This window comes from Mustela lutreola, chromosome X, assembly GCF_030435805.1.
Source record: "Mustela lutreola isolate mMusLut2 chromosome X, mMusLut2.pri, whole genome shotgun sequence".
Classification (NCBI taxonomy): Eukaryota; Metazoa; Chordata; class Mammalia; order Carnivora; family Mustelidae; genus Mustela; species Mustela lutreola.
The window spans coordinates 45362530-45428586 of record NC_081308.1 but is presented as its reverse complement, the minus strand read 5'-3'; the positions used below and the strand labels follow the sequence as shown (position 1 = coordinate 45428586).

Below are 66057 nucleotides of genomic sequence, written 5' to 3'. Positions count from 1 at the left end.
CACCGGGCTCACCCGTCCCCTCACCCTCCTCCTTCTAAAACCCTGTTTGTTTCCTGGAGTCCATAGTCTCTCATGTTCCTCTCCCCCCCTCCAATTTCTCTCTCTCTCTCTCTCTCTCTCTCTCTCTCTTTCCCTCTCTCTCTCGCATATGGCTATTTCATCTTTTCCACAACAATGATTTGAAAAGATTATTTTTTCCCCATTGAATATCCTTGGCACATTTTTTGAAGAAGCAGTTGACTACATACTTGTGTGTATTTGTACCTGGAATCACTATTATGCTCCATTGTCCTGTAGTCAATCTTTATGTCAGCAGCAAACTCTCTTGATTATTGTAGCTTCATAGTAAGTGTTGATTTTTTTCTTTTTTAATTTTCATTTAAATTCCAGTTAGGTAACACAGAGGGCAGTATTTGTTGCAGGTGTACAACACAGGGATTCAACCGTTCCATACAACTCCCGATGTTCATCACAAGGAGCGCCCTCCTTAATCCAGATCACCTAAAAAATAAAAATGTTGAAAACTGACAGTGTAAATCTTTCGATTTGGTTTTTCTTTTCCAAAATTGTTTTAGCTATTCTAGGTGTTCTTCATTCTCTTTATAAATTTCAGAATCCGTTGGTCAATTCCTACCAAAACCCTGATGGGATTCTTATCGAGATTGTGCTGAGTCTATTGGTGAATCTGCGGAGATTTAACTCTTTAACAATATCTGGTCTTTGATGTCATGAACACGGTAAATCTCTGCATTTATTTAGGTCTTCTTTAATTGTTTTAATTGTTTTCAGCAATGTTTTAATGTTTTCACGTAAAATGTTGCACGTGTTTTGTCAGATCTATACCTAAACAATTCATAGTTTTAGGCTATTGTAAATGGTATTTTTGCTCTTGCAAATGGTATTTTAAATTTCATTCTCTTGATTACTTATTTTTGTTGCACCAAACTGCATTGATTACAATAAAGTTATTGATAATATGCACTTATAAACTTTAAAAGAAAGATCCTTGATGACAATTTTCTCATTCCTGATATTGGTAACTCGTGTCCTCTCTCTTGTATTCCCCTAATCATTCAAGATAAAGGCTTATCAATTGTATTGATACTCTTTTTTAAAATAGATTTTATTTATTTCTTTGACACACACACACAGAGAGAGAGAGAGAGAGAGAGAGAGACAGACAGACAGACAGACAGACAGAAGGAGCAGGGGAGCAGAGGGAGAAGGAGAAATAGGAACAGAGGGAGAGAGAGAAACAGACTCCCTGCTGAGAAGGGAGCCCAATGCCAGGCTGAGGCTCTATCCCGGGACTCCCAGGATCATGACCTGAACCACAGGGAGAGGTTTCACTGACTGAGCCACCCAGGCACCCCGTTTGTATTGATATTCTTAGAGGTCAGATTTAAAGTCTTTTATCTTCTCTATTGTCTAGTTCAGTGACTTCTGCACTTTCCCTTGTTTCCTTTCTTCTGCTCTTTTGGTCTCCATTGTTTCTGTATTTTTGTTTCTAAGTACTGAACTTAAGGCCATTGGTTTGAATTCCAGTTTTTATATATAGGCATTTTTGTTCTATAAATTTGTTTCTAAGGACTGCTGTAAATGCAGCCTACTAATTTTAGTAAGTTGTACTTTAATTTTCATTCAGTTCAAATTACTTTCTAAATTTCTTTTTTATTTCCTCTTTCACCCATCTGTTATTGAAGAATGTATTCCATATTTTCCAAGTATTTTTGAAATATTACAGATACATTTGTGCTATCTACTTCTAATTTAATCCCACTGTCCTCTAGGAAAATCTTTGGGGTGATGCTAATCCTGTCAAATGTAGTAAGACTTATTTGTGGCCTGGAATATACTGTCTATCTTGGTCAGTTTTCGTGTACATGTGAAAGTAGTGTGTGTTCTTTGTTGGGGAGAGTGTTCTAAGATGTTGATTAGGTTAATTTAGGTGATAGTGTTTTGCGGTCTATACACTTACCTTTTCATCAATTTGTTCAGTTGTTGAGAGGAAAGACTTAAAATCTCTGACCCTAACTAATTGTGAATCTTTCTCTCTTTCATGTATTTCCAAACTCTGTTTATAGGTGTATAAACATCTAGAATTTTTACGTCTACCTGATGAATTGGCCATTTTAGCCGACTACCAATATAAAGGATCTTCTTATATATGATCCTCTCTATCCCTGCTGATATATTTTGTTCTGAAATCTGCTTTGTCTGATATTAATATATCCAGTATAGCTTTGTTATAGTTACAGCTAGCATGATCTATCTTTTCCCATCCTTTTACTTTTAACCTCTGTGCACCTTTATATTTAAAGTGGGATTTACGCAGCATATAGCTGGATCTTATTTTTAAAATCCATGTCCTGTGTCATCAGGGAAATACAAACTAGAACAGTGAGATGCCCCTGCACACCTATGAAAATGGCCCAAATCCAAAACGGTGGCAATACCAAATGCCGGTGGGGATGTGGAGCAACAGGAACTCTCCTTCATTGCTCGTAGGAATGCAAAATAGCAAGAACACTTTGGAAGACAGTTTGACAGTTTCTTACAAAACTAAATCTACTCGGACCATACAGTAAAGCTGTATGGATCGTTTCTTGGTATTTACCCAAATGAGCTGAAAATGTATGTCCACATAAAAATCTCACATGTATGCTTATACCAGCTTCATTCATAATTGCTAAAACTTGGAAACAACCAAGATGTCCTTCAGTAGGTGAATGAATAAATGAACTGTGGCACACCCAGACAATGGAACAGTATTCAACATGAAAAAGAAACGAGCCATCAAGCCATGAAAAGACATGTAGGAAACTTATTTAAATGCATATGACTCGCTGAAAGAAACCAATCTGAAATGGCTACATACTGCATGATTCCAACTATATGACATTCCGAAAAAGGCAAAACTATGCTAACAGTACTAAAAAAAAAAAAAAAATAGTAGTTGCTTGTGGTCAAGGGAGAGAGAGAGAGGAGTTTGTATGTGGAGCACAGAGGATTTGGAGGGGGGATGGGGGGCGGCAGTGAAACAATTCTGTATGATACTATAATGGTGGATACATGTCATTATATATTTGTTCAAGCCTACAGAATGCACAAAACCAACAGTAAACACTGATGTAAATTGTGGACTTTGGGTGATAATGATGTATGGACATAGATTCATTGATTGTAAGAAGTATACCTGTCTGGTGCAGGATGCTGATAGTCGGGGATGCTGTGTCTGTTTTGGGCAAGAGATTTATGGGATGGCTCTGTACTTCCTGCTCAATTTTGCTGTGAACATAAAAGTGCTCTAAAAAAAAAAAATAAAGTCTATTTTAAGAAAAAGGACTCCAGATTGTCAATCTCTACATTTTAATTGGTGAATTAGACCATTTGTATTTAATACCGTTATCGATATGGTTGGATTTAAAGCTGTCATGCTACCTGTTTTCTACTTGCTCATCTATTGTCTTATTGTATTCCCCTTTGAGGATTTATTTCAAATTAAGTGAGGAGGTGCCTGGGTGATTCAGTCGGTTAAGGGTCCAACTCTTGATTTCGGCTCAGGTCATGATCTCAGGGTCATGAGATCCAGCCCTGTGTGAGGCTCCATGCTGGTTGTGGAGCCTGCTTCAGATGCTCTCTCTCCCCCTCTCTCTGCCCCTCCCCCTTCCCAAGCACTCTCTCTCTCTCTCTCAGAATGAATGAATGAGTAGTAAAGTGAGCATTTCATGTTATCATTGATCTCCCATGTAGGCTTATTAACCGTAATTTTTTGGATAAGTCCATTTTGGTTTATACTTGATGCTTCTTTAACTTGCCTCGGTCTACCATCAAATAATATTGTACTACTTCACCTGTAGAATTAGAGTCTTACCACAATATACTTACATTCCCCCCAGTCCCTGTGTTATTATTGTCCAAGAAATTAATAATTCCACATAATTTATACTCCACAATGCATTGTTATGAATTTCTGTTTACACTCTGAATTGATTCATAAGGAATTTTTTAAAAAGTAAACATTCTATTACTATCATCATATTTAGCATCTCCAGTATTGATTATTCATTTCTATAGAACATGTTTACATTTACTGCCATTTTTCTTGTACCTGAAAGGCATCCTTTAATATTTCTCATAGTGCATACCTAATGATGATGAATTATTTCAACTCTGGTAAGTATGAAAAAACTTTTAATTCAACTTCACTTTTTAAAAAAATATATTTTTTATGTATTTATTTGAGAGCGAGGGAGTGCAAGAGTACAAGAGGATGAGCAGGGGGAGGGGCAGAGGGAGAAGCAGATTCCCCGCTGAGCAGGGAGCCCAAGGCTGGGCTCAATCCCAGGACCCTGGGATCATGACCTGAGCTGAAGGCAGAAGCTTAAGGGGCTGAGCCATCCAGGCACCCCCCACTTCACTTTAAAAAGATATCCATGGAGTACAAAATTCTGAGTTGACAGTAATTAATTATTTCACTATTATAAAGATGGTATGCCACTTTCTTATAACTTGCACTGTTTCTGATCAGAAGTTATCTATAATTCTTACCTCTGGTCCTGAATGATTCTATATTTTTTCTGGTCTCCCACTTCTTTAGGAGTGAGGGGGATCAGACTGGAAGAATGTCATGAATACACACTTTGCGGTATCTGTGTCTAGTCACTTCGGTAGATCTTCGATGGATGCATAGCAAAGTAAACACTTCTTAAAGCCATTCAGTGAAAAAAAATTCAGATTTAAGAAAAATTTTATACCATCATGCCTCTGGCCATGATGGATTTACAGGAACCCGATTTACTCTCCCACCTAAATATCTGTAAACCAAAACAACTATTGTGCTTTACCTCACGGCACCACAGGCAACACAGGCCAGTGATCCCTGAGAAAGGGAAACTAACATGGAGAGCCCTCAGATTGCCCATCTCCTCCAGCTTCTTGCCTGGATAGAGTTTACAGGCTATCGCACGGGGAGATTGGAAACAAACAGAGCCCAGTGGAGGACCTGAGTGAAGGAGACAGAGTTGAGAATTCTGAGAGGCGAACATGACTAGAATTTGCTGGAAGGAAGGGAGGGGAGAGACACACGGAGAGGTAGTTTCAGAGAGCTGTGGAGGTTTCTTCGGGGTGCAGTGTATGAGCAAGGGGGAGTGGTGGTAGGGACTTCCATTTTCTGTGGTGAGTTGTGTGGGTAATGGTGCCACTTACTGAGGTGGTGAAGATGGGAATTTTAAAAACAAGGGAGAGAGGGAGTGTGAGTGTGTGGGAGGAGGAGGTTTACCAAGTGACTGGCTCTAGACAGACTCACTATGAAGAGCCCTCAAGACATCCATGCAGAGATGTCAGGTACGAGAATGAATAGACGGCTCTGGATCTCAAAGGTGAAGTTCAAACTGGGGCTGTAGATTTTGGAGTTATTAGCATATTAGCATAAATAGTTATATAGAAGAGAGAGAGAGAGAGAGAGAGAGAGAGAGAGAGGCTTATAGAAAAACAAATGTAATGAAAGCCCACATCATCAGAAAAAAGATGTAGCTATATATGGTGATGGATGTTAACTGACTAACTGCAGTGATCATCTCATAATATATAAAACTTTTGAATCATTATGTTGTACACCTGAAACTAACATAAGGTTAGTTGTCAATTATATCTCAATTTTAAAAAGGAGAAAGCAAGAAAAAACTAAATAATAAAGCAAATAGCAAAACGAATATAAGAGTCCACTATGGTTTTTGTAAAAAGCACAGGTTCAGTTTGAGATGGGAACGTAGTATTTTCTACTAGCACTGAGCAGTCTGTCAAGGCTTTCATTTCTAGGGTCTGGTCACCTCCCACGGAAACATGTTACACAGGAAGGGCTGAAGAGACGCAGGCTGCTGACAGTGGCGGTTGCTATGCAACAGCTGAGGAAAGCCATCCAACCAGCCAGAATTGATACTGGGCACTGGAGAGTAAAAGCTGTGGTCCTAGCAATAGCTTCCATTCATGCACAGGAGTCCCGGAGAGACTGACTTTAAAAACAAATATAAAAGCCCACCAGGGTTTTTGTCAAAAACACAGGTCCAATCGGAGTTGGAAACATAGCATCTTCTCCCTCCAAAGCGGTTCCTCCAGTCATTCTGGAAGCATAGCAGCCTGGTTTGGGCTGGGTAAGTAAGTGCTTCCTGTGCTTCCCATTTTTGCATATTGAGAAACCGGGCTCAGAGACGTCCGGTGACCTGGGCAGGCTCACACAGCTAGCAACAGACTGGCCAGGCACTCCTTCCCTGGAGTTCTGAAGACAAGCCCAGCTTCTTTCCACAAGACCACAACTGCCCCAAGCCCCTGCCCTGGAAGGAACCCCGGGGCAAACATTTACTCTGAATCGGGGCTCGCCATGGCTCAGGCACACAAGTGCCTGATTGTCCTGGCTGCTTCAGCAGGCACCAGGAAGGCCTCAGGGGCAGCCTGTTTGTGTCCCTCACAGCGAAGAGGCCTGACAGTTGGGGCAGGGAGTGGATCCCAAGGAGCAATTCTCACACCTGGATGGACCCACCTAGAGTAGGCGAGCGGTGTTCCTACCTGTGTCCTGGATGCAGAGCATGAGCTTGGGTCTCAGAGAGCACAAACTTTGCTTGTTTGGGACAGGTGTTGGCAGGGCAGAAGAGGGGTGTGTGTGTGGTTTGGGAGGAGTAGGTCTGTCGCTCAAACTGGAGAGGGGAGCCCACCTCCGTCCCCACGCCAGCACTATGGGGACATGGGGTTTGGAGTCAGGGAGACTCAGGCCCACAGTTTGTATTTTCTGTTGACTGGCTCTGTGGCCTTAGCTGTTCCTGCGGTGTGTCTGTGCCTCAGCTTTCTGTTCTGTAAAATGGGGATGCTGACATCTGCCTCCCAGGGCTGCTGTGAGAAGACCAGCCCCAGCACCCAATGTGCTGTGGTGCCCAAGCCGCATTAAGAGCAGCTGGGGAAGGGTGCCTGGGTGGCTCAGTGGGTTAAGCCTCTGCCGTCGGCTCAGGTCATGATCCCAGAGTCCTGGAATCGAGTCCCATATCCGGCTCCCTGCTCGGCTTCTCCCTCTCCCACTCCTCCTGCTTGTATTCCCTTTCTCGTTGTGTCCCTCTGTTTCCAATAAGTAAATAAAATCTCAAAAAAAAAAAAAAAAAAAAAAAAGAGTAGCTGGGGAAGCAAATGCTCCCAGGGTGTCTGGGGGCCGCAGGGATGGATAGTGCTGGGGAACACAAAGGCAAGTGGCACCCCCTTCCATTCCTTTGTTGCAGTTAGAGACCCAACTAGAGACCTCTGTGTCTGTGACCCAGGGGTCATGCTGGGGAAGCCAGGCATAGTGTACCTCAGACCACACCAGAGGAGCTTAGCGGGAACCCAGAGGGCAGGGAAGAGAAGTGCGAGGATCAAGGGTAGATGATTGGGTGGTCCAAGGGCACCACAGGCTGTGAGAGCGCGCGCCTCGGGTCAGAGGAGGGGTGAGGGGTATCTGGAGGGAAGGCGAAAAAGCCCCCCACCCCGCCCACCCACTCGCTGGATCGCAAGAGCACTGGGGACTCGGTGGAGAGGGCTTTTGTTGGGAAAGCGGGCGGGCTGGAGGGGTCCGCGCATGCGCAGCCTGCCCGGCCGCGGGGGTGGGGGGGGGTGTGCGCGGAGAAAAGGGGCGGGGTGGTCGGAGCTGCTGTGCTGGCAGCAGTAGGCGAGGGCGCGGCTGCGGGGTTCCTGGTGCTGAGGACGGACGCCATTGGAGCCCCAGGGAAGGTAAGGACCCTGCAGCCTCAGAGCGGACAGGGAGAGGGCGAGTGGAACCCGGCACGCTGCGCCCTCCCCACCCCCACACCCGGATCTGAACAAAGCCCAGGCACTCAGAACCCGACCCCTCTTAGACCCAAGGTCTAGGTAGGACCCTCCCCCCGCCCCCTCGCCGCCCTCTCCCGGTAGGAGACGCAGGACTCTCTGATCCGAGCCCTACTTACACCAGAGCCTAGGATCCGAACCCCTTCAGCAGACCCGTGTGCTGCCTGCTGAGCTTCCTTAGAGCGGCGGCCCTACCCCCACCTCAACCACTCCTAGATCACTCCCAACCAGCTGACCCCGTTGCCCCTTTCCTGGAGTTGCAGCCCTGGGGTTTGAGACCTCCAGCGCTCCAATCCATGCCTCACCTGGTCCGAGCCCCTAACGCCCCCCACCCGCCCCCACCCCTTAGAGCTCCTCCTGTATGAGCCCAACCCAGACCTCAATCAGCTGAATGCCCCCGCCCGGACCTAGCCGGAGGGTCTCTGGATGCAGTTTCCCATAAGCTTTTCCAGGCCCCTGTTGTCTAAGCCCTCTTGTGTCATCTGCTCCCCTTTCATCGTTAAATCAAAGCCCTTTGTTTCTCCCTGTCTCCATGCACATCCCCTGTGGGACTCTTGAGACCCAAGCCCGCCAGTCCACCCCCTATTCAAATCTAGCGGCTGGGATGGGGAGCCTGCCCATCCTAAACTCCCCTTTAAGTGCCGGGTCTCTCCCACCACCTCTCTCCCTCTCCTAGAGCTCTGTCTCTGACAGACTCTAACCCAACAGATACCCTCCCCCCCCCCCCGCGAGACTTCCCCCGCCCGCCCCCGCCTTCTCCCCCGCCTTGTACTGCCTAGTAACCTGATGATTGCCGACCCCCCCCCCACCTCCTGAGAGATCCCACCTCCCACTGGATCCCTCCCCCTCCCCCTGAAGAGGCCTTACCCTCCCTCCCAGGCTGAGCTCTCTTCTCCTTGGGACCCCCAGGCATGGCTGAGGGAAGCTACCGCGTGGAATCGGAAGCCTACAACGTTGAAGACATGGATGAGGGTAGTGATGAAGTCGGGGAGGAGGAGATGGTTGAAGGAAACGACTATGAAGAGTTCGGTGCTTTTGGAGGCTATGGCACCCTCACCAGCTTTGACATCCGTATCCTCAGAGCCTTTGGGAGCTTGGGTCCAGGCCTTCGCATCTTATCGGTGAGGCCCCTTGGGGGCCACCTGCTGGCCCTGGGCCTTCTGCCCCCTCCCCCATGAAGCTGCTGGGGAGGGGAGGGGCGGTGGATCAAAGGGAGGGTTGAGTGGGGGAAGGAATGCCCAGCTTCCCCAGCCTTCCCTCTCCTGCTCAGAGAAAGGGGGCTTAGGAAGGTTTGGGGGGCGGGGTGGGCGCTGGCTGCAGGGAGGAGGCTGGCCAGCACAGGGAAGCATCATGGGAGCACACAGAGCTGTCTGCCTTCCCCTACCCTTCTCTCTGGCTTTGCAGAATGAGCCCTGGGAACTGGAAAACCCTATGCTGGCTAGGACTCTGATGGAGGCATTTCAGCTGGATCCAGAAACACTTGCCAATGAGGCTGCTGCCCGTGCTGCCAACGTAGCCCGTGCAGCCGCCTCCAACCGTGCTGCTAGGGCCGCCGCCGCTGCTGCTCGTGCCACCTATAATCAGGTGGTTGCTAACCGCCCGGTGGCCACAGACCAGGCTTCAGGAGAAGATACTCAGCCCATGACCTATGCGGCCCAGGCTCAGGCAGCTGCCCCGAGACAGGCAGCTGCCCCCGAGACAACCCTGGCTGCTCCATTGCCCCCTTCCTCCCAGATGCTAGTCAACAGTGAGATGGCCGCCCCCGGGGCTCTGGCAGCGTCCACTCAGCCCCAGCCAGTCTCCCAGGCCCAAGAGGCCGCTACCGAGGGCCCCAGTACCGCCTGTGCTTTCGCTCAGGCTCCATGTGCTAGTGAGATGGATGCCACCCGGCCCAAGACAGCTTTCCTGGGTCAGAACGATGTCTTTGATTTCACCCAGCCAGCAGGTGTCAGTGGCATGGCCTTTCCACGCCCCAAGAGGCCCGCCCCGGCCCAAGAGGCTGCCCCAGAGGGCCCCAGTGCTGCCTCCTCGGGGGTGCCCCAGGCGGCACCAGCCAGGGAAGGGGCAGCCACCCGGCCCAAGACGACCAAGTCCGGAAAGGCTCTCGCCAAGACTCGGTGGGTGGAGCCTCAGAATGTTGTGCCAGCAGCTGCCACCAAGGCCAAGGTGGCCCCGAGCATCCCTGAGCCCGAGGGTGCAGCTGCCACCGCTCAGCACAGTGCTGAGCCCTGGGTCAGGATGGGAGGCAAGAGGACCAAGAAGGTGAGACCTCCCTGCTATCTCCCATCCCCCCTTGCTCCCCTCCATTCTCTGCTTAGTCCTCATCCCTGCCCCCTCCTCCCCCTCCCCTCCCCTCCCCTCTCCCCTTCTCTCAGCTTGTGCATGTTTGTCCAACCCAAGTGCAATAGCGTGCTTTGACTGCACAAAGTCTCTGCCCTCAGGCCTGGAGGGAGAAGAGGTTGGCTCAGTGCCGGGCACGTAGTAAGCACTCAGCACACGTCATCTGCTGTTTGTACTACTTGATTTCCAAGCACCTGCTCTGGTTAAGATGTGTGCTGGGCACTTTTGCACGGCGAACCTGGTAGCCCTGGGTCTCTCCTCCCTCTCTCGCTATAGTCCAAGCACCTGGATGATGAATATGAGAGCAGCGAGGAGGAGAGAGAGCCTCCTGCGGTCCCACCGACCTGGAGAGCGTCGCAGCCCCCATTGACGGTGCGGGCTCAGATGGCTCCCCGGCCCCCCATGGCCCTGAGGTCCCAGGTACCCTCAAGACACGTACTGTGCTTGCCACCCCGCAACGTGACCCTTCTGCAGGAAAGGGTAAGAAACCTGCCTTTCCCCCATCTCCCACCTCTCCTCTCCTGTGGGCCAGTTCTTGGAGGTCACCCATGTCTTGATCTCCCTGTGCGGTGCTCCTTCTCCAGGCGAATAAGTTGGTGAAATATCTGATGATTAAGGACTACAAGAAGATCCCCATCAAGCGCTCAGGTAGGCAACCCGGGCCCCCTCCCCGAGCTCTGCCCTTCCATTGTCCCATCTGGCATCAGATGCCTCCACCCAGCATGCCCAGCTGATCGCCGCATTTGCACAGTAAGGGGGGTGGGGCTGGGGGTGGGGGTTGGGTCCCCAATGGTGCTCCCCTCAGCAGGGCTGACCAAGGGGCTGCTGCAGCTCTTTGGCCCCTGCTCAGCCCAGGTGCTCTCTGCACTTCTCTCACCTCCTGCAGACATGATGAAGGATGTCATCCGAGAATACGACGAACATTTCCCCGAGATCATTGAACGAGCAACATACACCCTGGAAAAGGTGGGCGAGTGCCTGGGCAGCTCATGGTGGTGCCAGAGCTGCAGGGGAGCCTTGAGCCCTGCAGCTCCTTGAGGCCCCCTTTCAGTACTACCTGCTCTGGGAAAGCTTCCCTAGCTTCTCCTCCTGGGAGCATCCACTGCATACTTCCTTCCCTGGAGGTTCCCTCTCCCTCGGATTCTTTATTGTCCCTTGTCTCCTGAAGTGGGTTCTGTTGCCTTGGCCAATGCCAGAGCTCCCACAAGGCAGTCCCTCTGCAGCCTCTCTTCTTGAGTCTTCCCTATGACTTCGGGGTCCCTGCGAGGGAAACTTCTAATGGGGAACAGAGGGACTGTCTGCAGGACAGGCAGTGTGGCTTTCTGCTCTCATGCTGTTTCCTCCCCCATGTAGAAGTTTGGGATCCACCTGAAGGAAATCGACAAGGAAGAACACCTGTACATTCTCGTGTGCACGCGGGACTCCTCAGCTCGCCTCCTGGGAAAGTAAGAAAGGGCAGGAGGGTTGGGGCCTTCCTCACTGGTGCCTCCCCCTCCCCTTCTTCTCAGAGAAATGGAAAAACAGGGGCCTTGGTGCCTGGCACAGCTCCCACCCACCATTAGTGGTGCCCAGTGATTAGGGGATGAAAGGGGAAGTAGCCTGGAGTGAAGCCTTGGTGCTCACAGGGCTCCCCCCTACCCCCCACCCCCACCCCACTACCACACCACCCCGTCTTCCCAGGAAAGCAGGCTCCTTGTTGCCTGCCTCTTCCTGCTACGTGCCTGGTCTGGGCTTGGCAGAGTGGTCCTGGGAGAAGGAGGCTTCCCATCCAGTGTGACTCCTAATGCTCAAAGGGCAGGGGAGGTCTGGATGCTCCCTCTAGACATACTGTTGCCAAGTGGTTGCTCCCCGCCTGAACCCACGTGTTTGCATCCACATTTAAGGCGCGAAACGACTCAGTCTCAGACAGAGGAATGAATGGTCTGGATGAGAGAGCAAGCCATATGTAGAGTGGGAAGACCACCCGGTCGCCCAGCCATCTGGGAAGAGCTAGTTGGGTGAGCAAGCCCTAGTCCCTGGGGCAAACGGCTGCTGGACAGGATCTCTCTTTCTACACCTTCAGGACCAAGGACACTCCCAGGCTGAGCCTCCTCTTGGTGATTCTGGGAGTCATTTTCATGAATGGCAACCGTGCCAGCGAGGGTGAGTGGCTGGGTCCGCAGCTGGGGGGTTGCCCACAGTCAGCTTTGTGTGCTGAAGTCTCGTGGCTCTTCTCCCCTCACAGCTGTCCTCTGGGAGGCACTGCGAAAGATGGGTCTGCGCCCTGGGTATGATTGGGCTCTCGGCTTCCCCCTCTCGGCGCTGTCCTTGGGCACCAGTGGCCCTGGGATGGGATTAGCTTGGGGGCCTAGTGCAGGGGAGTGGACGTCTTGGACTGGGTAGGGCTCAGAGGGTGCATGGGGAAGTGGTCCTGAACTCCCCTCCCCTCTCTGCTCCATGTCCCTTCTCTGTTCCCAGATGAGATCCAAGAGAACCCATCAGAATTAGGGGTTCCAGTCACAGCCTTGCCTAAGGCATCCCTGACATGTGTGGCCCTGTGACCCCTGCTGCCATCCCAGGCCTCCATGGGGATGCCCCTGCCCCCCCGCCCCCCGGCCCCGCGCGCTACCGGCTGGGAAGCTCTCCGCCTTGATAGGGGGTGCTCCTGCCCCCATCTGGGCACTGCCACTGTCTATAGTTACGGATTCCTTTCCTGGCCTTCAGGGTGAGGCACCCATTCCTTGGAGATCTGAGGAAGCTCATTACGGAGGATTTTGTGAAGCAGAAGTAAGTAGTGGCCAAGTTAACTTTGTCTCACGCTCATGCATTCCTCGTGGGCTGGTCTGGCTGCGCAAGCCATTCCCCGTGCCAGATCTTGGCACCAGAGGGATAGGTGTCTCTGGTGTGAGGGTGGGCGGGGTATGTGAGTGTTGTCAGGGAGTAGAATTCCAGCGCAGCCTTGGGGAAAAGGAGTCGAAGTTGACAGAGTATTAGAACCACACTGCCATTTGGTACCTGCCCCGCGGGCTGCAGGAGAATTTCTCCTGCTTTCCATCCCAGGAACCTGGGGCTCAGAGAGTGGAAGTCTGAGTATGGCCCTGGCTAGTAAGGGGCCCATTGGGTCCTGGAGCCCCGTGCTCCAAAAACTTTCTGGTCAGGCCCACCCTGTCCTACCTAGGTCCTTGGAGAACACACAGGTGACACTTGCACATGCCCACGTGCACGCAGACGCGCGCAGGCGCGCACACGCAGAGTGGAGGGCATGCACGGAGTGTGCCGCTTTTCTCCCCTTTACGGTCCTCTTCTATGGTGGACTGTCCCAGGGTTCCACTAGGCCGTGGGTGGGGGCCTGTGATGGAGTGTGCTCATGGCAGGGGGCCTGAAGAAGTGGCTCCTGTGGTTACAACACACCCGACGGGAATCTGGGTTCATTGTGACAAGGGGCATGAAACTTGTGGCCTTCCTACAAACAGATACCCGACACGTGTCCCACCCCGCACCTCGACGTGGCTTCTTTGTAGGCCTCAGTCCTGGAGGCAGAAACCCCAGGAGTGAGCGTGGGAGCGAGGCATGGGCTGGAGGGCCGGGACGGTCCTCCCTCAGGAGCTGAGCTGCAGTATCGGGGCTGGGCAGGGGCTACCTGGGGTCCCTTGGTGCAGCGACAGGTCTGCCTGGCTCTGGAAGCAAACGTTTCTCTTCCTCTTGCACTGAGGTACCTGGAATACAAGAAGATCCCCAATAGCAGCCCACCCGAGTATGAATTCCTCTGGGGCCTGCGAGCCCGTCACGAGACCAGCAAGATGAGGGTGCTGAGATTCATCGCCCAGGTAACAGAGAGCCTCTGTTTGGGGCCCGGCGGTGGGGTGTGGGTTTGGCACTTGCCGTACCTTCTCTGGTTCTTGGCTATGGCCTCCTCCTGAGGCCATTGGTCCAGTGAGGATCCGGACAGGTTCCTAAGTCGGTAACTTAGGCAAGTTCACAGGTGTCGTAAGTGTGAGGGATGGGGTGAGGTCCCGGGGCTGGCACGGAGTCATAGGAGAGTCGGATTCCAGTGGTCTTGACTTTTTTTTTTTTTTTAAGATTTTATTTGTTTATTCATTTGTTAGACAGAGATCACAAGTAGGCAGAGAGGCAGGCAGAGAGAGAGGAGGAAGCAGTCTCCCCGCTGAGCAGAGAGCCTGATGGGGGGCTCGATCCCAAGACCCTGGGATCATGACCTGAGCCGAAGGCAGAGGCTTTAACCCCCTGGGCCACCCAGGGCGCCCCTGGTCTTGACTTTTGTCATGACCGTGCACCGCCCATGGGAGGGTTGGATGGCTGGAAGCAGGTGCTCAGTGAACATGGGGTAGCTGTGTGGATGGCGTCTGTTACTCTACCGCAGAATCAGAACCGAGACCCCCGGGAATGGAAGGCTCATTTCCTGGAGGCTGTGGATGACGCTTTCAAGACGATGGACGTGGATATGGCTGAGGAACATGCCAGGGCCCAGATGAGAGCCCAGATGAACATCGGGGATGAAGCTCTGGTTGGACGCTGGAGCTGGGATGACATACAGGTGGAGCTACTGACCTGGGATGAGGACGGAGATTTTGGTGACGCCTGGGCCAGGATTCCCTTCGCTTTCTGGGCCAGATACCATCAGTACATCCTGAATAGCAACCGTGCCAACCGGAGGGCCACTTGGAGAGCTGGCGTCAGCAGTGGCACTAATGGTGGGGCCAGCACCAGCATTCTAGATGGGCCCAGCACCAGCTCCACCATCCGGACCAGAAATGCCGCCAGAACGAGTGCCAACTTCTTCTCCTGGATCCAGTAAGATTTTCGGTGGCTACATGAAACTCCGAGGGAGGGGGTGGGAAGGGGCTGTGAGAAGTTAGGTCGGGGGGTGGGGAGGCAGGCCTGGGTGCAGGGTCGCGGAACAAAGAGTTGTGAGAGACACTTGTTTTGTTCTTCGCGTCCCTCCCCCTCTCCCGTCTATGGATAGTCCTGTTTCAGCTTTTGTCTTGTGTTACAGACAGCGCTGATGAACCGTGGCCGTCCCTCACTGAGCCAGAGTGCCTCCTCGGGCCCCTCCTTAACACAGCACTCTAGGCAGCTTCTACCAGCCCATCCAAGGTGGCATGCAAGATGAAGCTCTCTTTGCCCTTCCTGCTTTTGGTGTGTGCTTTTGTCGTGCGCTTTTGTCGTGTTTCCATGTTTTTGGTATCAGTGTTCCAGTAAAGTTGCAAAATTATTTGGGACGTTTCCTCCTTTATTTGCTCACGTACCTGTGCCCGTGGTGCTCTGAGTGGCACGTGGTTGGGGGCTGTGACCTAGACACTACCCGCCTCTGCCTGGAAGGCAGCCGGTGTGGGGAGGGTGCTGGGGAGATGTGGAGAGGTGCCAGCTGAGTGTCTAGACCATGAGTTTCGACATCGGGACATGATTTCCTATGTGGTACAACCCCAGTTAAGACGCCAGTGGTGGGGGAGGTGGCAGGAAAAGGGATGGAGTGGAAGGCTGTGGGCTGGAGCCGCTGTCCCTCCCACCAAGGAACCGGGCCCACTTCCTCCTCCCCATCTTTGGAGGTGCCATCTTGGAACCCTTCCCTCATCCTCCACACAACTTCAGCACCTCATCCCTCCCTCAGATGGAGGCTGAAGGACGATGAGATAGGCCTTGGCGACGTTCTCACCCCTCCAGCAGGTTGAAGGAGGAGGCATTATTGCCCACAGAGTAGGTTCGATGAAAACAGACCTCGACAGCCTGTGACCCTGACCCGAGACCAGTTGGTGGGCTCCGGAGCTCTTCTTCACTGGAAGCAGGGCCCTCCCAGTGAAGCCAAGGCCGGGCCTATATCCTGGTGTCTTTGAGGGCTAGGGGGAATCCCTGTAGGAGTGGGGCTGGGACTGGAGTTCCTCCAGTGACTGGCAGTGAGAGCAGAGACGCCTGGGAAGGGCTCAGTGGCAGGTTGGGGCAGTGTCCGGAGCTAAGTGATGTCCATAGTTGGGAGGACGAGGCCCCAGGTTAAGAAAGAGTGAATCGCGTAAGGGCCCCTGCACCCCACTGCCTCTTTTCCCGAGGAAGAGGTTCCCTTCTCTCCCCCAGCCTTGGCTCCGGACCCAGATCCAGGCACATAATTTCACAGGCCCAGTGAGGAATGAAGAACGTGGGTCCCCTTGCTCAAAAATGAGGAAGAATTCCAAGAGACTGATGGCTTAGCCGTGAACTGGGTGCGCAGCCCCTCCGAGCATAAGGTCATCTGGGGCTTCATAGGTCACACCCCCAGGAAGCTAGCTGTATAAGTTTTCCTCCCCTGAAGTCGGGCCTCAGCGGGGCTTCTGCCATGCTGGCCACTGCTGTGGTTTCTGCCTGTCCGGCCGCTGAGCCCCTGCTTGGCCACGTGGATGCTGTGATTCCGACACAACTTGAGTTCCTTTCACTTTGACATCTACTGACACGTGGTCAGGGATGTGAGAGGGATGAAGGATGCCTGGGACCGTGGTCCTGGGGTGATGAACGATCTGAGACTTTTCTGATTCTCTCAGCCTGGGAACCTCCCAGGACCTGCACATAGCAGGCACGGGCCTTTTCATGGATGAGGGTTCGGGCGTTCACCCAAAACCACAGGCGGGAATTTGAGCACTGGGTGCAGAGCACACCTGAGATATGGCATCTCATCTGGAAAGGAGGAGAAAGCAGCTCTCAGAGACAGACAGGGTGCTGGTGAGGGAGACCTGCCCAGGCCTGTGGCCTCACAACACTCCCCTCTTCCATCCTCCTTTCCCCTGCCTGGCCTCTCCAGGCAGGGTTTGGGGGCGGGGCGGGCTTCCCAGGAGCTGCACTCTGCACAGGGTAGTTGAGAGCAGGGTGGGCGGGGAGGAAGAAAGCAGTGGGGTGGCCTCTGGGACAGGGAGGAAGGAGTGCCCAGGGGAATGCTGACAGACTGTCAGGCCGGTCACCCGGGAGGCTGCCCACCCGCTCACTCAACAGGGTAAACGTGACACCAAGGCATATGTCCTTTCCGGGACCCCAACCCAAGACCCTTCAAGGCTAAATGCATGCTCCATCCACTGTAGCCGGCTACCACTGCCTTGGAGGGGCTCACAGTGTTGTGGGAACAACACCTCCATCTCTCACCACTCTCCAACAACAGCCACTCTCTCCCTCCCAGGCTGCCCTTACCACTTTCCATCTCCCTTCACTGGGCCAGATCCAAACCCCTCATGGCTTCTCTGTCCCTGAGATCCATCCTGGGCTTTTAAGGCTCCCACCAGCCTCCCAGCCTCCTGAGACATCAGGTTTGGAGGTATCCTAGGCATCCATCCTGCTCCTCATCCTCCTCTTTGTCATCATGGCTGTCAGGCCCTGGGGTCTGGTGCTTTGGGTGTAAGACCTCATTTCACCCTCGTGGATACTCTGCGGGGGTTACTGTTCCCCATGGCACACGTGACAAATCGGACTCAGAGAAGGGAAGTGACTTGCCTGAAGTCTCTGACCTGGCTCTGCTACCACCTGGACGAGTGACCTTGGCCCAGCCTTTTCTCATTCTGGCCCTCAGAGTTCCCACCTCTCACAGCACAAGACTGGGCTAGATAGATGTACTCCGAGGTATTATGGGTCTGCTTTCCCAGTCACATCAACTCTCTGGGCCTCAAGTTTCCTCACCGAGTAATAGGGGTAAAAGCGTGAACCCAGCACTGCCTGGCCCAGCTCCATGCGCGGCTGGGAGCAGCTGGTGTGGCCTGTGCATGAAAGAAGGTAGGAAGTGGGTAAAGCAGTGTAGCAGTGTGAGAATGACAGATGCATGTGCCCCTCCCCCAATGTGTGCATGTCTGAGAAGGGGGTCCTCGGGAAAGCACTTGAGATTGACATCCCTCCCTGTCCCTCTGAGCCCCGTGACCTCGGGCAAGTCCCTTCACCTCTCAGAACCTCCATTTTCTCATCTGCACAGTTAGGGTTACCTACAGTGTTTGCCTTGCGGTCTCAAAAACAGTACCGAGCAGTACAGATCGGAAGTCATTGGAAATCTAGTAGCACAAGAACCCTCACCCTAAACACCAACCCCCTTTCCAGTGAGGAGACTGAGGGCCAGGCAGAGGAAAGGACTTGGCCAATCTCAAGTTCTCAAGTTCCCCAGATTTCAGTTTGGGACGACTCCGTATTACAGGTGCCTTTTATTTGGAAACTAGCATCGTAGAAATGGTACAAACCTGCAGGACATCGTACACTTCAAATATGACTTTGAACACTCCTTGTCATAGCGTCGCAGTCTCCCAAGATGCCAACACTTCAGCATCTATGTCAGAAATGGGCTGTCACACCTCAACAGTCCCTTGCCAGGCATCCTGTCTCAGCCTGTGGTTCAGGCAGTACATGAAAATTTATTTTTGCAGTAGTTGACGTATCTATGGGTTGCAAAGCTCCAGAAGTGAAAAGCAGTGTACATACCCAATGACCACAAGAAAGAAGAAAACTACAAAGACTGTGAGGCGAGAGTTGAGGAGGATGTGGAACAGATCAACTCCCCTACACTGTCCATGGAAGTCTGAATTTGTGCATGACTCTTCAAAAACATCAGAGAATTGTCGCATGTTGCTACCCCACGTGGCCCCGAGGGAGGGGATGTCAGAGACAAGGTCTATGTGGAAGTGAGCCTTCTGAAAGCAGAGAGAGAAGAAATGGAAAGACGGAGCTCTACTACCACTAGCCCATGGACTTTAGCCAGGAATCTGAGATACCTGAGGAGCTGGGTAAACATGTGCCTTGTGGAACAGCAGCAGCTGCAAATTAGGCTTTAGCCTGTCTCTGAAGCTGTCTGAGAAAATTTGGGGTCCTAGCAACTGGAACAGAGACACCGTGGAGGGCTCCTACAATCAGGCCACTCCCTCAAATCTCCTCCTTCTTGCTCCCCCCCCAACCTGAAAAAAAGGGGCACAAGGCACAAGGTTGGAATGCAGTGGGGGCAAAGGTAAGGGCAAAAATCAATGCAGAAGGACGTTTCCCAGGAGATGGACTCCAAGCAGTTTAGTTTCAAATTCTTGTTCTGAAGCACGCCTTGTTCATCTGTGTGGTGGCGGGAGTGGATGGGGAGGAGAGGCTGGCTGGAGCCTTCTGCCTGGTGCCCACAGGTACAAGCTTTGAATGATGATCAGGCCTGGAACGTTTTCATTATCACAGGTCTCTGTTTTGTCTTTTAGCGACCCGAGGTCCTCCAAATCAACCTAACAGCAGGGCTCTCTTTATCCGCTTTACTGAGGTTTAATTTACAAACAAAATAATGCCCATTTAAGTGGACAGTTCCACGGACTTTGACAAATGCTACCATCCATGTCACTCCCACCCCAATCAAGAAAAAGAATAGTTTCACCATCTAAGTGCGTTCCCTTGCACCTCTTCCCAGGGAATTCCTACCATCCACATCCAGCCTTAGGCCACCACTGACCTTTCTCTATCACTGCGGATTAGAATTCTCTTTCTTGGAGTCTGATATACACATAAACATACCGTATGTAATCTTCCATGTCGGCCTTCTTTTTCTCTGCTTCAGTGCTTTGGATATTCATCCATGGGGTGGCACAAATCAGTAGGTTAAATCAAAATGGTGGGACACCTGGGAGGCTCAGCTGGTTAAGGACGTGACTTCAGCTCAGGTCACGATTTCAGGGTTCTGGGATAGAAGCCAGGTCAGAGCTCCGTGCTTGGCAGGGAGTCTCTTTTTTGCCCTCTCCCTCTGCCCCTCGCCCCTGCTCACCGCTCGTCCTCTTTCTAGCTCTCACTATCTCAAGTCAATAAATAAGATCTTTAAAAAATAAATAAATCAAATAAATCAAAATGGCTCCTATTCACAGAAAATCTGATTCTCTCTGTTAAAATCACACAGATACACAGAAATATCTTAGAACTAATAAATGAATTAACCTACAGTGCAGGATATAAGATTAAAATACAAAAGCCACCATATTTATACACACTAGCAAAAGAGTGTTGGAAAAAGAAATTCATCACTCCAAAAAAGAAAATCAGTTCTTAGATGTGACTCTAACAAATGATGCAGGGTATTTATATGCTAAAAGCAGGAAAATGCTGGGGGGAAAAAAAAAACAAAAAAAAACAAACAGACAAATAAATGGAGGAACATACCGTGGTCACAAGTTAGAATATTTAACATAGTAAAGATGTGCATTCTTCTGAAATTGATCTCTGGACTTACTGTGATTCCAATAAAAATCCTGGCAGCAGGTTGTGTTGTAGACATAGACAAGCTGATCCTAAAGCTTATATGGAAACTAAAAACAAACACACAAACAAAAAGAATAGCCAAGAAATGTATGGGGGAAAAAAAGAATAAATGTGGAGGAATCATATTAGCGACATTGACAACTCTTCAACAAATGTGTGGAAAACACTGGCTGTCCATCTAAAAGAAAAAAGATCGCACACTTTATACTATAACTCACTAAAACTAAAACTTATATATAAATCGTGAATATGAAACTCTAAAATGTGTAAAAAGGAGCAACAAAATCTTCGATTTAGGTTTGAGAAACATGTTCTAGGTAGAATAACTCCAACCTGCCACCACTTCCCCCACCATCCCCCAGCACGCCTTGTTGTTTTTGTTCATTTGGTTGGTTGGTTGGTTGGTTTGGTTTTGGTTTTTGTCTTTGTTTCTGATAAATATGCTGTTAAAGGGTTTGAGGAGAAAAATCTCAGGCTTGGAGAATGTATTAACAATTACCTCAATAATAGAGGACTCAGATCCAGAGTAGGGGAGGAACTGTCAAAACTCAACAGTAAGGGGCTCCTGGGTGGCTCAGTGGGTTAAGCCACTGCTTTCAGCTCAGGTCATGCTTTCAGGGTCCCAGGATCAAGCCCTGCATGGAGCCCAGCATTGGGCTCCCTGCTCAGCAGGAAGTCCACTTCCCTCTCTCTCTGCCTGCCTCTCTGCATACTTGTGATCTCTGTCTGTCAAATAAATAAATAAAATCTTAAAAAAAAAAAAACCTCAACAGTAAGAAAATAATGGAAAAAATTTTTCAAGAGATACATCAATGAAAAGGATATAGAGGTGGCAATTGAGCACATGAACAGATGAGCACACTCACTGGCTTTCAGACAATGCACACTAAAACTATGGTGAGATACCAGTATTCCTGTATTAAAATTGCTGAAATTACAAAAAGCAAACAAGCAAATAAAACACCAACATGTGACAATATCAAATGGTGTTGAGGATGGGCAGCAACTGGTGCTGGAGGGGAATGTAAGGTGGAACAACCACTCTGGAAAGCAATGTTATTGCTTTTTATGAAGTTAGACGTCTACTCAGCCACATGACCTAGCAATCTCACTCTGAAGTATTTCTCCTAGACGATTTTCAACTTGAGTTCATTAAAATTACCTGTGAGTGAATGTTTGTAGCAGTTCTGTTCTTCATCATCCCAAACCTACTAAGGAAGGCACGGCACATATTGCATGGAGCACTGGGTGTGGTGCATAAAGAGTGAATCGTGGAACACTGAAAAAAAAATAAAATTTAAAAAAAATCACCCCAAGCTTGAAACAACCCAAATATCCTACAACAAAGTGTATTCCTTCCATACAATTAAATATTACTCAGTGGTCTAAAGGAATGAAGTATTAATGCAGTCAACAACTTGGATGAAACTCAAAAGCATTATGTTTAGTGATAGACGCCAGGCTCAGAGAGGTTACAATTTATTTTATTTTGTTTTATTATTTTATTTTAAGATTTTATTTATTTATTTGAGAGAGAGAGAAAGAGAGAGAGAGAGAGACTGAAGGAGAGAGAGAGTGAGCACGAGCAGAGCAGAGGGAAAGTGAGAAGCAGACTCCTGGCTGTGCAGGGAGCCCAAGGCAAGACTCCATCCCAGGACCCTGGGATCATGACCTGAGCTGAAGGCAGACACTTAACCGACTAAGCCGACCAGGAGCCCCAGAAGGTTACATTTTAAATGGTTCCATTTCTATGACTTTCTGGAGATGTTAAAAGTATCATAAAGGAAAGCAAGTCAGTGGTGCCCTGGTTAGGTGTAGAAAAGGAGTGTGACTACAAAGGGATAATACCAGGGTCTTCTTGGGGCTGTACATGTGTTCCGATGGGGGCTACAGGAATCTATACATGTGTTCAAATCCCTAGAACTGGAGGTCCAGAAGAAGTCTATGTCACTGTATTTAAAGATACAATTGGAGAAATAATGACAAAATGGTTTTTTTCAACCAAACATTGTTAGAATTGAACAGTAGTGTATTTCACTAAAAAAAAAAAATATTGAATACATTCTTCTAGGATTAAGGAAAACCATACCTAATGTCAACCCAGATGAACACAAATGAATGAATGAATAGCTATAGAAATGGTGTAAATGTAGGGAAAGTAAATTATTTTGCTCTTCAAAAATTTCTTTAAAATTAACCGAAGTCCCACAAGTTCATTTTTGCTTTTGTTCCCCTCGTCTTTAGAGATGTGTCTTGAAAGAAGTTTCTGTGGCCAGTGTCAAGGAGGTTACTGCCTATGTCTTCCTCTAGGATTTTGATGGATTCCTGTCTCACATTGAGGTCTTTCATCCATTTTGAGCTTATCTTTGTGCATGGTGTAAGAGAATGGTCTAAGTTTTATTCTGCCACATGTGGCTGTCCAGTTTTCCCAGCACCATTATTTTTGTATTTAATTTTTTAATTAATTAATTAATTTTTATTTCTTTTCAGTGTAACAGTATTCGTTGTTTATGCGCCACACCCAGTGTTCCATGCAATACGTGCCCTCCATAATACCGACCACCTGGCCCCCCCAACCCCCCACCCCACCCCTTCAAAACCCTCAGATTATTTTTCAGTCCATAGTCTCTCATGGTTCACCTCCCCTTCCAGTTTCCCTCAACTCCCTTCTCCTCTCCATCTCCCCTTGTCCTCCATGCTATTTGTAATACACTATGGAGTATTATGCCTCCAGCACCATTTTTTAAAAAGACTTTATTTATTTATTTGTCAGAGAGAGAGCAGAAACATGGAGAGCTGTAGGCAGAACAGGCAGAGCAGGCAGAGGGAGAAGCAGGCTCCCTGCTGAGCAAGGAGCCCGATGCGGGACTCGATCCCTGGACCCTGGAATCCTGACCTGGGCCGAAGGCAGATGCTCAACCAACTGAGCCACCCAGGCATCCCCCCAGCACCATTTATTTTCATCAAACTTAAAAGGAGTGCATTTTATTTTATAAAAATTATGACTCAAGTTCATGATAAACATTCCACCTAAGGTTACTACCCATTAGATTCCCTAGATTCTCATTTTTTTTTTAAATTTCTTTACAGCGTAACAGTATTCATTGTTTTTGCACCACACCCAGTGCTCCATGCAATATGCCCCAGCAGCATTTTTTGAAGAGACTTTTTTGTTTCCCATTGGATGTTCTTTCCTGCTTGGCTGAAGACTAGTTGACCATATGACCATAGAGTTGAGGGTCCATTTCTGACCTCTCTATTCTGTTCCATTGGTCTATGTGTCTGTTTTTGTGCCAGTACCATACTGTCTTGATGTCTACAGCTTTGTAATACAGCTTGAAGTCAGGCATTGTGATGCCCCCAGCTTTGGTTTTCTTGTTCAACATTCCCCTGGCAATTCGGGATCTTTTCTTGTTCCACAAAATTTCAGGATTGTTTGTTCCAGCTCTGTGAAAAATGTCAATGCTCTTTTGATAGGGATGGCACTGAAAGTGTAAATTGCTCTGGCCAGCATAGACATTTTAACGATGTTTATTTTTTTCCAATCCATGAGCATGGAGTGTTGTTCCATCTCTTTGTGTCTTCCTCAATTTCTTTCATTGTATTTGAAGTGTTCTATAGTTCCTAGAGTATAGATCCCTTTGGTTTAGGTGTCTTACGGTTTTTGGAGCTATTGTGAATGGAAAAGCTCTTGCACAGCAAAGGAAAGAGTCAACAAAACTAAGAGGCAATCGATCCATGGAATGGGAGAAGATATTTGCAAATGACATTCAGATAAAGGGCTGATATCCAAAAATCTATAAGGGACTTATCAAACTCAACACCAAATAATCCTTCAAGAAATCGGCAGAAGACATGAACAGACACTTCTCCAAAGAAGACATACAAATGGTTAACAGACACATGAAAAAAATGTTCAGCATCTCTAGCCATCGAGGAAATACAATCAAATACAAGGAAATACAAATCAAAACTACAATGAGATACCACCTTACACCAGCTAGAGTGGCCAAAATTAACAAGACAGGAAACAAGTGTTGACGAGGTTGTGGAGAAGGGGGAACCCTCTTGCACTGGTGGTGGGAACGCAAGCTGATACACCCACACTGGAAAGAGTATGGAAGTTCCTCAAGACATTAAAGATAGAGCTACCCCACGACCCAGTGATTGCACTACTGGGTATTTACCTGAAAGATACAGATGTAGTGAAAAGAAGGGGCACGTGCACCCCAATGTTCATAGCAACAATGTCCACAATAGCCAAACTGCAAATGGATAAAGAAGATGTGGTGTAGATATGCAATGTAAAATTACTCAGCCATCAGAAAGGATGAATACCCACCATTTGCATCGGCATGGATGGAACTGGAGGGGATTATGCTAGGTGAAATAAGTCAAGCAGAGAAAGACAATTATCATATGGTTTCACTCATATGTGGAACATAAGGACTAGAGCGGAGGACCACAGGGGAAGGGAGGGAAAACAGAATGGGAAGAAGTCAGAGAGGGAGACAAATCATGAGAGATTCTGGACTCTGGGAAACCAACTGAGGGTTATAGAAGGGAGGAGGGTGGGGGGATGAGGTCACCGGGTGATGGGCATTAAGGAGCACATGTGTTAGGATGAGCACTGGGTGTTATACCCAATTGATGAATTGTTGAACACTACAACAGAAACTTATGATGTACCATATGTTGGCTAATTGAACATAATGAAATCTTTTTGCTTAAGAAAATTAAATATATAAACGTTAAGTGAATGTTGGAACACCTGGATGGCTCAGTCAGCTAAGTGTCCTATTCTGGATTTTGACTCAGGTCATGATTTCATGCTCTTGAGATTGAGCCCTGTGACAGGTGTCATGCTCAGCAGGCTGTCTGCTTGAGATTCTCTCTCTCCCTCTCCTTTCGCCTCTCCCCTTAATCACACGTGCTCTGTGTGTGTGTGTGTGTGTGCATGTGTGTGTGTGTGAAATAAAGAAGTCTTTAAAAAAAGTTAGGTGAATGTTTATAAAACCAATAACAATGCTTTTTGGGGGGGTGCAATATACATATAAATAAAGTTTATGGAAATAAAAGCAATCAGATGGGAGTGTAGAAATAAAAGCATGCAAGGTAAGTTTTTACTTCATACGTGAAGAAAAATTTTATCATTGAAGATGAAATGCCTGATTTTAACTATGTATCACATAATCCTTACAGGAACCACTTACATATAAAACAAAAGGAATAAGTATGAAAGCAAGGTGTAGATTAAAAATGGAATACTGGAAAATACATCAAAAAAAGGAAAAGAGAAAGATAAATACTTCAGTTATACATAAGGTGCTGAGGGAATTGGGTTAAAGAAAGAATGAAAAGACAAAGGAAAGAACGAAATAAAAGAAGGAAGGAAGGAGGGAAGGAAGGATAAAGGAAGCCCGGAAGAAGGAAAGAAAGAGAGAAATAAAGCTACTCAAAATAAGATGATGTGAGTTAGGGGAGACTGGAGAGGGAGACAAACCATGAGACGCTGTGGACTCTGAGAAACAAACTGAGGGTTTTAGAGGGGAGGATGGTGGGGGCTTAGGTGAACCTGGTGGTAGGTATTACGAAGGGCACGTATTGCATGGAGCACTGAGTGTGGTGTATAAACAATGAATTTTGGAACACTGAAAATTTTTAAATTAAATTAAATTTTAAAAAATAAGATGATGATGTTAAAGCCAACCATCCTTACACTAAAGCTAGTTGTATATATTCTAAACTTTCCTGATAAAAGGGAGATTGTTAGGCACAAGAGCTGCAAGACACACAATATGCCATTGAATAGAAACTCACTTTTTTTTTCTCATTTTAACAGTTTTTATTTGATGTCTTATATGAGATTAGATTAGTTTATTCCTCTGTCTTGCCAATGTTTCTTCCTTACATTTCCAGTTTTCCTTTCCTACCTGATGAGATCTGGCTTGACCTTCAAAGATCATTTTGTGGGTTTTGTCTAGCTTTAGTCTAGTGGTAGCCACCTTGCTAGGGTGAATGCCCACATGGACATTCATGCCATTCACCTTCTCACGCTGTACTCATTCAATGTAGATGATCTATTTCTTCTAAATGTAGACAACTTTGCCAATTTGCTGGCTGGCTTTTGTCGTGTCCTGGCACAACCTGTACCTCATCATCCCTTCAGGTGGGCACGGATGAAGGATTGTACTTCTGTGTCAGCTCTTTAGAAAGACAGGAAGACATAATCTTCCTGCGAGTGTGAGAAGGTGCACTAAAATGCCGTTTCTGCTTCTTGCTCAGGTCAGAAGTCACAAAGGGATTCAACTTCCTGTTGGCTGCTGACACTTCCGTGATAGCTGCAAAAGGGAAGAGTGAGACTCACTTTAATGTGTGAACAGAGATAGGCCAAAGGTAAAAGTGTCGATAAAGAGATGCCATGGGAACATAAATTTTAAGGGGAAAAAGAAGGTTCTGATAGTGGCTAAGATAAATTTTAGGACCAGGAGTATTACTGATGATACACAGGGATATTTAATAATGATAAAACCATTGTGTATATATACCACATCTTCTTGATCCATTCATCTGTTGATGGACATCTAGGTTCTTTCCATAGTTTGGCTATATACACAATGGAATACTATGCAGCCATCAAAAGAAATGAAATCTTGCCATTTGCAACAACATGGATGGAACTAGAGCGTATCATGCTTAGCGAAATAAGTCAAGCAGAGAAAGACAACTATCATATGATCTCCCTGATATGAGGAAGTGGTGATGCAACATGGAGGCTTAAGTGGGTAGAAGAAGAATAAATGAAACAAGATGGGATTGGGAGGGAGACAAACCATAAGTGACTCTTAATCTCACAAAACAAACTGAGGGTTGCCGGGGGGAGGGGGTTTGGGAGAAGGGGGTGGGATTATGGACATTGGGGAGGGTATGTGATTTGGTGAGTGCTATGAAGTGTGTAAACCTGGTGATTCACAGACCTGTACCCCTGGGGATAAAAATATATGTTTATAAAAAATAAAAAAATAAAAAAAAATGGTTAATTTATATGTCTTAAAAAAAAAATAATGATAAAACCATCAATTAATCAGGAAAGCCTAACAATCACCAGGCGCCCTGGAAAATAGAACTTTAAATTTCATAAAGTGAGGGCTGATAGAACTTAAAAGACATATAGACAAATCTATTAATAGTTAGAAGTTTCAAAAATTCTCCCAGATTTTGATATAGCAAATAGAGAGAAGGTCAATAATTATAAAGAAGACTTGAACAACACTATGAGCTGAATCGACTTAATTATAGTTCATTCCACCCAATAGCAGTAGAATACACACTTTCTTTAAAAGCACATGGAACATGCACGAGGCAGGAGCCTATCATGGGTTATAAAATAATACTCCATCAAAGAAGAAGGACTGAGAGGGACTGTGGACTCTAAGAAACAAACTGAGGGTTTTGGAAGGGAGGGACGGTGAGGGAATGGGTGAGCCTGGTGGTGGGTATCAAGGAGGGCACTTATTGCATGGAACACTGGGTGTGGTGCATAAACAAAGAATCTTGGAGCACTGAAAAAAAACAAAACAAAATTAAATTAAGATGTTAAAAAAATAGAAGAAGGACTGAAATCCATGTACCCTCTGGGCACAGTGGATTAAACAAGAAATCTATAACAAGAAGATTTCTAGATAGTCCACAGAACTTTGAAATTAACCAACAGACTTCAAAATAACACACAGCTGAAGATAGGGCACTTAGGGAAATTGGAAAGTCACTTGAACTCAAGAGAAACATAATCACATCATGTCGACTTTTGTGTGATTCATCTAATGCACGGCTGAGAGAGAAAATTGTAACTTTCTGCGTTTATGTTAGGAAAGAAGAAAGGTTTGACGTCAATAAAATACAAAACTAAGATGCTACAAAGAGATGTAAAGAAATAAGAGGAAGTAGAAAGAAGGAAGCAAAAAGGCTATCAGAGCTGATGTTCATATGTGGAATTTAAGGAATAAAGGGTGAACACAGGGGAAGGGAAGGGAAAATTAAAAGCGCAAAAACAGAGAGGGAGGCAAACCGTAAGCGACTCTTAATCTCGGGAAACAAACTAGCTGTTTGGATGTATTGGAGGGTTGGATGTATTGCAGGGTTGCTGGATGGGAAGGGGGAGGGAGGGATGGGAGTCTGTGTGGCGGACATTGGGGAGTGCATATGATGTAATGAGCACTGGGTGTTTTAGGCAACTGACGAATCACTGAATTCTACCCTTGAACCTAATAATATACTATAGGTTAACTAAATTGAATTTAAATAAAAATTTTTTTGAATTTTTAAATTGAATTTAAATCAATTTATATTTATTGGATTTAAATTTAATTTAAACTTATTTTAATTTAAACTAAATTAAATTTCAATTTAAATCAACTTAAACTTATTGAATTTAAATCAAAGTATTGAATTTAAATAAAAAAAAATTTTAAGGATATCAATGAAATAGAAAGCAAACCACAGAGAAAAATGGAATGAAACCAATAGCTGGTTTATTGAAAAGATTAATACAATTGATACAACACTATGTAGACTAATCAAGAAAAAGCAGTTAAGATGCTAATGACCAGTGTCAGGAATAATAGAGGAGACATGACTTTAGAGTGCAGAACCGCTAAAGCAATCATAAAGAACAACTTCATTACCAAAAATTGACAATGCAGATAAAATAGACAAATTCTCTCAAAGATGCCAGTCTATGAACTTTGATAGACTGCAAGAAAATACAGAATGCTTGAATACCCTTATATCTCTTAAGGAAATTGAATCTGTGGCTAAAATCCTTCTCACAGAGGAGACTCCAGGCACGGTTGGCCCTGCCAGAGTGTTCTACAAGTAGTTCAGGAAGAAATAGCACCAAATTTACACAATTCTGTCAGAAAAATGAAGAAGGAATACTTCTTGATTCATTCTGTGAAGCTAGAAGTGTCCTTGTGTCAAAACCAGACAAAGGCATTACAAAAAAATATATTCAAAAACAAAATGATATTAATGGACTTGTAATTTATTAAGAGAACCATAAAATTCATCTAAACAGATGCAAGTAATAGGCAGAATAATGGAATCCAGATATATTCATGTCTTTCTTCAACCCTGTAAAGTCTGAATATGTTGCTTTCCATGGCAGAGGGTACGTTGCAGATGTGACTAAGTTGAAGATGGTGAGGTGTGGAGATTATCCTGGATGATCCAGGCGCAGCAATGTAATTACAAAAGTCCTTTTAAGAGGGGAGCAGCACATGATGGTGAAGAGAAGGAGATATGAAAACAGGAGTAGAGGTCAGAGAGGTGAGTGATTGAAAGATGCTATGCTGCTGGCCTTGAATATGGAGAAAGGAGCAGGAGCCAAGGAATAGAGAGAGGTGGCCTTTAGAACATAGGGAAGGCAAGGAACAATTTTTCCCCTAGGGGTCTCAGATGAACATAACTCTGTAGACATATAGATATTGGCCATTGGCCTTGTAAGACCCATTTTAGACTTCCAACCTCCAGAGCTGTAGGATAACAGGCTTGTGTTGTTTTAAGCCATGAAGTATACAGTCATTTATGATAGCTGCAATGTGACAGTCACATAATTCAGAAAAGACATTTAACAAAGTTTAACACCTATTCAGATTAAAAATTATCTGGAAACCAGGAACGGGAAAAACTTCCTCAAGCTGATAAAGGTCACCTAAAACATATGTCCGGGTTTTTTGTTTGTTTGTTTGTTTGTTTGATTTAAAGATTTTATTTATTCATGAGGGGTTGGGAGCAGAGGAGAGAGACAGAGGGAGAGGCAGACTCCCTGCTGAGCCTGAACCAGGAGTCCGATCCCAGGACCTGGAGATCGTGACCTGAGCCAAAAGCAGATGCTTAACCACCTGAGCCACCCAGGTGTCCCTAAAACATACTTCATTGTTAAAAAACACAAAGCTTCCCCTCTATGATCTCTCACTCCTCCTAATAAGCACCAATTGGCACTCTGACATAGTGCATTAAGGCAGGATTTGAAAAAAAAAATTAAAAAGGCATACAAGTTGGAAAGAAAGAAGAAAAATTGTCTTTATTCATGAATGATATGACCATATACATAGGAAGTTCTAAAAGAAAACTCTTTTTAAAAGTGTTTATATCTACTGCTAGTGAGATAAACAAGGTTGCAGGACATGAGGTCAATAACCAAAAACCGATTATAGTTATCTATTCTAAAAACAAACCATTGGAATTAAAAGTATCATTTACAATACATGCAAAACATGAACTCTTTAGGGTGACTCTAACAAAATACGTGTGAAGCTGCAGAACGTACCACAATAAGCATTGCTGAGAGAAATTTGAAACAATCTCAACCAAGGAAGAGATAGATGATGTGTATAAGATTTTAAGACTCAGTATTGCCAAGATGTGTATTCTCCCCACATGGACCTATTGATTCATAGCAAGTCAAATGACTAAAAAGCAGCATGGTGATTATACAACTTTTGCTGGCATACAAAGGATTCAAAGAGCCAAAATAATCGAGATAGAGGAGCACATATTTGGATTTCTCATACTGCCTCACTTCATAAGTTACTATAAAGCTACAGTCATCAAGATAGTGTGGTACTAGAATAAATATAGGCATATAAATAAATGGAAAACAAACAGAAAGTCCAGAAATAAATGTACACATGTATGGGCAATTGATTTTCAACCATGGAGCTCATGTGATTCAAAGAGGGAAAACTTGCTTTCAACAAATATTGAAGAAAAGTTGAATATGTATGTGGAAAACAATGGAATTTCACATTAGCTCAAATCACATGCAAATATAAACCGAAATGGATAATAAGCATATAAAACTTGTTATGATAACAAAAGAAAAAACTCTGTTAACTTGAGTTAGGTCAGACTTCCTACAGCACAAAAAGCATGAACAACAACAACAAAAAAGAAAACAATGGCAAACTGACTTTGTAAAAAAAAAATCAGAAGGCAAACTAAAACTTGCACTTCAGAAGATCTTGTTAAGAAAACAAAATCTGCTAGTATAATTGCTCAATCATAGGGTTGCACTACTGGGTATTTACCCCAAAGATACAGACATAGTGAAAAGAGGGATCACATGCAACCCAATGTTCATAGCAGCAATGTCCATAAAAGCCAAACGGTGGAAGGAGCCAAGATGTCCTTCAATGGATGAATGGGTAAAGAAGATGTGGTTCATAAACACAATAGAATATTACTCAGCCATCAGAAAGGATGAATACCCACCATTTGCATTGACATGGATGGAACTGGAGGAGAGTATGCTAAGCAAAATAAGTCAAACAGAGAAAGACAATTACCATATGGTTCCACTCATATGTGGAACATAAGGAATAGTTCAGAGGACAGTAGGGGTGGTGGGGGGAATTGAATGGAAAGAAATCAGAGAGGGAGACAAACCCTCCAAACTGAGGGTTGCAGAAAGGGAGATGGGGGGAATGGGGTAACTGGGTGATGTGAGGAGCAATGGGTGTTATACTTAATGGATGATGAATCATTAAACATTTTATCAAAAACCAATGATGTACAATACATTGGCTAATTTAATTTAATTTTTTTTTTTTTAAAGCCGTAACGTTGAGAGTCCATATCTGGGCTCTCTACTCTGTTCCATTTGGTCTATGTGTCTGTTCTTGTGCCAGTACCATGCTGACTTGGTGATCACAGCTTTGTACTATAGCTTGAAATTAGGCAACGTAATGCCCCCAGCTCTGCTTTTCTTTTTCAACATTTCCTTGGCAATTCGGGGTCTTTTCTGGTACCATACAAATTTTAAGAATGTTTGTTCCAGAATTTTGAAAAATGCTGTTGGTATTTTGATTGGGGTGGCATTGAAAGTGTAGATTGCTCTGAGCAGCATAGTCATTTTAACAATGTTTATTCTTCTGATCCGTGAGCATGGAATGTTTTCTTACCTTCTTGTGTCTTTTTCAATTTCTTTCATGAGTGTTTTGTAGTCCCTAGAGTACACATCCTTTACCTCTTTGGTTAGATTCGTTCCAGAGTACCTTATGGGTTTTGGTGCTATTGTAAATGGAATCAATTCTCTAATTTTTCTTTCTACAGTTTCACCCTTAATGTTTAAGAAAGCAACTGATATCTGGTGCTGGGAAAATTAGATAGCTATACACAGAAGAATGAAACTCGACCATTCTCTTACACCATACACAAAGATCAACTCTAAATGGATGAAAGACCTCAACGTGAGAGAGGAATCCATCAAAATCCCGAGAAGAATAAATGAAAGAAGATGGGATTGGGAGGGAGACAAACCCTAAGTGACTCTTAATCTCACAAAACAAACTGAGGGTTGCTGGGGGGAGGGGGTTTGGGAGAAGGGGGTGGTATTATGGACATTGGGGAGGGTATGTGTTTTGGTGAGTGCTGTGAAGTGTGTAAACCTGGTGATTCACAGACCTGTACCCCTGGGGATAAAAATATATGTTTATAAAAAATAAAAATTATATTAAAGCAGCAATGTTAACCTCCTTAAAAAATGTGGATGTGTGGGCAAATAAATGATATTTTTCCCTCTGTTTTAAAAAAAAAAAAATCCTAGAGGAAAACATGGGCAGTAACCTCTTTGGCATTGGCCACAGCAACTTCTTTCAAGACACGTCTCCAAAGGCAAGGGAAACAAAAGAAAGCATAAATGAACTTTTGGGACCTCATCAAGATAAAAAGCTTCTGCACAGTGAAAGAAACAGTCACCAAAACACAGAGGCAACCCACAGAATGGGAGAAGATATTTGCAAGTGACACTACAGACAAAGGGCTGATATCCAAGATCTATAAAGCACTTCTCAAACTCCACACCCAAAAAGCAGATAATCAAGTCAAAAAAATGGGCAGAAGACACGGGTAGACACTTTTCCAAAGAAGACATAAAAATGGCTAGCAGACACATGAAAAAAAGGTCATGATCTTTAGCCATCAGAGAAATTCAAATCAAAACCACATTAAGGCAAATATCTGAGGCCAAAATACTTTCTAAAAATCTATGACTTTGTGAGAATAATATATTTTTTTAATAATAATAACTTCATTAGGATATAATATTGTATTTCCTTACATAACTTCACTTATCTTCAAAGCAGAATTTAGAAATTAAATGAATACATAGTAGATCAGTGTAAATGCATAGATTATAGGCCCATATTAGTACATTTTTTTGTACTCTTAGGGTATTTTTATTTTCTTTTTTTTTTCATTTTTTATTTCTGTTCAGCATAACAGTATTCATTGTTTTTGCACCACACCCAGTGCTCCATGCAATCCGTGCCCTCTCTAATACCAAGGTTTTATCTATGAAGCAAAAGTAACGATTTTTTTTTTCAAAAAAATAATTTAAAATCTGCAATGTTCAATGAATAAATCATGGTGTGACTAAAATAATGAGAAAAAAAAAACACATTGCAGCTGTTAGAATGGCAAAACTTGACAAGGCAAGAAACAACAAATGTTGGGGAAGTTGTGGAGAAAAGGGAACCCTCTTACACTGTTGGTGGGAATGCAAATTGGTGCAGCCACTTTGGAAAACAGTGTGGAGGTTCCTCAAAAAATTAAAAATAGAGCTACCCTATGATCCAGCAGTACCCAGTAGGGTATTTACCCCAACGATACAGACGTAGTGAAAAGAAGGGCCATATGCACCCCAATGTTCATAGCAGCAATGTCCACAATAGCCAAATTGTGGAAAGAGCCAAGATGCCCTTCAACAGACAAATGGATAAAGAAGTTGTGGTCCATATATACAACGGAATATTATTCAGCCATCAGAAAGGGTGAATACCCAATTTTTGCATCAGCTTGGAAGGGACTGGAGGAGATAATGTTTAGTGAAATAAGTGAAATAAATCAAACAGAGAAAGTTAATTATCGTATGGATTCACTTATTTGTGGAGCATAAGGAACAGCATGGAGGACATTAGGAGAAGGGGGAAATGAAGGGGTAGAAATCAGAATGGAGATGAACCATGAGAGACTGTGGGCTCCAGGAAACAAACGGAGGGTTTTAGAAGGGAAGGGCGTGGGGGGATGGGTGAGCCCAGTGATGAGCCCAGTATTAAGGAGGGCACGGATTGCACGGAGCACTGGATGTTATAAGCAAACAATGAGTCATGGAACACTACATCAAAAACTCATGATGGGGGCACCTGGGTGGCTCAGTGGGTTAAAGCCTCTACCTTTGGCTCAGGTCATGATCTCAGGGTCCTGGGATCGCGCCCCGCATGGAGCTCTCTGCTCAGTGGGGAGCCTGACTCCCCTTCTCTCTCTGCCTGCCTCTCTGTCTACTTGTGATCTCTATCTGTCAAATAAATAAATAAATAATCTTTCAAAAACAAAGACTCATGATGTACTGTATGGTGACTAACACTACACAATAAAAATTAATTAATTAATTAATTAGTTTTTAACTAAAAAAGCATGAAAGAAAAGAAAAGAAAATCTGGTCCCAGAGAGGGAGAACACTTAGATAACACAGAATTTTCTTGTATATCTGTATATATAAAAATCTCTTTCAAGTCAGTAAAGGGAACATGTAGCTTGTTTTAAATATAGGCAAAATACTTGCACAGACATTTTCCTAAAGACAATACATGTAAGGTAATTAAACACATGTACATTTGTTTAAACTTATTAGTCAACAAGAAAATAAAACTTAAATCCGAAAGGATATAGCATACCACAACTACTAGTAGGGCCACATCCACATGCCTGACAATGATGACCAGACCTGGTAAGGTGAAGCCATTATGGTTTTCATCCATGTTGGTGTAAATGCTAGGCATTTTTCAAAAAGTTTGGCAGCTTCTTACTAAGTTAGGCATGCAAGTACATGTAGTCCTGTCATTTCACACTTAGGTATTTAATTCAGAAAAAGAAAAACATATGGCCACACCAAACCCATATGTGAACGTTGGTAGCAGCTTTATTCATAATGTCCCCAAACCAAGAACATCCCAAATGTCCATCAGTTGGTGAATGGATAGTGAAAGATGGGATATCCATACAAAGTATCAAAAAGGAACAATGCTTGGGCATATCAAAAGTATTACATGGAAGAATGGAAACTCAATATTGCAAGCTGTCTGATTCATTTGGCATATAATTTTTGAGAAGTTAACACTCAAAGGAGTCAAGGGAACTTGGTGGTTGCCCAAGGCTGGAGGTGGAGCGAAGAGAATGACTTGGAAGGCACAGGAGGGCACTTTGCAGGGCACTGCAAATGTTCTCTATCTTGATAGTGGTAGTAGTTATACACATTTCAGTTTGTCAAAAATCATTAAACTGTACACTTTACATAGGTACAGTTTATTGTATGTAATGTGTGAGCAAAAAATAAACAGAACAGATGTTATACATACAAAACATGCAAGACATTAGGAGAAGGAAAGGAAAAGTGAATTGGGGGAAATTGGAGGGGGAGATGAACCATAAGAGACAGTGGACTCTGAGAAACAAACCGAGGGTTTTAGAGGGAAGGGGGTGGGGGGATGGGTGACCCTGGTGGTGGGTATCAAGGAGGGCACGTCTTGCACGGAGCACTGAGTGTTGTGCATAAACAATGAATCTTGGAACACTGCATCAAAAACTAATGTTGTATTCTATGGTGACTAACATGACACACTAAAAATAATAAAATAAATAAAATAAAATATCTGAAAGCAAGAACTGTATTCGATACATTTTCAACGAGTAACACATGATGAGGAAAGATTAGTGCATTAGATGATGGATCAGATAAAAATATCCAGAATAAAATATAAAGAGAAAAGATGATGGAAAATGCAGAATGGATAGGAGGAGAATAAGCGGATACAGAGGCTAACACAGGTGTAACATATTTTAATTGGAGTTAAGTGATGAGATGACAGAGAAAACTGCCTAGGCAATATTTGAACAGATAAGGGCATGGTGTTTCCAATGCTGATGATTAACAGCTTGTTCAAGACTCAAGGAAGACTGAGAATCCCAAGAAAGATAATTCTAAAGTAAACATCTTTTAAACTTACATTGTCAAACAAACAAACAAACAAACAAACATAAGGTGTGTGGGGGGGAGAACAACATGAAAGCAACCAGGGTAAATAAAGGTATGGGCTTCAGAACAGGACAATGGAAGTTGACAGTGGACTTTCAATATAAACAAGAAAGTTCAGAGTCCAGAAGTTTGTAAGATGATATATCAAAGTGCTGAAAGAATAAGTGCCAACTAAGGGCTCTGTAACCAGGAAAAAATACCCTTCAAGAAGAAGGGGAAATAAGGACATTTTCAGACAAAACAAAGAAAGTTTCATATTCCTATTATATGATCCAGCCATCATGCTTCTTGGTAGTTACCAAAGTGAGTCGAACACACTTGTCCACTCTAAATCCTGCACACAAAAATTGATAGCAGCTTTATTCACAATTGCTAAAACTTGGATGTAATCGTTACAGCATGGTGACCATAGCAGATAACAGTGTATTATATACTTGAAATTTCCTGACAGATTACATACCAAGTTTTCTCACCACCTAAAAAAGTAACTGTATTAATTTGTTTGATCATGGTAGTCATTTTGCTGTGTTTATCAAGTCATTACATTATATCACCTAAATATATGCAATCATTACTTGTCAACCATAGCTCAGCCAAGCGGAAACAGAAGATGACCTGCAATAGCTAAGTGGATTAACTGTGGTACACCCATATAATGCCCATACTCAGCGACAAGAACGAAAGAGCTACCGAGTTGCAAAGAGACATTCAGGACCTTAAAAGCACATTGCAACACAGAAGAAAACAATCAGAAAAGGCTACCTACTGTATGATGCCAACTACCACATATGATATTCTGGAGAAGGCAAGACTATGAAAACCCTAAAAAGATCAATGTTTGCTAGGATTTAGGGGCAGTGAAGGAAGGAAGGATAAATGGAGCAAAATGGAGTCTTAGGACAATGAAAATATTCTCTATGTTACAGTAATGATAGACCCGTCATTATGCATTTGTCAAAAGTACAACACAAAGAGGGAACCGGATGTAAAGTACGGGTTTTAATAATCACGAATCAATATTGATCTGTTCATCACTTGTAATGGATGGATCACAGTAATAGAAGATGTAAATGATAGGGAAACCAAGAGCAGACTGCAGGTGGTGGGGAGAAGGAGTGTGCAGGAGCACTCTACCTTCCAAACAATTCTCTTCTAAGCACAAAACTGAGCTAAACATTAAAATCCATTAATCTTGATAATTGGCTCTCTCTGCTTGACTTATTTCACTCAGCATAAGAGAGAGTCAATTATCATATGGTCTCACTTATTTGTGGAGCATAACAAATATCATGGAGGACAAGGGGTGTTAGAGAGGAGAAGGGAGTTGAGGGAAATTGGAAGGGGAGGTGAATCATGAGAGACTATGGACTCTGAAAAACAATCTGAGGGGTTTGAAGTGGCGGGGGGGGGGGGGTGGGAGGTTGGGGTACCAGGTGGTGGGTAGTATAGAGGGCACGGATTGCATGGAGCACTGGGTGTGGTGAAAAAATAATGAATACTGTTTGCTGAAAATAAATTAATTAATTTAAAAAAACCATTAATCTTCATTACAAAAGGAATGCTTCATCAGCACATCCACTCTAAAGGAAATACTTAAGTGTATTCTCTAAGCAGAAAAAGAACCAAATTCGATCAAACCTAAAGATAGAGAAGTAGAGCAACATATAGGATCAATCTGTAGGTGTATTTAAATGACACTGGTTTTACAAAATGATACTCAAAACAATAATGTCTTTTGAGGTTAAAACCACATGTGTTTGTGTGTGTCTATCTACAAGTGATTAAATTGGCAGCCACGATATATTAAAGTAAGGAGAGGGTGAATGTGCACTAAGTGTTCTAAGTAGTTACATTTTCTGTGATGACATGAAAGGATCAATGTATATTAGACTTGGACAAGTTAAAAAAAGGCACGTAGTAGTCGCCATATAACCACTAGAAGAACAACGAAAAAGTGAATATCTATCAAGGTGATAGAGGTAGAAAACAGATGAATTTTTAAAATTAATCCAAAAGAAAGCAAAAAACTAAGAGATAAATGAGCACAAACAAGCAGGAGAAATAGAAAATAGTAAGATGGTAGATATGAATCTGAACATGTCAATAATCACTTTAAAGGTAAATATTCCAATTAAAAGACAAAGGCTAACAGTCTGGAACCAGAAGGATGAAGAGGAAGAAAAGGACGTTGAGGGAGGGATAAGGAGGAGAAGAAGACAGAAATCAACCATATGCTGCCTACAAAGACGTACTTCAGCTGTAACTACACGGAAAATTTCAACATTACAAATTAGAAAACCATACACCTTAAAATATTAATAAAGACAAGCTGATATAACTCTATTCACAACAGAAACGTTGGCCTTTTAGGCAAAGAAGCATTACAATAGATAAAGGTGGATACTTCATAATCATAACAGGTCTAACTCACCAGGGAAATAAAAGTTATGAGCCTGTTTGCACTCAAAAACACGGTCTTCAAAAATGTCATGCAAACCTTGACAGAGCTGCTAGGACATATATGTGAATCCATAATCATAGTGGGAGGTTTTTCTAACACTTTTCTCAGCAACTGAGAGAACATACTGATAAAAATCACAAAGGTATGAAAGATTAGAAAAATACAATGAGGAATCGTGGAGATATATCTATCTTTATCTATCTATATAGATAGATAAAGATAGATAGATAAAGATAGATACATCTCCACAATTCTTCATATCTATATATCTACATATGTCTATATAGATCTATATAGATAGATAAAGATAGATATACAGATACAGATAGATACAGATATATGAAAGATTTTAAAATTTTAATTGCAGTGTAGTTAACATACATTCTCGTATTAGTTTCAGGCATACAATATAGTGATTCCACAATTCTATACATTACTCCGTGCTCATCATGGTAAGTGTGCTCTTAATCCCCATCACCTATTTTTACCATTCCCTCATCGAATTTCTCTCTAGTAACCGTCCGTCTGTTCTCTATAGTCAAGAGGCTGTTTTTTGGTTTCTCTCTCTCTCTCTCTCTCTTTCTCTCTTTTTCCTTTGCTCGTTTGTTTCCTATGCTCTTTTGTTGTTTCTATAATTTGGCAATTTTGAGTAATTCTGCAGTAAACATAGGTTTATCACCCATATAACTGTGGGTTAAGGATCCCTTTGAATTCGTGTTCTTGTATGTTTTGTGCAAATATCCAGTCCTCTGATTGCTGGATCATATGGTAGTTCTACTTTCAACTTTTTGAGGAAACCCCACACTGTCTTCCACAGCAGCTGCACCAACTTGCATTCCCACCAACAGTGCAAGAAGGCTCCCCTTTCTCCACATCCTCTCCAACATCTGTTGTTTCTGTGTTGTTGATTTTAGCCATTCTGGCAAGTGTGGGGTCATATTTCATTGTAGTTTTGATTGGCATTTCCCTGACGATCAGTAATGTTGAGCATCTTTTCATGTGTCTGTCTGGATGTCTTCTTTGGAGAAATGTCTATTCGTGTTTTCTGCTCATTTTCAAATTGGATTCTTAAATTTGGTTGTGGGGGTGTTGATTTGTAGAAGTTCTTTACAGATCTTGGCTATTAGCTCTTTATTGGATAGATGATTGGCAAAAATTTTCTCCCATACAGTAGGTTGCCTTTTAGTTTTGTTGATTGTTTCCTTTGTTGTGCAGAAGCTTTTTATTCTGATGTAGTCCCGACAGTTTGTTTTTGCTTTTGTTTCCCTTGCCTCAGGAGACATGTCTAGGAAAATGTTGCTCTCACTGATGTCACAGAAATTATTGCCTGTGCTCTCTTGTAGCATTTTTGTGGTTTCAGGTCTCTCATTTGGGTCTTTAATCCATTTTGAGTCTATTTTTGTGTATGGTGTAAGGAAGCCGTCAAGTTCAATGCTTTTGCATGTAGCTGTCCAGTTTTCCCAGCAGCATTTGTTGAGCAGACTGTCTTTTCCCCGTTGTATACTCTCACCACTTTTGTCATACTTTAATTGACCATATAACTGTGGGTTAATTTCTGCACCCTCTGTTGTGTTCCACTGATTGATGTCTCTTATTTTTGTGCCAGGACCATACTGTTTTGATCACCATCTTGTAAGAGAACTTGAATTCTAGAACTGTGATACCACCAGTGGTTTTGTTTCTCTTTTTCAGGGTTATTTTAGCTATCGGCAGTCCTTGCGGTTCCATATAAATTTTAGGATTTTCTTTGTTCTAGCTCTATGAAAAACACTGTTGGTGTTTTGATTGGGATGGCATTAGGTCTGTAGATTGCTTTGGGTAGTATAGATGTGTAACAATATTTGTTCCTCCAGTCCCATGAGCATGGAATATCTTTCCATTTCTTGGTGTCCTCTTCAGTTTCTTTCATCAGTATTTTGCAGTTTTTAGAGTACAGGCCTTTCACCTCTTTGGTTAAGTTCATTCCTGGGTATTTTATTCTTTTTGCTGCTATTGTGAATGGGATGGTTTTCCCAACTTCTCTTTCTGCAGCTGCATTATTAGTGTATAGAAAAGCAACAGATTTCTGTACATTGATTTTGTATCCTGGGACTTGACTGAATTTGTTTCTTACTTCTAGCAGTTTCTTGCAGGAGTCTTTTGGGTTTTCCGGATATTGTATCACGTCCTCTACGAGTATGAAGGTTTTACTTCTTCCTTCTGGATTTGGAGGCCTTGGACTTCTTTTTGTTGTCTGATTGCTGTGGTCAGGACTTCCAGTACTGTGTTGGGTAAAAGTGGTGAGAGTGGACATCCTCCTTTTGTTCCTGACTTCAGGGGAAAGTCTTTCAGTATTTCCTGCTGAGTATGATGTTGACTGTGGGTTTTCCATGTAAGTCCTTTATTATGCTGAGGTATGTTCCCTCTAGATCTACTTTGTTCAGGGTTGTTACCTTGAATGGATGTTTACTTTGTTAAATGGTTCTTTCTGCATCTGTTGAAAGGATCATATGGTTTTTAAACTTTCTCTTACGGATTTGACTTACCATGTTTATTGATTTGCAAATGCTGGACCACTTTTGCATCCTGGGAATATATCCCAATTGATTGTGGTGAATGACTTTTTTTTTTTTATGATTCTATATGCTTTATTATCTGTCCCATTACATTTCTAAAGGCTATCTGTTGCTTTTGTAAATTTTTTTTTAATTTTTTATTTTTTATAAACATATATTTTTATCCCCAGGGGTACAGGTCTGTGAATTACCAGGTTTACACACTTCACAGCACTCACCAAAACACATACCCTCCCCAATGTCCATAATCCCACCCCCTTCTCCCAAACCCCCTCCCCCCAGCAACCCTCAGTTTGTTTTGTGAGATTAATAGTCACTTATGGTTTGTCTCCCTCCCAATCCCATTTTGTTTCATTGATTCTTCTCCTACCCACTTAAGCCCCCATGTTGCATCACCACTTCCTCATATCAGGGAGATCATATGATAGTTGTCTTTCTCTGCTTGACTTATTTCGCTAAGCATGACTTTTTAAATAGATTGTGAGATTCGGTTTGCCAGTATTTTGTTGAGGACTTTTGCAGCTATATTCATCAGAGACATTCGTTCTCTTTTGTTGTGGTGTCTTTATTTGGTCTTGGTATCGGGCTAAGGCTGGCCTCATTAAATGAATACATTTATATCGGTGCACTCAACAATGGCAGGATACATAGTCTTTTCATGTGCTATTGGTATTTCCCAAAACTGACCATATGTTGACCATAAAGCTGGTCTCAGCAAATTTTGAGACAATTAAATAATAAGGAGTAGATGCCCTGGGGCGCCTGGGTGGCTCAGGTTAAGTGTCTGCCTTTAACTCAGGTCACAATCCCAGGCCCCTGTGATCCAGCCCTGCATTGGGCTCCCTGCTCAGCAAGAAGCCTGCTTCTCCCTCTCTCCCTCCCTCTGCTTGTGTTCCCTCTCTTGCTGTCTCTCTGTCAAATAAGTAAATAGAATCTTTAAAAAAAGAATTTTAAAAGGGTAAATTCTCTGACTACAATGCCATGAAATTATAAATTAGTAACCAGTGATAACTAGAAAATCCCCCATGGGCTTTTCTTTTTTAATTTCTTTTCAGTGTAGCAGTATTCATTATTCTTGCACTACACCCAGGGCTCCATGCAATACGTGCCCTCCCCAATACCCACCACCTGGTTCCCCCAACCTCCCACCCCCCGCCCCTTTAAAACCCTCAGATTGTTTTTCAGAGTCCATACATAGACTCTCATGGTTCACCTCCCCTTCCAATTCCCCTCAACTCCCTTCTCTCCATCTCCCCTTGTCCTCCATGCTATTTGTATGCTCCACAAATAAGTGAAATCATATGATAATTGACTCTCTCTGTTTGACTTATTTCACTCAGCATAATCTCTTCCAGTCCTGTCCATGTTGCTACAAAAGTTGGGTATTCGTCCTTTCTAATGGAGGCATAATACTCCATAGTGTATATGGACCACATCTTCCTTATCCATTCGTCCGTTGAAGGGCATCTGGGTTCTTTCCACAGTTTGGCGACCGTGGCCATTGCTGCTATAAACATGGGGGTACAGATGGCCCTTCTTTTCACTACATCTGTATCATTGGGGTAAATACGCTGGAGTGCATTGGCATGGTCACAGGGAAGCTCTATTTTTAATTTCTTGAGGAATCTCAAGAAATAATGTCAATTTTAACTACTTGCCAGAAAAAAGAAAAGAGAGGAGTCATGTCTCATCTCATTCTATGAAGCCTAAACATTACAAGAGAGGAAGTGTACAAGCCAACCTTCCACATAAGCATAGAAGGAAAAAATCACGAATAAAACCCTAGGAAAGCAAATCCAGTTGTATGTGTCAAAAGGATAGTATATCACAAGAATATCAGGACTATTACAGAAATAGAGTGGTTTAGCGCTTGGAAATAAATGTATTTCACAGAATTAATGTATGAAGAAGAAAACCTTGTTACATTCCCTATATATAGATGAAGAAGAACGTATTTCATGAATTTGATTTCTAAAAACTAAGTATCCAACAATGCGGAGAAAAGGGAACCCTTGTGCACGGTCGGTGGGAGTATGAACTGGTACACGAGCTGTGGAAAACAATGTGGAGGTTCCACAAAAAGTTAAAAATAGACCTACCATATGATCCAGCAGTTCCACTTCTGAGTTTGTATCTGAAGGAAACAAAATCACTACCTGGAAGAGATAGCTGCACCCCCATGTTCATTTCAGTACTATGCACAATAGTCACAACTTGGAAACAACCCAAGTGTCTATGGACAGATGAATGGATACAAAAGATTTTATAGTGGGATATTATTCAGTCATAGAAACGAGGGAAATCCTGCTGTTTGTGACACATGGAAGGACCTTGAGGGCATCGTGCTATGTGAAGTAAGTCAGACAGGCAAAGACAAATACTGTATGATCTCACTTATATGTGGAATCTAAAACAAAGCCAAATACAGAAACAGACAGTAGTTGGTGCTTGCCAAGGGCTGGGGGGTGGGGGATGTGGGGAGATATTGGTCAAAGGAGGCAGACTCTCAGTTATAAGATGAAAAAGTTCTGGAGTTCCAATATTCAGCACAATATTCAGTTCCGATATTCAGTATAGTTAACTATACTGTTACATACAGTTGAAAGTTGCTTAAAAAAAAAAAAGAAAAGATCTTACATTTTCTCACCAAAATATTATAATTATGTGCTGTGAAGGAGTTGTTAACTAACTTTATTGTAGTAATCATTTCCCATAGGTGTGTGTATCAGATCATCACCTTATGTAAATTTACACAATGTTATAGGTCAATTACATATCAATAACATTGGAAATTTATTTAAAATAAAAATACACATTTAAGATAAAACCTCTAAGCAAACTAGGAATAAAAGAGAACTCTCTTAAACCACTCAGAATACCTTTGGAAAGCCTACAAAAACAGGGGCACCTGGTTGGCTCAGTTGGTTAAGCAACCTACTCTTGGTTTTGGCTCAGGTCATGATCTCATGGGTTGTGAGATCAAGCCGGGCCTTGTGCTCCAGGCTCAGAGGGGAGTCCACTTGGAAAATTCTCTCCCTCTGCCCCTCCCCCTACTCAGGAGTCCTGTCTCTCTCTCTCTCTCTCTCTCTCTCTCTCTCAAACAAATAATCTTTTTTTAAAAAATTAAAAAGTAAAAGCCTACCAAAACCATTGCACTTAATCAAGAAATATTGAAAGTCATCCTTCCGAGATCATGAAAAACAAGTCAGTGATCTTCTGTCCCTACAACCAATGCCATAAAGGAAGAAAAAGTAACAAAGATGGTCCGGCCAGTATAGCCCTAAATGCATACACATGTGAATCAAAGGACATGTATATGAATGTTCTCCACAGTGGCATTTTTAATACTCTGGGACCAGAAACTACTGAAACGTCCATCAGAAATAGGAGGTACTAAAAAAAAAAAAAAATTGCGGCATATTTACACAAATTGAGATATTACTCAGTAGTGAAAATCTATGAACTCAGCCAACAAACAACAACAACAAAAAGAGGCATAAGTGAAAAATATATTGTTGCCAAAAGAAAGCTAGATTATAAGAATATGTACTCTAATGATCGTGTTTATCATGTGCCATGAAGTTCACAGGCAGGCACAAGTGAAGTGTTAGAAGTCAAAATACTGGTTAGACTTGCTGAGGTGGCACATAACACTGACCAGGTAAAGGCACAAGGGTGATTTTGGTTTGTTGGCAACGCCAGATCTCTTGACCTGGATTGTAGGTTCTCAGATATTTGTGATATAATAATTTACTGATGGTACATTTATGTTTCATGCAATTCCCTTTGGTGTTCTATTTCACTGAAAAGTTACAGAAAGATGTTCAATAAGTAGAGCCTGAGGAGTGTACATAAAGAATTGATTCTTTGGTTATTTGTATATTTTCTGACTACCATGCCATTAAACTATAAATTAATAACCAAAATCTTCAGAAAAATCCCTCACATGTTTGTAAAGAAATATCTTCCCGAATACCGAGGGCTCTAAGAAGAAATAACGTTGAGATCAGAAAATATTTTGGACTGACGAAAATGAAAACTCAGGAGACTTTTTGCCTGCTGTAATTATTAAATCTCTTCTCTTGTGATGCTTAGATTTCTCAGGGAAGGATGTCCTGCTTCTATGGGAAAAGGCAAGATGCCAGTGGTTTGGACAAGTTGGGAATGTGGCTAGGAATTAAACTGTTATGTAGATTTTTTACTTAAATCCCTATATTGGGTTTGGATGCCTGCCTTCACCTGAGGCTGAGATCCCGAAGTCCATTAATCATCCATTTATTCCACACCCCCTCCAGAGAATAATTATTTGCTCAAACTCCCAAGGGTTTGGGGAAAGCAATTTGCCCAGCCAGAGGTTGCTGAGAGGGGTTCTGGGTTTCTAAATGTGTCTAACTATACTTTAGAACAATCATGTAGTTTATAACCCCCACCATTACCTCTAGCTTGCAGGAGAACATGCCACTGCCAATCTCACCAACAGTTTGAAGGTCTGGTGAGGGAAGGGGGTTTAAAGACCATTGCTTTGGAGGTTTCCTCACTGGTGGGTTAGGACTGAATGCTCACAAATCAGTTAATTCAGACATCACTCATCTGTCTGCTTTCCATCTTCTCATACTTTATAATTACTGTCTCCTCACCCATCCTTTTTTGTCTTGTGGGGTTAGGCAGCTAATGAAAAGGATCTAGCCAGGAGAGCAGAAGGAGAAATCGATGGAAGAACAAAGAATGCGAAAGGGAATGGATGAAGGATATGAGCAAAGTGCCTCTGGGGCACTTGGAAAGAGGAGCAAGTGTCCAGCGACATGATGAAACAGCTCCTCACTGTGTGTTTGGTGCATGTGTTAGATCTCAGTGAGTGGGTATCTGGTTGGACTTCATGTTCACACCTGGGGTGGTGGAAAGCAGGAGACCTAGGTCCTATTATGAGAGTCCCATCATGCTGTAAACGACGGAAGAGGATAGTTGCCCCCAATGTTAAGGGGAAGACAGTTACCCTAAGGAGGCAATAAGAGAATGCTGGATGCCATAATGCCAAATGCCAATGAACTTCCCTCCACTGAACCCACCACGGAAATTAGTTCCTCTATTGTTCATAGTCATAGCTCCTTGTCATCTAATTCCATATCACTTCTCATAGTTTGCAGATGTAACAATAATGTCTGTGAAGCATTTTATGATGCTGAAAACTCGATGTGCATAGCCATATTAGTCCTATCATAATTGGATGAATCAATTCTTAGTCACTCCATAAGTAGCTGGATGGGGGCAGGGGAGGAAGGGTGCAAGGAAGAACAAAGTATACAGAGAAGGAGGAAGAAAAGAGAGGACAGAACACCAGAGGACCAAAATGAAAACCTAAGGTGGGAGAAAAGAGGCCAGGGATTGGTCACGACAGAAGGAGGAGAAAATGAAAGACAAGGCAGGTAGGAGAGAGGGAGGAGTGAGAAGGAGAAAATAAGAAGGTAATGATGTATATTGAAGTGGTCACAGCACAGCCTCACCCACAAGAATCCTGTGGGCCTGCAGCATGATGCAGATAATGGTGTGTGTGTGTGTGTGTGTGTGTGTGTGTGTGTGTGTGTGTGTGTGTTTGCGCGCGCGCGCACGCACCTGTGTTTTTCCTGGGTATAATAAGTGCAGGGTAAGACCTGCTAGTGGAAATTGCAAATTCTTTCAATATGAGTGCTTTGCTCAAATCTCTTCCCCTGAGGGCCTTAATGTCAGAACAACCTCTGCTTTTCTCCCATAGGCCAATGCATTACTCAGCTTCAGTTCCCATGGTAACCAAGCTATCTGCTTCCTGTCATGTCTAGGGACTAAGAATGAGACAAAGAGAAAGGCTGGGAAATGTGTCTTCTTCTGAGGTAAAGAAGTTCCTCTTCAGGGATTTAAAAGCACAGTCTATTTAGTTCCATCTTGACCTACGCCCATGCCTGGTGGAGGAGGACAGAAATTACAGAGAGGCCCAGTATGAACTCAGAAATTCTACCTGTCCATAATGCACCCACATGGTTGGGAGACCTAGGCTTCCTTGCTCCTTAGCCACCTTCCTATCAATAATTTGTCTTACCTCCAAACCACACCCAAGAGGTCCAGGATTGCTTCCCCACAACCAACTTCTCCTCGTCCTACCCTCTAGCCTCTATCGCATGATGGGGGGAGGGCAGTTCCAGTAGCCCCATTTTCTGATGCAAACCTCAGTTCCAGCCAGGTTTCGGAAGCACTGCTTCCAGAAAAGATCCATGATCCACAGTAGGGGAGTCACTCAGAGCAAACAACTTCCTCCTCCTCTCCTCTTTGGCCTGGGAGACCTCTACCCAGATCATGAGACCAGTTAATAAGGCTCCTACTCCCTGTTCCCCTGCCCCTCTCCTACCAGGGCCTTGGAGAGACTGAGGAGGGAGGTCTCTGCCAATCTCCCGATTTGGGATTACAGCAAAGGTACCGAAATGCCTCTTCCCTTTCCCCTTCTCCAGAGTGGCCAACTTCTTCCTTTGCGTTTTCTCCCCATTTCAGAGTCTGGGCAGGCATGGTTTCTGGCAAGACATGAGACTTCCCAGGGCACCAGTTTGTGAGGAGAGACAACGCGAAACTTGAAAGTATGTCCCATCTGCCCCTCCCTTCTCGCCCAGTATTTTAGATATCTCTGGAAGTCCATTTGTCCAGCCTCACTCTCTTCTCCTGGGTCTCGGCTATCCACCGTTTCCCATGTCCTGAAATCCCTCAGTCCAAAATAGTCTGAGGAATCTCATCTCCACTCCTATTGAATAACACACACTGGACAGAATCCAAACCCTTGCCCATTTGTTGTTGTTGTTGTTGTTGCTGTTGTTTTGAGACACCCAGCTTATGTTTGTCAAGGGAGTTTGCTTCATATCCACTGCCAGTATCCACCTGCCAGCCACTCCTCTAAGTCTCAAACACCTCTCAGGGGATCCCAGTCCTGCTTCGATGCTGCTCTCTGTCTGGATGTGCGGCAGGAGATTCCCTTGGAGTAGGACAACAGTGGAACAGTAATGCAAGGAAAGCAATGCTCTGCTTGATGCCCTTCTCCTGAAATCCCCCCAAACACCACTCTAGACTTTATGGAAGCTGCAGATTTGAAGGATAGGTGAAAAGTAACTAGAGGAACAAGAGGCAATGATAATACGGAACAAAACTACTAGGAAACGATGGCTAAGTATCAATGTTCTTAGAGCCCACAGAAAATCACCCATCTCCTGATACCCTGACAAAAAGTTAGGCCCTTCTGGGGAGATTCCACTCTGGGTGGACCCCTGTTCCTAGCTTTTCTTCTCTGTCTTCGGGACTGAGGAATTTTTCTCGCCTTGAGGAAGAGAAAGTCCTCTCCATTCTCTCCCTCCTATAGGGGATTTATTTTTTCCCTAACAATGGGATCTTTCCACATCTCCAACTCCCTGACTCTGAACATACAAACATACAAAGACTCTCTCTCACACACACACACCCCAGAACTAGCAGTGGCACACAATAATCTCGAACCAATACACTTCTCAGCTTTTAAATGAGTCGGTCTAGATTAACCTCTAGTGCTCAGTCTGGATGGATCTCGTGTACTTCAAACCTCATTCCCTGATCCTCGGGCCAATACTGGTTTGCTAATATCTTCATTCTCAATTTGGCCATACACTCAAGGATGTAAGTATCAGCATGTCTTTAAGTAAGAGTATGAAGCCTGGGGCAGGTGGGTCATAGTTGTGACAAAGACAGCATCTCCAGTTGATCTAATCTTTATTCTGACCCTTGAAAACTCACTGCTGCAGCTAATCAGTTTCTCTTGCATCTTCATAGTCTTTTGCTCTAGTGGTTATTCCCATCAGCATACCATTGTGCTCCACCATACTCCAATTTAAACAAATGCCTTTCCTCGATCACACTTCCCAACCCATGATTGTTCCAAGTATAAGTTGCTCTTTATAGCAAAGACTTTATCATAAGTTCTTTAAATGAGCTGTCTCCACTTACTCCCCTCTCCCTCCAACACATCTTGCATCGCCTTCTCTCCTCTAAACTTGTTTTTTCATGTTCTTTAACAGCCACCAGGATGTGACATCAAAGTATCATTCCTCTGCTCCTGTCTCACTTCTTAGTAACATTAAGCATGTTGCCTACTTCTTCTTCTTTGATATCTTTTGATTTTTATGAAACCATTCTCCTTTGGTTCTCTTCCTTCCTGCGTGGATCCTATCCTTTGACTTAGTTATGGGCTTCTCCTCCTCTAAACATCTTTACAGGTTGACATGCTCTAGGTTGGTGCTTTGTATTCTCTTTTCTTCCTTTCGTACATTTTTATAGAAATTTTTAATCAACTTATATACCTTAAATATATACAGCTATTTTTATGTCAATCACACCTCACTCATGTGGCTTAAAAATAAGATAGAACATATTTCTTTTCCCTTTATGACTGTAAATTAAGCAGCTGCCAACCTCTGTATGAATCAGTATCTGATTACAGCAATAGGAAAATGTACAGGTTTGTTTGATCCAAAATAAATCTTCTTGAGAAGAGGGCACGTATTGCATGGAGCTCTGGGTTTTATACGTAAACAATGAATCTTGGAACACTACATCGAAAACAAAGACATACTGCATGGTGGCTAACATAAGATAATAAAAAAATAAAAACATTAAGAAGAGACTAATAAATACATATAAAGTAAATTAAAGAATTCCAATATAGAAATAAAAATGAACACAACAAAATCAGTAACAATTAGAATAAATAAGTGAATCCAAGTTTGCAATGTACTGTATGCTGAATTCATTTATTCTCCAGTATTAATTTGGACATGACAACTATTTTAGATGGATATGAGTTTAAGTTTGGCAACTAATGTGGACAGTACTTTACCTAATTTATATGGATTGACATTCTTTCACTTAAGAGTGTTTGTTTTCCAAAGAACAAATAATCCAATCAAGAAATGGGCAGAGGACATGAACAGACATTTCTGCAAAGAAGACATCCAGATGGCCAACAGACACATGAAAAAGTGCTCCATAGCATTTGGCATCAGGGAAATACAAATCAAAACCACAATGAGATATCACCTCACACCAGTCAGAATGGCTAAAATCAACAAGTCAGGAAATGACAGATGCTGGCGAGGATGCGGAGAAAGGGGAACCCTCCTACACTGTTGGTGGGAATGCAAGCTGGTGCAGCCACTCTGGAAAACAGCATGGAGGTTCCTAAAAATGTTGAAAATAGAACTGCCCTATGACCCAGCAATTGCACTCCTGGGTATTTACCCTAAAGATACAAACATAGTGATCCAAAAGGGGCACGTGCACCGGAATGTTTATAGCAGCAATGTCCACAATAGCCAAACTATGGAAAGAACCTAGATGTCCATCAACAGATGAATGGATCAAGAAGATGTGGTATATATACACAATGGAATACTATGCAGCCATCAAAAGAAATGAAATCTTGTCATTTGCGACAACATGGATGGAACTAGAGCGTATCATGATTAGCAAAATAAGTCAAGCAGAGAAAGACAACTATCATATGATCTCCCTGATGAGGAAGTGGTGATGCAACATGGGGGCTTAAGTGGGTAGGAGAAGAATCAATGAAACAAGATGGCATTGGGAGGGAGACAAATCATAAGTGACTCTTAATCTCACAAAACAAACTGAGGGTTGCTGGGGGGAGGGGGGTTGGGAGAAGGGGGTGGGGTTATGGACATTGGGGAGGGTATGTGCATTGGTGAATGCTGTGAAGTGTGTAAACCTGGCGATTCACAGACCTGTAATCCTGGGGATAAAAATATATGTTTATAAAAAATAAAAAATTTAAAAAAAGAATGTTTGTTTTAAGATAGTTTGTTTCTGATTATTCTAAAACTGTACATAGCCAAAATTAGTGACTCCTTTATCATTATGCACTGCTCTGCTTTAGTGCTTTTTAAGTTGCAAATTTTATTTTATTTTTCCAGTGTTCCAAGATTCATTGTTTATGCACCACCCAGTGCTCCATGCAATATGTGCCCTCCTTAATAGCTTTTTTACATTCACATTTATTTAAAAAAATAATAATAAAACAGACAACCAATATGTCATGAGCACTGGGTATTATGTAAGATCGATGAATTGCTGAACTCTACCTCTGATATTAATAATGCACTACATTTTAATTAATTGAATTTAAATTTTAAAAAATAAATAAAGGAATAAATAAAATAGAATAAATAAAATAAAATAAATATAATATAATAAATATAATAAAAAATATATTATATATATAATAAAGATAATAAATAAAATAAAAATAATGAAATGATAATAAAATAAATAAAATAAAAAGAATAAATAAAAAATAAATAAAATTTATTTTAAAAAAGGAAAAATAAGAAATCACAAGGGAATTTATAAAATATTTTGAACAGAATCAAAGTTAAATTTTTAAATCACCTTCTGGCTTAAGAAACTTAAAAAAGAACAGAAAATTAAACCCAAAGTAAATAGAAGAAAGAAATGCTTAAAATAATAGTGGAGATAATCAAAACAAAAATAAATACCCAACTTTTGTATCAACATGGACGGGACTGGAGGAGATTATAGTGAGTGAAATAAGTCAAGCAGAGAGAGACAATTATCATATGGTTTCACTTACTTGTGGAGCATAAGGCATAACACGGAGGACATTAGGAGAAGGAAAGGAGAAGTGAATGGGGTGAAATCAGAGGGGAAGATGAACCATGAAAGACTGTGGACTCTTTTTGGAGGGTTCTGGAGGGGAGGGATTAGGGAGGTTGGGTGAGCCTGGTGGTGGGTATTAAGGAGGGCGCAGATTGCATGGAGCACGGGGTGTGGCAAATGAACAATGAATCTTGCAACACTGAAAAAATAAAATTAAATTTCAAAAAATTTTTAAATAAAAAATAAAGGGCTACAGAAAGTCAAAAAATTGAAGAAGTCATTCTTTAAAAATATTAATCAAGTTTTTGTATAACATGAGACATACAGATCAAGAAACAGAGAGAAAGCCTCAAAATCCTAAGAAATGCAAAAGCGACATCACTCCAGGCCCAACAGAAATTTAAAAGAAAGCAAAACATACCACAAAAACCTGGATAACAGCAATTTGGAAAAGCCAGATGGAAAAGGCAAAACCCCTTAAAACAATACAAACTTGAAATCAGGTAAAGTGATGCCCCCAGTTTTATTTTTGTTTTTCAACATTTCCTTCACGATTCGGGGTCTCTTCTGATTCCATACAAATTTTTGGATTATTTGCTCCAGCTCCTGATTTCAAGCTTTATTACAAAGCTGTGATCACCAAGACAGCATGGTACTAGCATAAAAACAGACACATAGACCAGTGGAACAGAGTAGAGAGCCCAGATATGGACCCTCAACTCTATGGTCAGTTAATCTTCGACAAAACAGGAAAAAATATACAGTGGAAAAAAGACAGTCTCTTCAACAAATGGTGCTGGGAAAAATGGGTAGCTATATGTAGAAGAATGAAACTCGACCATTCTCTTACACCATACACAAAGATAAACTCAAAATGGATAAAAGACCTCAACGTGAGACAGGAATCCATCAGACTCCTAGAGGAGAGCATATGCAGAAATCTCTTCGATATCAGCCACAGCAACTTCTTTCAAGATATGTCTCCAAAGGTGAAGGAAACAAAAGCGAAGATGAACTCTTGGGACTTCATCAAAATCAAAAGCTTCTGCACAGCAAAGGAAACAGTCAAGAAAACAAAGAGCCAACCCACGGAATGGGAGAAGATATTTGCAAATGACAGTACAGACAAAAGGTTGATGTCCAGGATCTAGAATGAACTCCTCAAACTCAACACACACGAAACAGGCAAACATATAAAAAATACGCAGAAGATATGAACAGACACTTCTCTAATCAAGACATACAAATGGCTATCGGACACATGAAAAAATGTTCATCATCACTAGCCCTCAGGGAGATTCAAATTAAAAACACATTGAGATATCACCTTACACCAGTTAGAATGGCCAAAATTGACAAAACAGGAAACAACATGTGTTGGAGAGGATGTGGAGAAAGGGGAACCCTCTTCCACTGTTGGTGGGAATGCAAATTGGTGCAGCCTCTCTGGAGAACAGTGTGGAGATTCCTCAAGAAATTAAAAATAGAACTTCCCTATGGCCCTGCAATTGCACTCCTGGGTATTTACCCCAAAGATACAGATGTAGTGAAAAGAAGGGCCATCTGTACCCCAATGTTTATAGCAGCAATGGCTACGGTCGCCAAACTATGGAAAGAACCACGATGCCCTTCAACGGATGAATGGATAAGGAAGATGTGGTCCATATACACTATGGAGTATTCTGCCTCCATCAGAAAGGACGAATACCCAACTTTTGTAGCAACATGGACAGGACTGGAAGAGATTATGCTGAGTGAAATAAGTCAAGCAGAGAGAGTCAATTATCATATGGTTTCACTTATTTGTGGAGCATAACAAATAGCATGGAGGACAAGGGTTGTTAGAGAAGAGAAGGGAGTTGGGGTAAATTGGAAGGGGAGGTGAATCATGAGAGACTATGGACTCTGAAAAACAATCTGCGAGGTTTGAAGTGGCGGGGAGGTGGGAGGTTGGGGTACCAGATGGTGGGTATTATAGAGGGCACGGATTGCATGGAGCACTGGGTGTGGTTAAAAAAATAATGAATACTGTTTTTCTGAAAATAAATAAATCAATTTAATTAAAAACAAACAAACAAACAAAAAATAATACAAGCTTGCCAAACTGATATATGGAAAAACAGAGTATGTAAATAGTCACATATAGAACTCATAAAGCTTTCCAAGTAGCACAGTTCATCCCAGTCAGTATCACCAGTGTATTCTCTTTAACATTTTAGGAAGAAATCGTGCCAATTTTTCACAAATCCTTCCAGAAAATCGACTAGAAATGAGAATGTCCCAAGTCATTTTATGAGGTCCGTGTGAGCTGGGTAAAATCTTAAGGTGCTTAAACATTTACAAATTGAGGAATGCAATAGATCTCAACAGAATAAAAACAAAAATAAATATGGCATTCTCAATAGATGAGGAAGATGCTTTTCACATAATGTCATACACATACATGACAAAAAATCTCAGAAAGTTGGAAAGAGAAGAAAACTTCCTCAACCTGTAAAGGATAGCGGTGAAAAACCTATGTGTAACATTATACTCAATCATAAAAGGCTAAGTGTTTACTACATAGTATGAGGAACACCTCTTTTATTTAATACTGTACTGGAGGTCCTCATCAGTGCAATAAGAAAAGAAAATGAGATAAAAATTATAACTATTGGTAAGGAAGAAGGGAAAATGTGCTTATCTACAGAATACATGATTTTTTCCATAGAAAGCATGTTCAATCTACCCCCCCCAAATTGCTCCAAATAACAAGCTTGTTTAATAAGATTGCAGGCGAGTATTAAGGAGGGCAGTTGTTATGAGCTCTGGGTGTTGTATGTGAGTGATGAATCACTGAACTGTAGTCCAGAAACAAATATTGCACTGTATGTAAGTAACAAGATTTAAATTTTAAAAATAAAGCTGCGGGATAGAGGGTGAATAAAAAAACAATCCAGCTGTCTCTTACCCTAATATTAACCAATTGGAAATGCAGTTAAGGAAGGCACGTGATGGGATGAACGCAGGATGGTATGCGCACCTAATCAATCATTGAACAGTACATCAAAAACCAATGATGTATTTGCTATATGTTGCCTAATTGAATTTAAATTTTAAAATGCAAGGGTTTTTTTTTTTTTTTTTGTATTTACCAGTTTATTAAAGGACATGATGAAGGATACAGACGAACAGCCAGATGAAAAGTACCTAGGAGGAGGAGTTCTGGGAAGGTCCCAAACACAGAAGCTTCTGTTCCCGTGCAGTTGGGGTACCTCACCCTCTCCGTGTGGATGGGTTCACAAACCTGGAAGCTCTGCAAACACCCCACTTTGGGGATTTTATGGAGACTTTATCACATAGGCATGATTGACCATTAACAACAAAAATATTCATGCAGTTAATATAGCATCAAATAACTCCATATATCTAAGAATAAATCTAGAAAAAGTGTACAATATTCCTACACCAAAACGACAAAATATCACAAAGAGAAAATTTGAAAGACATAAATAAATGCAGAAAGACCAAAAACCAAAACGTTCTAATCCCAGTGTAGTTAACATCCAGTGTTCTATCAGTTTCAGGTGCACAATATAGTGATTCAACAATTCCATATATTGTACAGTGCTCATCAAGGTAATTGTGCTCTTAATCCCCTTCACCTATTTTACCCATCTCCCCAGCCACCTTCCCTCTGGTAACTCTTCCTTTATAGTTACAAGCCTGTTTTGGTTTGTCTCTTTAAAAAAAAAAAAAAAAAAAAAAAAAAAAAAAAAAAAAAAACCCTCCGTTTTTATGTCATTTCTCCCCAAACTGTCTATAGATTCATTTTGACCCCTATGAAAACTGCTGCAGACTCCTTAAAATAACTTACAGGTTGACTAAAATATTATGTAGAAAAAGAAAGTCTCTGGAATCATCAACACATTCCTGAAAAAGACCAGTTATGTTACCTTCCTTCAGGACTTGCTACAAAGTTACAGTAATCAAGACAATATATGGCAATCGAGACTTTAAGAGTAGACAAAGAGATAAATGGATAACTGACTACAAAAACAGACCTGCATATTTAGTCAACTGATTTTCATCCAAAGCATCAAGCAAATTCAGTAGGTTAAGGTTTCAACGTCTTCAAGCCAAGAGACCTCCAAGAACATTAATTAAACAAGTTGCAATGAGGAGGGACACACACCATGGAGAATCACAGGGAGTGGCAGTAAGAGGCTGTTAAAGAGAACCTACTATAGGATTTGAGCTTTGGTTGAATGATTTAGGGAGGTTTTACCAGAAGGGAGTATCCAAAGTAGTTTGAATGCTTTCAGAAGGCATGGGCAATTTTCTCATGGATTATCTATCTCAGAACACCTTATCTATAGCGAGGAGGGACTCTAAGGAGGATAAATTTGTAATTGGTAAAGCAGCAGCAGTCACTCATTTTGTCCAAGTGAGTGGGTATTTGGTATTTTATGTCTGGCACAGGGACCTTGCTTTTGCCTGTGCTTGGACACAATTAGGAGCAGCCATGTTTTGTTTCATTTTATATGGTCTCAGAATAACCTTGTCTGAAACTTGTATTCAGTGACAATGTTTACGTTTGTCAGAAGAATAACATGGCCTACATGTGAGTGCCAGGCCAGCTTCTACATGTTAGGGACTACCCTTTTATCTTTCTCAAGGAAAGCCTTTTTTATATATCAATCATCTTTCAGGATGAATCCTTTTAAATTTACAGAACAGTTGCAAAATATACATAACAAATATCATGGAGGACAAGGGTGTTAGAGAGGAGAAGGGAGTTGGGGTAAATTGGAAGGGGACATGAATCATGAGAGACTATGGACTCTGAAGAACAATCTGAGGGGTTTGAAGTGGCGGGGGGGCGGTGGGAGATTGGGGTACCAGGTGGTGGGTATTATGGAGGGCACGGATTGCATGGAGCACTGGGTGTGGTGAAAAAATAATGAATACTGTTTTTCTGAAAATAAATAAATAAATTAATATATATATATATACACACACATACAGGGAATACTGATGCTCCTTCTCTCCTGGATTAAGCCTTTTGTACCATAAAGGAAATAGGGAAGATGTGTCTGCTTATATTTGGGCAGGGCCTACTCTTTTTTCTCCCAGCAAGCACCAGGAGTGATTTATCCAAGGATCCTCTCAGATCTTTGTCGTGGACATCAAGTGGGGTTCCTGGAGGAAAAGCTCACAAGATGGTGAGAAACTCCTCAAAGGACTTCCTACTCCCTTGGGAGCCCACAATTGGCCCTTACCAATTTATCAAAAATTTCTAAATAATCTTAATATCTTACATGGCATCCAAGCAGTGTCTGTCCCAGGTGAATAAATATACAGGTCTTTGTTCTGCCTGCAAACACTTGTCTTTCATTAAATTTTATGTTTTCCATTAGACTTTAGTTCTCTGAGGCGTTCCAAAATAAGTCATTAATTTGCAGTTTTCCCATCCCTTCTTGTTTCATGAGCAGGAATGATGCTTCTGCCCTCCCTGGGCATCTCTGAGGTCAAAGTGGAAGTACTCAGGAAAGTCTTTTTAACAGGCGAATCTTGTTCAGTTGAATATCCATTTGGCAGAGAATTTGATACTTGAGCCCCATCAGACTTCATATGCATCCTTACTTAACACTGTTCATTGTTTGGGCCCCTGAAGACAAGCTACACTACGTGTTCTTAAAAGTTTTACCAGCTTTTTCTTATTTCAGCAGCGTCCTTCTGTCTGATCCTTTGTCCCGACAGAATAAGCATGTAACTCTATTGGCTACTGGTCTTTGCTCACCAAAGTCACTTCCTGCTATGAAACATAGTTGCTTTAATCTTCTTTATATATAGCTCTTTTGCGTCTTTAAAAAATGTGTGCTTTTGTGTTTTTTAACCTGATCAGGTTTTGTCTTAATTGGTGTAATGGTCACAATGGCCTGTCGTGACATTCTACCTCTGAAAGGGAAGTGGCTCACCTAATTAGTAGTTATTTAAGTGGGATACTTGAGAAAGTGAATTGGTGTTTACCTGCCATAAGTCCTTTCTAACTGGAAGCCCTAATTATTTATTTTTCTTTTTTTCATATGTCAAATATACTTTTTTTTTTCATTTATTTATTTTCAGCATAACAGTATCATTATTTTTTCACCACACCCAGTGCTCCATACAATCTGTGCCCTCTATAATACCCACCACCTGGTACCCCGACCTTCCACCACCCCCCCCCCCCGCCTCTTCAAACCCCTCAGATTGTTTTTCAGAGTCCATATTCTCTCATGATTCACCTCCCCTTCCAATTTCCCCCAACTCCCTTCTCCTCTCTATCTCCCCATGTCCTCCATTCTTTTTGTTATGCTTCCAATAAAATTGAGGTACTCTTCCACAAAACCTTTTGTAAATTTCACATTCTTAATACATTGTGGACATATCTGGATTTTTTTAAAACAATCTTTAACCGTATTTTTATTAAAGCTCATATACTACAATACGGTGAGGACGTACCATAGTTCACTTAAACAACCTCCTACTGATGGTCATTTGGATTTTCTCCTGGTGATAAGTAGAAAACCTACAGGTTTAAGTAAACACATGAGATGCAGTTGGTTAGTTTTCAAATATTTAGTCCTGTGCTTAAAGATAACTGTGCTCAAAGTTAACATTTTACATTAAAAGAATGTGAAAGCAGCAATTGCACTATTGGGTATTTACCCTAAAGATACAAATGTAGTGATCCAAAGGGACACATGCACCCGAATGTTTATAGCAGCAATGTCCACAATAGCCAAACTATGGAAAGAACCTAGATGTCCATCAACAGATGAATGGATCAAGAAGATGTGGTATATATACACAATGGAATACTATGCAGCCATCAAAAGAAATGAAATCTTGCCATTTGCAACAACGTGGATGGAACTAGAGCGTATCATGCTTAGCGAAATAAGTCAAGCAGAGAAAGACAACTATCATATGATCTCCCTGATATGAGGAAGTGGTGATGCAACATGGAGGCTTAAGTGGGTAGAAGAATAAATGAAACAAGATGGGATTGGGAGGGAGACAAACCATAAGTGACTCTTAATCTCACAAAACAAACTGAGGGTTGCCGGGGGGAGGGGGTTGGGGAGAAGGGGGTGGGATTATGGACATTGGGAAGGGTATGTGATTTGGTGAGTGCTGTGAAGTGTGTAAACCTGGTGATTCACAGACCTGGGGATAAAAATATATGTTTATATAAAAAATAAAAAATTAAAAAAAAAAAAAAAGAAACTCTAAATGACACAACTAGTAAACGATAATGGACAAGGGAGGTAGACAGAAGGGATTAAAAAATGTTTTGTTAAAATTCAAACTGTGTTTATTTTGGCCATTCTGACTGGTGTGAGGTGATATCTCATTGTGGTTTTGATTTGTATTTTGACTCTCAATCTCACAAAACAAACTGAGGGTTGCTGGGGGAGGGGGGTTGGAAGAAGGGGGGTGCGGTTATGGACATTGGGGAGGGTATGTGCTTTGGTGAGTGCTGTGAAGTGTGTAAACCTGGTGATTCACAGACCTGTACCCCTGGGGATAAAAATATGTTTCTAAAAAATAAAAAATTTAAAAAAAAAAAAAGAATGTGAAAGGACTAAATTAGTGTATTCAGGGGAAAAGTCTTGATCTGTAAAATATAAGGAGGTACAGATGAGATAGGAAGAATACAGAAGAGATATTCTCAAGTCCCAGGGTCAGAAAATTTAACTGAGATGAGAATACAGTTAGAATCTCAACCAAAGTAAACCTGGAATGGATTGAGGTAAACTAACAAAAGTCTTTATATGCCCAAATTGTATACTTCTGTTGTTATAAGAGAACATAGACTGGGAGAAGATGGCATGCCTCTTTTCGTGACACAGTTGATTTGATGGTAATTATTAGTTATGATAGCAGTCTGTTCTTGCCTCTTGTTGCTGCCATGGATGGTCAACTTGCTCAGAATTTATTTAATGAAAATATTTAGGAAATCCTGGACACAGTATTTGGTGGGTTTTTTTTTTTCTGTTATGTTAGTCACCATACAGTATATCATTAGTTTTTTGAGATAGTGTTCCATGATTCACTGGGTGCTCCATGCAGTAATGGCCTCCTCAATACCCATCACCGGGTCAACACATCAATCTCCCCCCCCCTCTAAAACCCTCAGTTTGTTTCTTGGAGTCCACAGTGTCTCATGGTTCATCTCCCCCACCGATCCCTCCACCCTTCATTTTTCCCTTCCTTCTCCTAATGTCCTCCATGCTATTCCCTGTGTTCCACAGTTAAGTGAAACCATAGGATAATTGACTTTCTTCGCTTGGTTTATTTCACTCATCAAAATCTCCTCTGGTGTGTGTTTGGTTGTTTTTGAAGATTTTATTTATTTATTTATCAGAGAGATTGAGAGAGAACAAAAGCAGAGGTAGCAGCAGAAAGAGGGAGAAGCAAGGTCTTCACTCAGTAAGGAGCCCAATGTGGGACTCCATGCCAGGACCCTGGGATCATAACCTGAGCCAATGGCAGCCACTTAACCAACTGAGACACCCAGGCATCCCTTGGACACACTATTTGTAATATTTTGTTACCCCAACACTGTTGTAATACACACGCTGTACACAAAATTTTAATTAATTTCTGACTTTTTTCCCTTATGACTTATTTCTGGAAATTATGCTCTCAGGTTACATCCTGTGACATACTGCCAAATTCAACTGCACATTCTTCTTTTTATGACCAATGTCAAACAGCTTCTTCATGATTTATTTTCCCCAAACAAGGCTTAAGTGATGAATACATTTCAAGGATGAAAATGTCCAGGGTGCCTGGGAGTCTCAGTCAATTAAGTTTCTGCCTTGGCCTCAGCTCATGATCCCTGGGTCTTGGGATCAAGCCTGACATCGAGTTCCCTGCTTAGGGGGGAGCCTGATTCTCCCCCTCCCTCTTCATGCCACTTCCCCTGCTTGTGCGCACTCTCTCTCTCTTTCCCAGACAAATAAAATAAAATAAAAAAGAAAAGAAAATAGAATCCAGCAATACATGAAAAGAATAACACATCCTGAGTAAAAGGGTCACTTTTCATAAGGCAAGTGTGGCTTAACATTGAAAACCTATCAATGTGATTCCTACATTCACAAGAGGAGAAAAATCATATGATAATGACAATTAAGTGCAGAAAAACAATTTCACAAATTCAACACAATACATGATTTAATTTTAAAAACTCTTGTAAAACAAAGGGATGGAAGAAAATTGTTTGTTCTGGTAAGGATTATACCCCCAAATCCACACCAAAATCTTAATTAATGGTGAATGAACAAAAGTGTTCTTCCTGAGATTTGGAATGTTGGGAATGACGCAAAATGGCCATTATACCCACTTGTGTTCAAAAATATACTAGGAATCCTGGCTAGTGAAGTAGGGCAAAATGAATCCATAAGTCATACTGAAAAGGAATTAATTAAAATGTTTTTCCTCACAGATGATATAGTTATAGGCATATACAATTCAAAAGAACCTACAAGCTCTTAGAATATATGAGTTTAGCAAGGTCACAGTGAAAAAGACCAACATTTTTTATTTTTTATTTATTTTTAAATTTTTTTTTTTTTAGTGATTAAAAAGTAATTTATTTATTTTTTTTAAATTTTTTATTTTTTATAAACATATATTTTTTATATACATATATTTTTATCCCCAGGTCTGTGAATCACCAGGTTTACACACTTCACAGCACTCACCAAATCACATACCCTCCCCAATGTCCATAATCCCACCCCCTTCTCCCCAACCCCCTCCCCCCGGCAACCCTCAGTTTGTTTTGTGAGATTAAGAGTCACTTATGGTTTGTCTCCCTCCCAATCCCATCTTGTTTCATTTATTCTTCTACCCACTTAAGCCTCCATGTTGCATCACCACTTCCTCATATCAGGGAGATCATATGATAGTTGTCTTTCTCTGCTTGACTTATTTCGCTAAGCATGATACGCTCTAGTTCCATCCACGTTGTTGCAAATGGCAAGATTTCATTTCTTTTGATGGCTGCATAGTATTCCATTGTGTATATATACCACATCTTCTTGATCCATTCATCTGTTGATGGACATCTAGGTTCTTTCCATAGTTTGGCTATTGTGGACATTGCTGCTATAAACATTCGGGTGCATGTGTCCCTTTGGATCACTACATTTGTATCTTTAGGGTAAATACCCAATAGTGCAATTGCTGGGTCATAGGGCAGTTCTATTTTCAACATTTTGAGGAACCTCCATGCTGTTTTCCAGAGTGGCTGCACCAGCTTGCATTCCCACCAACAGTGTAGGAGGGTTCCCCTTTCTCTGCATCCTCGCCAGCATCTGTCATTTCCTGACTTGTTGATTTTAGCCATTCTGACTGGTGTGAGGTGATATCTCATTGTGGTTTTGATTTGTATTTCCCTGATGCCGAGTGATATGGAGCACTTTTTCATGTGTCTGTTCGCCATCTGGATGTCTTCTTTGCAGAAATGTCTGTTCATGTCTTCTGCCCATTTCTTGATTGGATTATTTGTTCTTTGGGTGTTGAGTTTGCTAAGTTCTTTATAGATTCTGGACACTAGTCCTTTATCTGATATGTCGTTTGCAAATATCTTCTCCCATTCTGTCAGTTGTCTTTTGATTTTGTTAACTGTTTCCTTTGCTGTGCAAAAGCTTTTGATCTTGATGAAATCCCAGTAGTTCATTTTTTCCCTTGCTTCCCTTGCCTTTTGCGTTGTTCCTAGGAAGATGTTGCTGCGGCAGAGGTCGAAGAGGTTGCTGCCCGTGTTCTCCTCAAGGATTTTGATGGATTCCTTTCGTACTTTTATTTTTTTAATATCTTTTCAGTGTAACAGTATTCATTGTTTCTTGCACCACACCCAGTGCTCCATGCGATATGTGCCCTCCCCAATACCCACCACCTGTAATGATATTACAATATCATTTCCTATATTCCTTATGCTGTGCCTTTTATTCCCATGCCTTATTCATCCCATTACTAGAAGCCTGTATCTCTCATTCTCCTTCACCCATTTGCCCAACCCCCACCTCCCTCCTCTCTGGCAACCATTATTTTGTCCTCTGCATTTACAGGTCAGATTCTGCTTTTTGTTTCTTTATTAATTTTTTTACATTCCACTTATGGATCAAATCATGGTATTTGGCTTCCTCAGTCTGACTTGTTTCATTTCGCATAATACCCTTTAGATCCATTCATGTTGTCTCAAATGGCACCATTTAATCCTTTTATGGCTCTGTAATGTTCCATTTCATCTGCTTTACCCATTCATCTACCATATTTTGGCTATTGTCAATAATTCCACAATAAACATAGGCATGCATATATATTTTTTTGAATTAGTGTCTTTCTTTTCTTTTCTTTTCTTTAAAGACAGAGATCACAAGTAGGCAGAAAGGCAGGCAGAGAGAGAGGAAGGGAAGCAGATTCCCTGCTGAGCAGAGAGCGCAAAGCAAGGCTCAATCCCAGGACCCTGGGATCATGACATGAGCCAAAGGCAGAGGCTTTAACCCACTGAGCCACCCAGATGCCCCTGTCTTTATTTTCTTTTTTCTTTTTTTTTTATTTTATAAACATATATTTTTATCCCCAGGGGTACAGGTCTGTGAATCACCAGGTTTACACACTTCACAGTACTCACCAAAGCACATACCCTCCCCAATGTCCATAATCCCACCCCCTTCTCCCAAACCCCCTCCCCCCAGCAACCCTCAGTTTGTTTTGTGAGATTAAGAGTCACTTATGGTTTGTCTCCCTCCCAATACCATCTTCTTTCATTGATTCTTCTCGTACCCACTTAAGCCCCCATGTTGCAACACCACTTCCTCATATCAGGGAGATCATATGATAGTTGTCTTTCTCCGCCTGACTTATTTCGTTAAGCATGATACGCTCTAGTTCCATCCATGTTGTCGCAAATGGACCCCTGTCTTTATTTTCTTTAGGTAAATACTCAGTAGTGCAATTACTGGATAATATACCTCTATTTTTATCTTTTTGGGGAAACTCCATACTGTTTTCCACAGTGACTGCAGTGGATTGCATTCCTGCCAACGATGTACGAAGTTTCCTTTTTATCCACATCTTTGTCAATATTTGCTATTTTTTGTCTTTTTTATTTTAGCCATTCTGACAATTGTGAGGTGATATTTCATTGTGGTTTTGATTTGCATTTCCCTGATGATCAGCATCATTTCGTGTGTCTGTTAGGCATTTGGTATCTGCTTTGGAAAAATAGCTATTACCTGTCTTCTGCCCATTTAACTGGATTATTTGTTTTTGGGGTGTTGTTTGGTAAGTTCTTTATAGATTTTGGATAGTAACTCTTTTTTAGTTATTATCCTCACTTAACGTACATATAGTACATCATTTGTTTTTTTTTTTTCTTATTTTCACCATAACAGTATTGATTATTTTTTCACCACACTCAGTGCTCCATGCAATCCGTGCCCTCTCTAATACCCACCATCTGGTACCCCAACCTCCCACCCCCCCCCGCCACTTCAACCCCCTCAGATTGTTTTTCAGAGTCCATAGTCTCTCATGGTTCACCTCCCCTTCCAATTTCCCCCAACTTCCTTCTCCTCTCTAACTCCCCTTGTCCTCCGTGCTATTTGTTATGCTCCACAAATAAGTGAAACCATATGATAATTGACTCTCTCTGCTTGACTTATTTCACTCAGCATAATCTCCTCCAGTCCCGTCCATGTTGCTACAAAAGTTGGATATTCATCCTTTCTGATGGAGGCATAATACTCCATAAGTGTATATGGACCACATTTTCCTTATCCATTTATCTGTTGAAGGGCATCTTGGTTCTTTCCACAGTTTGGCGACCGTGGCCATTGCTGCTATAAACATTGGGGTACAGATGGCCCTTCTTTTCACTACATCTGTATCTTTGGGGTAAATACCCAGGAGTGCAATGGCAGGGTCATAGGGAAGTTCTATTTTTAATTTCTTGAGGAATCTCCACACTGTTCTCCAGAGAGGCTGCACCAACTTGCATTCCCACCAACAGTGGAAGAGGGTTCCCCTTTCTCCACATCCCCTCCAACACATGTTGTTTCCTGTCTTGTTAATTTTGGCCATTCTAACTGGTGTAAGGTGATATCTCAATGTGGTTTCAATTTGAATCTCCCTGATGGGTAGTGATGATGAACATTTTTTCATGTGTGCATCATTTGTTTTTGATGTAGTGTTCAATGATTGATTAATTGCATATAACACCCAGTGCTCATCACAAACCATGCCTTCCTTAATACCTATCACCCAGTTACCCCATCCCCTTACCCTCTCCTTTCTGTAACCCTCAGTTTGTTTTCCAGAGTCCAGAGTCTCTCATGGTTTGTCTTCCTTTCTGATTTCTTCTCATTCAGTTCTCCCTATTTATCAGATATATCATTTGCAAATATCTTGTCTCATTGGGTGGGTTGTGTTTTTGTTTTGTTGATGGTTTCCTTGAGTGCATAAAGGCTTTTGGTTGTGGTGTAGTCCCAATAGTTTAAGTTTTCTTTTGTTTCCCTTGCCAGAGGAGGCAAAAAATGTTTCTACACTCAATGTCAAAGAAATCTTGAGAAAGAAGGACAAAGCTGGAGGTATCACAAATCCCAGATTTCAAAATATACCACAAATATTTAGTAATCAAAACAGTATGGTACAGGTGCAAAAATAGACACATAGATCAATGGAACCTCATAGAAAACCCAGGAATAAACCCATGTTTATATGGTCAATTAAGGATAACAAAAACAGTGAAAATATACAACGGAGGAAGACAGTCTCTTCAACAACTGATGTTGGGGAAACTGGACAGCTATATGCAAAAAAAAAAAAAATGAGACTGGATCACTTTCTTATAT

The 66057-nt window shown here is 42.6% G+C and overlaps 1 protein-coding gene, 1 non-coding gene and 1 pseudogene across 2 annotated transcripts; 2 read left to right on the top strand and 1 right to left on the bottom strand.

The window, feature by feature from the left end:
- Positions 1-7629: 7629 nt before the first annotated feature.
- LOC131821709 (melanoma-associated antigen D4) lies at positions 7630-15397 on the top strand. The gene is made up of 13 exons (XM_059157983.1): positions 7630-7749; positions 8755-8966; positions 9250-10107; positions 10462-10665; positions 10770-10833; positions 11072-11151; positions 11539-11630; positions 12248-12327; positions 12410-12452; positions 12889-12951; positions 13877-13991; positions 14546-14976; positions 15179-15397. The coding sequence occupies exons 2-13, from the start codon at positions 8757-8759 to the stop codon at positions 15186-15188; spliced, it is 2250 nt and encodes a 749-aa protein (XP_059013966.1). The 5' UTR covers positions 7630-7749; positions 8755-8756; the 3' UTR covers positions 15189-15397.
- LOC131822412 (small nucleolar RNA SNORA11) lies at positions 13521-13650 on the top strand. Its single transcript, XR_009350270.1, has one exon. It is a non-coding gene; the product is annotated as a small nucleolar RNA SNORA11 (small nucleolar RNA).
- Positions 15398-26252: 10855 nt separating the features above from the next.
- On the bottom strand, positions 26253-35204 carry LOC131820949 (large ribosomal subunit protein uL24-like; annotated as a pseudogene).
- Between the last annotated feature and the right edge of the window lie 30853 nt (positions 35205-66057).

Bases quoted from the DNA above. Each gene is read 5' to 3' on its own strand.
- LOC131821709 (XM_059157983.1), top strand. From the start codon at position 8,757: ATGGCTGAGGGAAGCTACCGCGTGGAATCGGAAGCCTACAACGTTGAA. The intron at 8,967-9,249 runs GTGAGGCCCCTT...CTGGCTTTGCAG, and splicing joins CAGGCCTTCGCATCTTATCG to AATGAGCCCTGGGAACTGGA. The intron at 12,453-12,888 runs GTATGATTGGGC...CCTGGCCTTCAG, and splicing joins AAGATGGGTCTGCGCCCTGG to GGTGAGGCACCCATTCCTTG.